A 72,089-nucleotide genomic window follows, 5' to 3' on the forward strand; every position below is an offset into this window, starting at 1 on the left:
GGAGTGTCACACACACACGCTGACTCTGTGTAGGTGTGACAGTAATAAGAACAGCAGATATCCGATACTGTTTGACAATCGGACTGCTCAATACAGTGTATAAAGAAATGGAAATGTCCGTATATGTATTTATGGAGTGTCACACACACACGCTGACTTTGTGTAGACAGTAATAAGAACAGCAGATATCCGATACTGTTTGACAATCGGACTGCTCAATACGGTGTATAAAGAAATGGAAATGTCCATATATGTATTTATGGAGTGTCACACACACACGCTGACTCTGTGTAGATGTGACAGTAATAAGAACAGCAGATATCCGATACTGTTTGACAATCGGACTGCTCAATACGTTGTATAAAGAAATGGAAATGTCTGTATATGTATTTACGGAGTGTCACACACACACACACACGCTGACTCTGTGTTGATGTGACAGTAATAAGAACTGCAGCAGATATCCAATGCTGTTTGATAATCGGACACCTCTATACGGTGTATGTATGGAAAAATGTTAATCTCTGTGTATTTTTTTACGTAGTCCCACACATATAGCATGTATTTGTCCGTGATACATACCAGCCGGTACACGGTAGTGTGTGAGGAGCGTACACCTCTATACGGTGTGTGAAAAAATGTACGCTCAGTATCTACTGTGCAGAAAAAAAGGAATTAAAGGATTTTTGCTTTTAAAAAAGCAGTCTGCACAGCAGTGTGCAAACAGCAATGCAGCTATCAGGTAGCCTTATAAGGCAGCCTAATCACCGACAGAGCTGCTGCACAAAAAAGTGTGAAAAAATGAAGGATTGGTAACTGTGCAGAAAAAAGGAATCAAAATATTTTTGCTTTTAAAAAAGCACCCTGCACAGCAGTGTGCAAACAGCAATGCAGCTATCAGGGAGCCTTACAAGGCATCCTAATCACCAACAGAGCTGCTGCACACAAATATATCCTCCCCAGGGCAGCCGCTAGGAATTTCAGAGCGCCATACTGGTAAAATTTTCGGGGTCCCCTTGAGACTCCGCCCAGGCTCCACCCTAGCCCCGCCTCCACCCCTCGAACTGTCCAAAGTCCCACCGCTCTCTCTTGGAAAAACTCCACTTCTCACCAATCACACATTAACAGTTCCCATCACCAGATCAAACATATAGCCGGCAGCTTTTGTTTTGGCCAAAAGATTTTTTAAGCCGCCACCATAACAGGGTAGACTCTTTTGGCCGAGCTCTATTCTACTGTAACCTATTAAATATTTAAAATATGTGATACAATTTAGTTTTTTTTCTATTTTTCAATTCTTAAAATGACCAATAATATCACATACAAGGGAAACATACCACCGCACCATGTCCAGACCACATAGTGACCTATAATACCACACACAAGGAACAAATACCGCCAGACCATGACCAGACCACATATTACCACCACAGTGACCGAATAATATCACATACAAGGAATAGCACCGCACCATGACCAGACCACATATTACCACTACAGTGACTGAATACTACAATACTGAACAGTAATAAAAAAAACACGATACTATCACCATAAGTGCCATTATACACAGGAGATCTGTACTTAGTATGCAGTGTCTGTGTACAGGTAATACAGTGATCAATGACATTATACACAAGGCCTCTATACAGTGTATAGTGTCGGTGTATAGGTGACACACTAACTCACCAGTGACGTCTCTAGGTGAAGTCCTTCATCTTTGCTTTTCATCTTTCATCCAGCACAGACCGCCATCATGTCTTCCAGCCAGGACTCGTCTCTGCAGGAAATAACACAGTTACCTAGAGCTTCGCTTGCAGAACATTTTACTTAATTTTCCCAACTTCTACATTACATCACATGAAGAAAAAAAGGCAACATAGTGTCACTCTACACAGTAACAGGACCGCCCTCCCCCATTTAAAACAGTATACTCAAAAAAATAAAATAAATACATCACTGCAGTAATAATATTCCTTAATTAGACCCTGTGGTAATAATATCCCCCATCCTAGCCCCCGTGTGTCTCATTCCTGGCTTCAGCCATCCGTTCTCCCATCCCGCCCTCATAAGTATCCATTCTGCCCCATATCATCTCCCCATCCTGCCCCATCTGTCTCCACCGCATCCATCCTGCCCCATGATCCTGCACGATCTGTCTCCAATCCTGCCCCATCTGTCTCCAGTCCTGCCCCCAGTGTCTCCAGTCATGCCCCCATGTCTTTGATCCTACCCCCTGTGTCTCCAATCATGCCCCATATCTCCAATCATGCCCCGTATCTCATTCTGCCCCTTCCTGTATCTCACTGTCACATTCTGCCCCCATGCCTCACATTCTGCCCCTTCCTGTGTCTCACTGTTACATTCTGCCCCCGTGCCTCACATTCTGCCCCTTCCTGTGTCTCATTGTCACATTCTGCCCCATCGTGTCCAGCATTCTGCCCCCATCGTCACCAGCAATCTGCCCCATCATCTCCAGCAATCTGCCCCATCGTCTCCAGCATTCTGCCCCCTTCATGACCAGCAATCTGCCCCATCGTGCCCAGCATTGTGCCCCTATCGTGTCAAGCAATCTGCCCCATCGTGTCAAGCAATCTGCCCCATCGTGCCCAGCATTCTGCCCCCATCATGACCAGCAATCTGCCCCATCGTGTCCAGCATTCTGTCCCCATTGTGTCCAGCATTCTGCCCCATCATGTCCAGCAATCTGCCCCATCGTGTCCAGCATTCTGCCCCCCCATCATGATCAGCAATCTGCCCCATCGTGCCCAGCATTCTACCCCTATCATGACCAGAAATTTGTCAAGCAATCTGCCCCATCGTGCCCAGCATTCTGCCCCATCGTGCCCAGCATTCTGCCCACATCAGGACCAGCAATCTGCCCCATCGTGTCCAGCAATTTGCCCCACCGTGCCCAGCATTCTGCCCCATGTCCATCATTCTGCCCCATGTCCAGCAATCTGCCCCAGCGTTCAGCATTCTGCCCCCATGTCTCAGTCTCCCCCGGGCCCCCCCGGATTGCCAATCTTAAAAATTTTAAAAAATAAAAAAAAGTTCTTCTTACCTGGCCGCGGTCCAGCGGCGGGCGACGCACTGCAGCGCGTCCCAGCCGGCGACTGACAGTGACGTCAGACGCCAGCGAGGTGCGCGCTGCGGCTGATGTCAGCTGCCAGCCTTCTATTGGCTGGTGGCTGTTAACTATTGACGTGTGGGCCGGCGGGCCCGCATTGTCAATAGCGTTTAGCTGCAGCAGCGCCGAGGGCCCGGTTTACCTACCGGTAGGGGCCCGGTGACCAGAGGAGACCGGGCCCGATGCGGGCCCCTCTGCCCACCGGGCCCCATACGCCAATCAGGGCAGTAATTCCCTGATGGCAGCCCTGATCCTCCCCTGTCACTGCACACTATACCGTTGGGTTGTGTACAGTGACATTCGCTATCAGCAGAAGCAATTTTTTTTTCCTGCCTAAACACTCTCCCTATTGATAACAATAAGTAGCTATGCTAAGATTGGCAGAAGTAAGATGGCGGTCAGCTGTCACGGCCTTTTATAGGCACTGTGACGCCACACAAAGCCATCCAATCTCTTGCATGCCCTTCTCTAACATGGTGGGGGCTGCTGCCGAAGTAATCGCGTTGCCCACAGTGTGCGTTCTTCATGATTGGCTGAAAATAGGCGCTGGAAGGATTGTGGGAAACGCGACTTTGGCGCGCAAGTCGGCGACCTCATGGCCGACCTCACGCTATGGTCGGGTTTCGATCGGCGAAACCCGACTTTAGCAAAAGTTGTCGGATTCTGAAATTGGCCGACCCGTTTCGCTCAACTCTAAGGTGCAGAGATAATGCCTCTTCTCCCAGAAAGTGCACTTCACAGGGTTAAGTCCCCGTCACACTAAGCGAGATCGCTAGCGATCTCACTTAAGCGTCACCGATTTTGTGACACAGCAGCGATATTGCTAGCGATATCACTATGTGTGATACTTACCTCCGACCGGCTTCCCCGCTGGCTATCGCTGATCGCACGAGAACGTCCTGGTCCGTTTCTCGTCGGCCGCTTCCTGCTGGGTTTCCTGCTGGCGCCGACGAGCGACACGTGGACGCGGGCGGGAGGACGTCTTCATCGCCGCGTCTGACAGGTAAGTAACGACCGCCGACCACTGCTACATCGCTGGTGAGATCTGCCTGTGTGGCAGCTCACTAGCGATCATTTAGCGATACACCAGCGATCCTGACCGGGTCGTATCGTTGTCGGGATAACTGGTGCATCGCTAAATGTGACTGTACCCTTAGGCCGGAGTCACACTAGCAAGGAATACGGACGAGTGCTGTGCGATAAAACATCGCATAGCACTTGGACCAATGTTACTCTATGGGGCAGCTCTCATCACCGTTTTTTTTCTCGGCCATATTATACGTACAGGTGAAATTGCAGCATGCTGTGATTGTACGCGTATATCAGCCGAGACTCACCATTGCAAGTCTATGGGTGCGAGAAACAAAAAAAAAAAAAAAAAAAACACACCACACGGACCATCCGTGTGACTTGCGAGAAATACGCACCGGTGTCCTTTGAAAAGCCGACAATTCATGTACGGTGTACAGTAAAATCACACTGACAGGTTAGAAAAGAATATATACACATAGAATACATATATATACAGTATATATATATACATACAGTATATGTCAGTGACACACACACATACAGTATATATATTGTATATACAGGTGACATCAACCCCCCCCAACTATTAACCCATATGTCACCGCTACAGGGCAAGTGGGAAGAGCGAGGTTATGTGCCAGAATTGGCGCTTCCTAGAGATGCGCCTTTTCTGGGGCGGCTAAGAGCTGATGTTTTTAGCCAGGGGGGCCATTATCCATGGCCCCTTCCTAGTCTATTAACATCAGTCCTCAGCTGTCTGTATAGCCATTACTGGCTACTAATTATAGGGGGACCACACGTCATTTTTTTCTGTAAAATAATCTTTTATTCATTAAATACATGTCCAGTATTTTGCACACACACTACACTAATTATATTTGTCACTGTTCTATATATCTACCCATTCTATATGGATTTACCGTATGTAATCCATCTCTCCTATCCTATCGACTCCTGAGGTGATTTTACAGAAGCCAACAAATGAATTACCGGCTATTCTTCGATATATCTCTATATCAAATATAAGGAAATATATTTGTGTGTGTCACTGGCTAAATATCTAATATATAAAGCTGAATGTGTGTATGTCCGGGATTGGCATCTGCACCGTCGCAGCTACAGCCACAAAATTTGGCACAGTCACACGTCTGGACCCCGAGAGCGTCCTAGGCTATGTTGTGAGGCGAAATTTTAACCCTGCGCGTTCCAATTCACCAAACAATTTTGCCCCTATCTACATAATGGGGAAAAAGTGTGTGTGTGTGTGTGTGTGTGTGTGTGTATCAAGCCCCGCCACTCATTATGATGTCACAATGGTTGCCATGGTGACGCTGATTCATCATAGGTTGCAAGCCCCGCCACTCATTATGATGTCATAATGGTTGACTATGGGATGGAGGATGTGTGATGGGTATATGGGCACTGGACTATGGGATGGAGGATGTGTATGATGGGTATATGGGCACAGGACTATGGGATGGAGGAGGTATGATGGGTATATGGTTGGTAACTATGCAGACTGCAGAGCCCTGATCTTAACACACAACTAGAAGCAGTCGTGGAGCATGCCTACGGTGGTCTTGGACGCCTCGTCACAACCGGAGAGCTAAATAAGCCTAAAGTAAGAAAAGAGGAAAACTAACTCCCCAGAGCAGACCCCAAAGGAAAGACAGCCCCCCACATATATTGACGGTGAAGCAAGATGAAAACACAAACAAAGGCAGAAAAATAGGCTGAGCAAACGATGGGGCCAAACTAACTTGAAAGTACAGGAAAGGAAAGATACTGTCTGCAATCTGCCAAAAAACCCTACCAAAAATAATGTCCAACGCTTCTGATAACAAAATTAACCCTGAAGTCACTAGACTTCTGCCACTATATCAGCACTCTGGAATATTCTGAGACAGAGCAAAAAGAGGCCAATCTAATAAAGGACAAAAAGGCAAATTGGCAAATACAGATACATAAGATTGGAAATTCAGCACAGCCCAGCCAAGCTGGCTGACCACACAAAAACTGAGTTGACCAACAAGAGCAAGTGTGAACATTAGCAAAAAACAAACTTAACTTGAGATGACTGGAGCAGAGCTGAAGTCCAAGACCTAAGAAACAGACTGAATCACCAGCAACAGGATAGGGCATTGGCTGTCTTATATCCAGTCTGATACTCCAGAGATCCAATCACTGTCCTCCTCATCAGGTCGCAGACCATTACCAATTAAACTAACCTCACTACCTCCTGTCACTACCAGAGGGAGAACGGAAGGAGAATTCCCAGCTGGTCGAGCAGAAAATGAGCTCATAACAGGTTGACTATGGGATGGAGGATGTGTGATGGGTATATGGGCACTGGACTATGGGATGGTGGATATGTATGATGAGTATATGGGCACGGGACTATGGGATGGAGGATATGTATGATGGGTATATGGGCATGGGACTATTTTTTTTATTCATTTTTTCATTCACTTTTTTTATTCATTTCATTGTGCATTCAGTGCATATATGGGTGTGACCGCCCTCTTTCTGAGCTGGGAAAACCATCCTGTCTGGCCTAAGCTTTTACTAGTGGTTCAGCCGCTCGATCCTTGTTCACATTCACGTCACTTGGCAAGTGAAAAGGTTTTAAATACTAGAGTAGGGACTGTCCCACAAGGGTTGCTGTTATGAATGGGAAACCGAGGAGGAAAAAACAAGACAAAAAGCTAAGTCTCAGAAAACCAGAGAAGTTGGTAACTATGCAGATTGCAGATCCCTGATCTTAACCGCACAACTAGAAGCAGTTGTGGAGCATTCCTAAGTTGGTCCTAGATGCCTCGTCACAACCGGAGAACTACATAAGCCTAAAGCAGGAACAGAGGAAGACTAACTGCCCCAGAGCAGACCACAAAGGAAAGACAGCCCCCCACATGTATTCACGGTGAAACAAGATGAATATATAAACAAAGGCAGGATAATAGGCTGAGCAAACGATGGGGCCCGGCTAACTAAAAAGGACAGAAAAGGAAAGACACTGTCTGCAATCTGCCAAAAACAACCTACAAAAATATTGTCCAACACTTCTGAAGGCAAAGTTAACCCTGAAGTCACTAGACTTCTAAACCTAGATCAGCACTCTGAAATATTCTGAGACAGAGCAAAAAAGAGGCCAATCTAATAAGGGACAAAAAGCAGATTGGCAAATACTGATTTAAAGGAGTGGAATTTCAGCATAGCCCCAGCAGGGGCAGGCTGATTATACAACAAACTGAATTGACCAACAAGCGCAAGTGTGAACAATAGCAAAAAACAAACTTAACTTGAGAAGACTGGAAGAGAGCTGAAGTCCAGGACCTGAGAAGCAGACTGAATCACCAGCACCCGGATAGGGTGTCGGCTGTCTTAGATCCAGTCTGATACTCCAGAGATCCAATCGTTATCTTCCTCATCAGGTGGCAGATCACTACTACTTAAACCAACTGCACTACCTCCTGTCACCACCAGAGGGAGAATGGAAAGGCAACTCTCAACTGGAGGAGCAGAAAATGAGTTCATGACAGGTTGCCGTGACCTGGCGGGATGGCTTGTACATTATTTTGATCAAAATTATGTTTACTAAATACCCTTATTATTTTTACCTTTATGCATTATTTGCAGTTTATTTTTTACTTTTTAGTTCAGGATATTTGTGTTTTTTGCTTTCTCTGGTTAATGGTCATGTGTTAATATGCACTTACATTGTGCATACACAGTAACTTACTTTTCTCAGTTCAGATTCGTTTTTTATTGATGTCATCATAGGTTGCAAGCCCCGCCGCTCATTATGATGCCATAATGGTTGACTATGGGATGGAGGATGTGTGATGGGTATATGGGCACTGGACTATGGGATGGAGGATATGCATGATGGGTATATGGGCATGTGCCTATGGGATGGTTATATGTATGATGGGTATATGGGCACGGGACTATAGGATGGAGGATATGTATGATGGGTATATGGGCATGGAACTATGAGATGAAGGATGTGTGATGGGCATATGGGCACTTGACTATGAGATGAAGGATGTGTGATGGGTATATGGGCACTCGACTATGGGATGGCAAATATGTATGATGGGTATATGGGCACAGGCCTATGGGATCGTGGATATGTATGATGGGTATATGGGCACGGGACTATGGGATGGAGGATGTGTGATGGGTATATGGGCACTCAACTATGGGATGGAGGATATGTATGATGAGTATATGGGCATGGGCCTATGGGATGGTGGATATGTATGATGGGTATATGGGCACGGGACTATAGGATGGAGGATATGTATGATGGGTATATGGGCATGGAACTATGAGATGAAGGATGTGTGATGGGCATATGGGCACTCGACTATGAGATGAAGGATGTGTGATGGGTATATGGGCACTTGACTATGGGATGGTGAATATGTATGATGGGTATATGGGCACGGGCCTATGGGATCGTGGATATGTATGATGGGTATATGGGCACGGGACTATGGGATGGAGGATAATTATAATTTGGTATAACTAACCACAGTTAGTAACTATGCCCGGGCAGCGCCGGGCTCTTTAGCTAGTGTTATATATATATATATATATATATATATATATATATATATATATATATATACACACACACACAGTATATATATATATATATATATATATAGAGAGAGAGAGAGAGAGAGAGAGAGAGAGCTAGCTCTGGCAAATATTAAGAGACCACTTCCAAGCGTTCAGTTTGTCTGATTTTTCAATCATGCAATACATGCACACTCCGGTCCCGAGTGCTGTCGGCAGTGCCAGGTATTGAGGCGAGAGACTCACACGAATTTCTCGCATTGCAGTTGCAAGTGTAACCCCAGTCTTCCTAGGAATATAGAATGGCTGTCAGTAAGAACCACTTCATATTCCAGAACAAACCAGATGCCTGACAATTTCTTAACTCGTTTTACAGCTAAATAAAGGGTCACAGTTTTCAAAAAGTGCAAGAAAAATGTTATGTGGCTATAAATAAACGCACAGATTCCAAGACTTTCATAACTGTGATCTCTGCTGTCTCAATGTTCTCGGTAAGACAGGCTGTGAAACAGAAGTTTATAATAACGCAGTGGAAAAACATTTTATTTTATGTCAGAAGTTTCCTTCGTGCACATTTATAGAACCGTCAAATTGTTCATTTTTTACTTTAAAAGCCTTTTCACTGTTGCTTTCCAAAAAGTGTAAGATGTCTAAGAAAGTTCATAGCACACTAATTCCATAAGTTTACAAATGTCCTTTTCCTCTTGGCACCCAAAATTTTAATTTTTAGAGCAGCAGTTTGTGCTTCAGAGCAGCATCATGATTAGAGTCGTTATGAATGAACGTGCTGGGATAAGGTGTTATCTGAGCATGCTCAGGTGCTGAGTGTCTTTGTCGTGCTCGAATAATAAGTTCAAGACTGGCTGCTGCATGTCTCTCTGCTGATTGACAGCCACAACACATGCATGGGTTGCCTAGCAAACAGGAAATCCCTGCATGTGTTGTGGCTGTCGAACAGCCCCGAGCCATGGAGCTGCGGAGACTCGAACATATTATTCGAGCACGCCAAAGACACTCATTTAGCACCCGAGCATGCTCAGATAACACTTTATCTGAGCATGTTTGCTCATCACTAGATTAGAGGTACCTTTAATATACATTTATAATTGTTCCTAAGATATATGAATGACTAAATCTCTGCCATAATAGACCCCTTCAGAATTCACTTGCTGTTCAAAGATATTAACAGAAGATGCTATCAGCGTCGGATGGGAGCACCTTGAGCCCACCAGAGAAAATCATTCTTGGATTGGAGCCCACTATGTAGCTACATAGAAATAATGTAATATAAGGTAGTACACATCTTAAATATGTAGCAAGGGGTTGGGGTAGCCCCCTCATAGAATATAATGTAGCCTCCCTCAGGGAATATAATGCAGCCCCCCTCATATAATATAATGCAGCCCCCTCATAGAATATAATGCAACCCCCTCAAATGGTATAATGCAGCACCCCACAAAATATAATGCAACCCCCTCATAAGGTATAATGCAGCCACCTCATAGAATATAATGTAGCACCCTCATATGGTATAATGCAGCCCCCCTCATATAGTATAATGCAGCCCCTCCACAGAATCTAATGTAGCCCCATCAGAGTAATGCAAACCCCTCATAAGGCAGCCCCCCATAGCATATATTGTTGCCCCCTCATAGGGCATAATGCAGCCCATGTCATATAGTATGATGTAGCCCCCTGAGAGAATAAGGCAGCTCCCACACATAATATAATACAGCCCCCCCACATAATATAATGTGATCCCCACATAAAGTATTACACAGCCCCCTCATAGGGTACAGTGCAGTCCACCTCCATCATTGTTGTCCCCCTCCACTCTCATCATTGTCCTCATCACCACCTCCATCATTGCCTTCTCATCCACTAACCCTATTATTGCCCTTTCCACCACCTCCATAATTTCCTCCTCCCCACCACCATTGTTCTTTCCACCACTACCACCAATGTCCTTTCCATCACAACCAGCACTGCAGTCCACCTCCATCATTGCCTCCCCCCACCACCACCACCATCATTGTCCTTTCCACCACAACCATCATTGCCTTCTCCCCCACCACCCCATCATTGCCCATTCCATCACCTCCATCATTGCTTCCTCCCTCACCACCCCCATTGTCCTTTCCACCATCACCAACATTGCCTTCTCACTCACCACCTCATCACTGTTCTCTCCATCACCAACATCATTGCCAATCTACGCTACACACACACAGCATCACTCTCACAAACACAGCACCATACACACACAGCACCGCACCACTCTCTCACACACATAAAAAGCACCGCACGCACGCAGACAGACAAACACAGCACTACTCACCTCTCCACACTTTCCTCGCAGCCGCAGCACATCCCGGCAGCTTTCTCTCTGAATCAGCCGCACTGAATGATGATGTCATTCAGCTGCGCTGTGTCAGACAGGAAGTGCCGAGCAGGAAGCATGACGGCATCGGATCCCTGCAGCTCTGCTGCCAAACTGCAGAGATTGCTCCCTGCCCAGCGATTGCCCTCAGGGTTAGCCACCCTGCAGGGGCCCAACTCCGGGGTACATCACATGCGGTATGTCCGCTCCTGCAGGCAGTGTTAGCCTCAGCCTGTGGCTATTGCGTCCCGCTATTAAAGTGAGATAGTATTCACTCCTCTCCATGCCCATGGGGGCATGGGGAAGCATGAATATTCATTTCTCTTTACCAGCGGGGACAGGCTCCTGTCTCCAGCTGCTGCTCCGCTGGCATCGGGAGGGCCCCCCTGACTCAGGGGCCAAAAAGCAGCTGGGTGTGCCATTATTAGTGATATGCCACTGGCTGTGGGCCCCTGGAGCAGTGGGGGGCCCTAGGCAGCTGCTGACCAATATGCCAGCTGGTGTCAGTGCCTGGGCCCACCGGAGAATCCTCCGGTTCTCCGGTGGGCCAGTCCGACCCTGGTTATCCCAGGGCTCTCCAAGCATAACCATCATTGCCAAACAAAAGGTTAGACAGAAAAACAAGAGAAGGGGGGTGTAATTGCGACACATACAGTATTGTTCCAGATAAAAATAAAAACACAGTTCAATTTCTCAAAACTCTGCACAGAATTCTCATAAGAACCGTTCATGTTTTCAGTGACAGGAATGATTTCTCAAACCAGATCACCAATGTTCTGTAATATCTCACCATTGCCACCACTTTTTCAAAGATCGCAGCCTGGGAGGTTGCGCAGATCCACCCCGCTGTTATCTTTGGAGTGAACAGCTCCCTGTTGCCCCCTGTTGTCCTGACAATTACGTGATTCCATATAATGCACACAATGATGTCACAGCACGGACATATTACAAGAAGGCATGCTGCTATGGAGGCATAAAGGGGCAGGGGCATGAAATGGTAATGGTTGGTTGGGCTCCAGGCAAACATGCAATGGGTTCTATTGTTTTGCATACCTTCTGTTTTCATTATCCATTGATGGTAGAAGGTCTAGTATTAAAAGTGCACACAGATGAGGCTTCCTAAGGGCGCCAGTCACACGGGTCCGTGTGATGCACAGTGTTTGTCTTACAACCTATTGATGACGCAAACACAGGATATACCATCAATATCTGATAGCTGTGGTTCTCGCCTCTGTGACAGCACATATGTGCAAAACAAGGGTCCACTGACCCTTCTGGTAAGATAGCCACTAGCAGCGGCAGCCAGGAGGAAAGTGAATTGAAAGAGAAATAGTCATACATGCCCACTTCTTGATTCATTTATTTGGGCTCTACAAAAACAGTTGGCCAAGTGGAGTTGGTCAAATATTGGGCGATTCCTGTTCTCCCCATAGGTGCAGGTCCCAAAGGTGCACATCACATCTATCTGACAGTTCTGGCATATGCTGTGGATATGCCAAAGATCTTTGTGTTCTGAATACCCCTTTAAATGTGTTATCTCACATAGACGATCACTTTCCTATGCCCTATTAGGAGGTATTGGTGTTATATGGCAGGAGGCTCAGAGCAGTCAGTAGCTTAGCATTTGTAGCTTCCATTCTGCCAGAATTGGCCCTTAGGTTGTGGCTGACCAAATTTCCCCTACTGTACATTAGCAGCTGATAGTTGCTAGTTTCAGAAGCCAGACCTGTAGCGATCGGCCAATCACTATGCCACGTTACTTATAAAAAGAGGTTGTCTGCATATGATAATACCTTACAGAAAATGCACAAAAAATATACCAGCAATTTTCTATCTTCCTTTCCTTTGCTTCTGTTTCTATTGATAGAACAGGTAAAACTGAGAAATATGTGTGCCTCTTGAGCTTAGCCGTATCTCTTTCCTCCGAATCACTGTTCTGTGTGTGGCTATAAGATGACTGGCTGCAGCAGGAGCCTCGCCCCATCTGCAGTAGAGTAAAATATTGTTAGGCCCTGCCCCTTGCTCAAAGGGCATGGCTTCATTTGGTCACCAGCCAGTGAGAGAGCAGCTGGAGGTTACGCCCTCTTCTTTGCAGGATTCTAGCAAATCTTGGTTAAGGATATTCCTGTCTAACAATGAGACCACTAAGATCTCTTGTCTAATTTTATGCAAATTGCATCTTCAGAGAGGAAGAGGACTAGAACTCTAGTGCCACCTATTGGAAGTAGCAATCGTAAAAGTCCATGTCGACCCTTTAACGAGCCTTGTTACATGACTTAGGATAAAAACCAAACCAGAATCTCAAATTGCAGACACTGTGTTTCGGTGTACTGCCCCTCGTCAGTGCAAAGTGTGAGATCTGGTTTGGCTGTGTGAGGCGTCTGACCGATATCCAAGAAGTATCGTTTCTCCTTGCGGAGAATGACGTGCTAAGCATGCTGAGCTGAGGAGACTTAAAGCCGCAATGCTCCTCTGGGAAATATGCAAATTGTCTCTTCAGAGAGGAAGAGGACTAGAACTCTAGTGCCACCTATTGGAAGTAGCAATCCTAAAAGTCAATGTCAACCCTTTAACGAGCCTTGTTACATGGACAGGGGTTCCCTATTCAAGGCTTTTATAGATGTGAATCATCATATGTAATTTATGTCATAAAGTGCCCTTGCGGATTAGCCTATGTAGGGGAAACGACACAGGCTATCAGGGACAGGGTGTCCCAACACAAATCAAACATTCGCTGCAAAAAAAACCTCATCTTCCCCTCCCATACCACTTTCACCAGAAAAGTCATAATATTTCGCAATTAAAATTTCAGGTCCTGGAACAAGTAGATATCTCCAGAAGGGGTGGCAATAGGATTAAAAGTCTAATCCTAAAAGCCTATTGGATTTTTACCTTGCAAACCCTGGAACCTAAGGGCTTGAATAGGGATTATGATGTGCCGGCTTTTCTATAACATGTTTATCAAGTTATATTATTATGTCAATTACCCTGCTGTGTATTAACTCTGTTTCCCTCTTTCTATCATAGAATCGTTGACTATGTCTTCAGCTTCATCACAGGGCACTATATCTATCACTTATGGTACAGTATACTGGCACCCACTTTTTTATATACATAAAAAAAAAATTTTTCATTCACCACTTATTGGCATATGTGTTCATATATACACATACACGTGTGTTTGTATATATGTATGTGCATTTGCTCATTCTCAGACATCATTACACGTATAGTTATTTTGGACGCGTACTGATAATATGACCATCTCCATTTACCCCATGCATGCCCTGCTGGACAGTTCACACTACTGCATTGCAGCTATTCTGAGGACATCCTATTTTCATGAAATTCCCCTTCATACTCTGGCCTCAATATTTCCTGGATGATTAATCGTCAGTATATATGTTTTTCCCTATGTTTGTGGCCAGTTCTTCAGACACAGGCTTCCCATACCATTATGGGGTTAATTGCCATCCCTGCATGCATAAACATTAAGGCTACGTGCACACGCTGCAGATTCACCTGCGGGTTTTTTCCCGCGGAACCACAGGTAAAACCGCAGGTAAAGTGACCTGCGGTTTTGCTGCGGTTTGCCCTGCGGTTTCACACCTCTACTATGTTAAAGGTGTGAAACCGCTGCGGAATCCGCACAAACAATTGACATGCTGCGGAAAAAAAACCGCAGCAAAACCGTGAGGAAAAAAAGTAGCGTGAGCACAGCGGTTTTGAAACCCCATAGGGTTACATGGTACTGTACCATGTCTGCGGAACTGCTGCGGTTCCGCAGGGCCAAAACCGCAGCGGAACTGCAGCAAAAACCGCAGCGTGTGCACATAGCCTAACACAAGACTGTGTTCAGTTGTGGTTTCACTTCCTATACTGCTCCATTAGCTCAGGGGCATGCGTAGTGGGCTCCCCGCGGTCATGTGACTACTATGATGTGTTTATGACGCAGCCTCAGCCGGGCATTTAACCCGGAAGCACGGCTCACACAGAGTCCTCCTTAGGCCAGTTTCACACGTCAGTGTCTCCGGTACGTGTAGTGACAGTTTTCTCACGTACCGGAGACACTGACACACGTAGACACATTCTCATGAATGTGTCTATGCAGATGTCAGCGTGATTTCACGGACCGTGTGTCCGTGTGCAAAACACGCAGACATGTCCGTTTTTGTGCAACAGCACGGATCACACGGACCCATACAAGTCAATGGGTCCGTGTAAACACGTACCGCACACGGATGCTGTCCGTGTGCATTTTTAAAAGTCAAAGGGTTAATATTAAAAAACACGGACACGGACAGCACACGGACAGCACACGGATGGTACACACGGACATACGGATAGCGCATGGATGTCACACGGATGACCTCCATATGCACACGGACACGGATAGCTCCAGTACCGGTTTTTCTGGTACCGGAATTATCTGGACGTGTGAAACTGCACTTATACGGCGGCACCCTGGATTTCTCCTGCAGGCACTAAGGTAATCTAGGAGCAGAGGCTGCTAGCCTGACTCCCCTCCCCCCTGCCTACACCACACTAAGGCTATGTGCACACGTTGCAGATTCACCTGCGTTTTTTCCGCGCGCAACCGGTTTTCCTGCGGTTTTGCCCTGCGGTTTCACACCTCTACTATGTTAAAGGTGTGAAACCGCTGCGGAAACCGCCCAAACAATTGACATGCTGCGGTTTGTAAACCGAAGTAAAACCGCGCAGAAAAAAAACGAACCGTCAGCACAGAGTTTTGAAAACCCATAGGGTTTCATTGTACTGTACTTGGTCTGCGGAACTGCTGCGTTTCCGCAGGGCCTAAACCGCTGCGGAAACGCAGCAGAATCCGCACCGTGTGCACATAGCCTAACATTCCTCCTCTCTTTCACAGCCCTGCATCTGTTTGCAGAGCCTGCACTCCTAGCGCTGTTAACCCATTCCTGTAGCCCTGCTTTAGGCTGGAGTCACACACAACGAATAAAAAATCGGTCCCATTTTAACGGTCCGAAATCGCACAAAAGTATCTTAACCAGTGATCCGTTTTTGATGCGATTTTTCTTCATTGATGCGATTTTAATCGCATGTAAGGATCCATTTGACATCCGTCTGGCGAGATTTTCTCGCAGGATAGCAAAATGGACATACAATGGAGCCCAATGACAGGTTTCCCCACACAAACGAATTAATGGATCTAGACACATATATATACTTATATATAAATATATATATATATATTTTATACATGTCATAGAGACACATTTATATATATATTCTAATTCATACAGCTCTTCATTGCAGAATAGCCGCTGAAACATTTGCCGGCTTTTGTATAATCATTCTTCTGCCCGACATGAAATGACACATGGTTTACATATAGTTAACCATTTCATTTCATGTTTTTTTTTATGTCTATCACTATTAATTATATGAGGGTTTGTGGGTAAAATTTTGGAGTTGTAGGGGTTCATTTAAGGGGTTAATTCGTTGTATGAATTTGCGGGGACTCCTGCTGACGTCACTGAGGCTGCATGGAGTCCCCGCAATTCAGCGGCTATTCTGCTATGATGAACTGTATGAATTAGAAATATATATATAAATGTGTCTCTATAACATGTATAAAATATATATATATGTGTGTCTAGATCTATTAATTTGTTTCTTTATTTAACCGGTCACTGTGATATTACTGTATTTGAAAAAAAAATGTGGGCTTTTGGTGCGATTTTACCGCAACTCACACATCGGGTCCGTTTGCAATCCAATTTTTTCTCGCCCCCATAGACTTGCATTGTCGAATCCGATCCGAAAATCGGTGACAATCGCAGCATGCTGCGATTGTCTCGGTCTGAGGATCGGATCCGATCAAAAATCGCATGATGGGAGCTGCCCCATAGAATAACATTAGGACGAATGCAATGCGATTTTTTATCTCATTGCATTCGTCCGATTTAATCGCCAGTGTGACCCCGGCCTTATCAGGTATATAGTGATAATGCCGTTTTGCCTCTTTGGCTGCTGATCAGATGTTCTATGCAATACCCAGCCCCATGGAACACTCTTTTGAATTTTCTCTCATTATTTTCTCATTTAGTCACAGTAATCTAACTCCAACCAGACAGACTCGTGCTCCAGCCTCTATATAATACCAGGTATCCATCTCAATAATTCACTACTCCACACACTTATGCCAATGATTCAACCTCTGGTTACTCGTGTACAAAACATCTGCATAATTTTCTCTTATTTTCAGCAGCACAGACTTTGCTACCACCTAAGGATATCTATTACCCTATCTGCATCTTTTGCAGGTATATCTCTTTCAGATAGTCATTTATGTCTCTATAGGCATCTCTCTCGTACTGATGAACACTCCGGGAACACATAGATATCCTTTTATATGTATAATTATATTTATTTCAATTTTCACTGTAGTCTTGGGCTTTGATCCAAGTTTTTTTTTTTTTCCCAGTATTCAGACCTGCTTTCCTTAACAATGTTTTCACCTTCAAGTATGACACAGATCAACTCTGAGAGCTTCTTCTACACCGATGGAATGAATTTCTGCGGTCACCATCCTTCACTATAGATTATTCTTCTGAGGCCGGGGTCACACTGGCGAGGAATACGGACGAGTGAGAGGCGTTAAAGCACGCATTACACACGGACAAATGATTCTCTATGGGTTTGCTCCCAACAGCCGTATATTTCTCGTCCGTATCCTACGCTCCGTGCCACTCGCAGCATGCTGCGATTGTCAGCGTACTACGCCTGTAGTACGCCAATGAAAGTCTATGGGTGCGCTAAAAATACGCATTACACACGGAGCACACATGTGACCTGCGAGAAATATGCACCCGGTGTCTTTTAGAAAAGCCGGCAATTCAGTGCGCTATACAGTAAACTCACACTGACAGGTTTAATAAAGAAACGAAAGAATAGATATAGACACATAGAATACATATATATATACACTCACTGGCCACTTTATTAGGTACACCTGTCCAACTGTGTGTTAAGACTTAATTTCTAATCAGCCAATCACATGGCGGCAACTCAGTGCATTTAGGCATGTAGACATGGTCAAGACAATCTCCTGCAGTTCAAACCGAGCATCAGTATGGGGAAGAAAGGTGATTTGAGTGCCTTTGAACGTGGCATGATTGTTGGTGCCAGAAGGGCTGGTCTGAGTATTTCAGAAACTGCTGATCTACTGGGATTTTCACGCACAACCATCTCTAGGGTTTACAGAGAATGGTCCGAAAAAGAAAAAAAATCCAGTGAGCGGCAGTTCTGTGGCCGGAAATGCCTTGTTGATGCCAGAGGTCAGAGGAGAATGGGCAGACTGGTTCGAGCTGATAGAAAGGCAACAGTGACTCAAATTGCCACCCGTTACAACCAAGGTAGGCAGAAGAGCATCTCTGAACGCACAGTGCGTCGAACTTTGAGGCAGATGGGCTACAGCAGCAGAAGACCACACTGGGTACCACTCCTCTCAGCTAAGAACAGGCATCTGATGGCTACTTTCAGCAGGATAATGCGCCATGTCATAAAGCTCGAATCATCTCAGATTGGTTTCTTGAACATGACAATGAGTTCACTGTACTCAAATGGCCTCCTCAGTCACCAGATCTCAATCCAATAGAGCATCTTTGGGATGTGGTGGAACGGGAGATTCGCATCAGGGATGTGCAGCCGACAAATCTGCGCCAACTGTGTGATGCCATCATGTCAATATGGTCCAAAATCTCTGAGGAATGCTTCCAGCACCTTGTTGAATCTCTGCCACGAAGAATTGAGGCAGTTCTGAAGGCAAAAGGGGGTCCAACCCGTTACTAGCATGGTGTACCTAATAAAGTGGCCAGTGAGTGTATATATACATACATACATACATGTCATTGTGACAAACATATATATATATATATATATTTGTATTTCACAGAGTTCTTCATAGCAGAATAGCCGCTAATTCAATTGCCGGTTTCTGTCAAATCATTCCCCAACCCAACATGAAATGACACATGGTTTACATACAGTAAACCATTTCATTTCATGTTTTTTATATGTCCCTGACTAATAATTAGATGAGGGTTTGTGTGCAAAATTTGGGAGGTGTAGTTGTTATTTTAAGGGGTTAATTCGTTGTAAAAAAATGCATGGGCTTCCGCTGTAATTTGTCAACCAGAGAGGTTAAGCAGGTGAGTGAGGGCAGATTTTAATAGCCATGAAAGGGACCATTGTTTTTGCCCCTCCCCCCCGCTACAAAAATCTGCCCCCAGACACCCCAGAAATGGCGCATCTATAAGATGTGCCAATTCTGGCACTTATCCTCTCTATTCCCATTGCCCTATAGCGGTGGCGAATGGGTTAATATAACAAAGGGTTAATGTCACCATTCGATTGTAAGGTGACATTAAGCCGATTAATAATGGAGAGTTGTCAATAAGACACCGATCCATTATTAACCCTATACTAAGAAAGGGTTAAAAACAACACACAGACATTAATTAAAAAGTCATTTAATGAAATAAATACCCCAAGTTTTTGACAAATTTTTATTAGTCTGGTAATCCCAAAAAAACCATGACCTGCAAAAAATAAAACATTAAAATATCACCAATATCCTTACCTCTCCGCCGTTCAGTCATGTCCCACGCTGCAATCCATCAGAAGGGGTTAAATAGTTTACAATGAGGACCGGTGCTAATGCGACCAGCCCCACTGTAAACTACTACTAAATGAATTGATTCAGCTCTGCGCAGCCTCAATGGCTGCCTGTAGATGATCTAATTACCATGGGAAAGTTTCTGACTTTTTTCCCACGGTCATTAGTTCATTCACAGATCAGCCAGAGACTCCCCGCAGCCTCAGTGACATCAGCGGGAGTCCCCCGGCTGATCTGTGAATGAAGTAATGACTGTGGGAAAAAAGTCAGAAACTTTCCCACTGTAATTAGATCATCTACAGGCAGCCATTGAGGCTGCGCAGAGCTGAATCAATTCATTTAGTAGTAGTTTACAGTGGGGCTGGTCGCATTAGCACCGGTCCTCATTGTAAACTATTTAACCCCTTCTGATGGATTGCAGCGTGGGACATGACTGAACGGCGGAGAGGTGAGGATATTGGTGATTTTTTATGTTTTATTTTTTGCAGGTCATGGTTTTTTTGGGATTACCAGACTAATAAAAATTTGTCAAAAACTTGGGGTATTTACTTCATTAAATGACTTTTTAATTAATGTCTGTGTGTTGTTTTTAACCCTTTCTTAGTATAGGGTTAATAATGGATCGGTGTCTTATTGACAACTCTCCATTATTAATCGGCTTATTGTCACCTTACAATCGAATGGTGACATTAACCCTTTGTTATATTAACCCATTCACCACCACTACAGGGCAATGGGAATAGAGAGGATAAGTGCCAGAATGGGCGCATCTTATAGATGCGCCATTTCTGGGGTGTCTGGGGGCAGATTTTTGTAGTGGGGGGGGCCCAAAAACAAAGGTCCCTTTCATGGCTATTAAAATCTGCCCTCACTCACCTGCTTAACCTCTCTGGTTGACAAGTTACAGCGGAAGCCCATGCATTTTTTTACAACGAACTAACCCCTTAAAATAACAACTACACCTCCCAAATTTTGCACACAAACCCTCATTTAATTATTAGTCAGGGACATATAAAAAGCATGAAATGAAATGGTTTACTGAATGTAAACCAAGTGTCATTTCATGTTGGGTTGGGGAATGATTTGAAAGAAGCCGGCAATTGAATTAGCGGCTATTCTGCTATGAAGAACTCTGTGAAATATAAATAAATATATATATATATGTCTGTCTCAATGACTTGTGTGTGTGTGTGTATATATATATATATATATATATGCATTCTATGTGTCTATATCTATTCTTTCGTTTCTGTTAGAAATCCTGTCATAGGGCTCCATTATATGTCCATTTTGCAAGCCGGCGAGAAAATCTCAGCATACAGATGCCATACGGATTACATACGGATGCTGACATGCGCAAAATACGCGACCACACCTTGCTTACGGATGACATGCGGAGCACTATTTAGGGGTCATTCATCCGTATTACGCATGTAAAATACGGACCGTATTTTGCGTCGGTTAGTGTGACCCCGGCCTGACGTTTGACCTTTTTTAAATGCAATTGTAATAGAAAAGAAACATACACTCACTGGCCACTTTATTAGGTACACCATGCTAGTAAGGGGTTGGACCCCCTTTTGCCTTCAGAACTGCCTCAATTCTTCGTGGCAGAGATTCAACAAGGTGCTGGAAGCATTCCTCAGAGATTTTGGACCATATTGACATGATGGCATCACACAGTTGGCGCAGATTTGTCGGCTGCACATCCCTGATGCGAATCTCCCGTTCCACCACATCCCAAAGATGCTCTATTGGATTGAGATCTGGTGACTGAGGAGGCCATTTGAGTACAGTGAACTCATTGTCATGTTCAAGAAACCAATCTGAGATGATTCGAGCTTTATGACATGGCGCATTATCCTGCTGAAAGTAGCCATCAGATGTTGGGTACATTGTGGTCATAAAGGGATGGACATGGTCAGCAACAATACTCAGGTAGGCTGTGGCGTTGCAACGATGCTCAATTGGTACCAAGGGGCCCAAAGAGTGCCAAGAAAAAATTCCCCACACCATGACACCACCACCACCAGCCTGAACCGTTGATACAAGGCAGGATGGATCCATGCTTTCATGTTGTTTACGCCAAATTCTGACCCTACCATCCGAATGTCGCAGCAGAAATCGAGACTCATCAGACCAGGCAACGTTTTTCCAATCTTCTACTGTCCAATTTCGATGAGCTTGTGCAAATTGTAGCCTCAGTTTCCTGTTCTTAGCTGAGAGGAGTGGTACCCAGTGTGGTCTTCTGCTGCTGTAGCCCATCTGCCTCAAAGTTCGATGCACTGTGCGTTCAGAGATGCTCTTCTGCCTACCTTGGTTGTAACGGGTGGCAATTTGAGTCACTGTTGCCTTTCTATCAGCTCGAACCAGTCTGCCCATTCTCCTCTGACCTCTGACATCAACAAGGCATTTCCGGCCACAGAACTGCCGCTCACTGGATTTTTTTTCTTTTTCGGACCATTCTCTGTAAACCCTAGAGATGGTTGTGCGTGAAAATCCCAGTAGATCAGCAGTTTCTGAAATACTCAGACCAGCCCTTCTGGCACCAACAATCATGCCACGTTCAAAGGCACTCAAATCACCTTTCTTCCCCATACTGATGCTCGGTTTGAACTGCAGGAGATTGTCTTGACCATGTCTACATGCCTAAATGCACTGAGTTGACGCCATGTGATTGGCTGATTAGAAATTAAGTCTTAACACACAGTTGGACAGGTGTACCTAATAAAGTGGCCAGTGAGTGTATGTCCGTTGCAGTTTCTGACAAATATTTTGTTTTGTTCCCTTGTTTACTCTGTCTGTAAATTATAGTTTTCTACCAAAAGAAACCAAAAAAACCTTTCTGATGAAGGCCGTTGTTGGGCCGAAAATGTTCATACGATATGAGTCTATTTTTGTCTGGATGCTAAATAAAGAATATACTGCTTCTTCATTTTTGAGTGCCAAGTATTTTTGTACATTAGGATAAAAACCAAACCAGCATCTCAGTTTGCAGACACTGTGTTTCGGGGTACTGCCCCTCGTCAGTGCAAAGTGTGAGATCTGGTTTGGCTGTGTGAGAGGCGTCTGAAAGATATCCAAGAAGTTTGTAACTAATAAGTCATGTCAGACTAACTTAATTTCCTTCTATGACAGAATCACTGATTGGGTGGATCAGGGAAATGTTGTAGATATAGTATATCTTGACTTCAGCAAAGCATTTGACAAAGTATCTCATACAATCCTTATTGAAAAAATGGCTAAGTATAGAATGGACAAGGCAACTGTTTGGTGGATTCATAACTGGCTTAGTGGTCAGACCCAAAGAGTGTTCGTAAATGGCTGCACATCCAGTTGGAAGAATGTATCAAGTGGGGTACCATAGATGTCTACAAATATCTCAAGGGCTGTCACATTGTGGAAGGATCATCTTTATTCTCATTTGCACAAGGAAAGACTAGAAGCAATGGGATGAAACTGAATGGGAGGAGACACAGATTAGATGTTAGAAAAAACTTTTTGACGGTTAGAGTGATCAATGAGTGGAACAAGCTGCCACAAGAGTTGGTGAGTTCTCCTTCCTTAGAAGTCTTCAAACAGAGGCCGGACAGACATCTGTCTGGGATGATTTAGCGAATCCTGCTTTGAGTAGGGGGTTGGACCAGATGGCCCAGGAGGTCCCTTCCAACTCTACGATTATATGATTCTATGTACCGTTTCTCCTTGAGGAGAATGACATGCTAAGCTTGTCTAATTTTAAAATGTATTCCCTGGTTTAGATTCCCTTTGATAAAACCTCTGTTATATCCTTTAACATAGAGCAACTCCGAAATTTTCTTTCCCTCCACCAGCACCCCAAAAAATCACATTAAACTTCACTTCTACTAAGAGTTTAGAATATGCAATTCTACAAGTCGAAAGTTAAAACATTCTCATTTTGCAACTGTAAAATCTAAAACTCCAGTGACAGGATTTTATGCAGAGGGATGATTTAATGTGCGAACATTTCCCAGTATGAGACAATGAAACACACAATATTCTCCATTTTATTAGTGGTGATTGAGTATAAAGTTTTGCTTCTGTAAACTTTAATGACTTTTCTCCTTTAGCGCCCCGTCAAGTTGCGGCGACAACCACATTCATTTCTTACCTATAATTAGAAAGGCGACGTCTCTCAGATGGGCTGTCTTTTACCCAGATCTAGGACTTCCACGTCCCTATAGTAATATATTAGAGCAAGTCACGCAGATGAAACAGGAATGTAGATTACAGTGACAAGCGAAAAGAGGGAGAAGTTCTAGGATTGGGTTACTTTTTGTCTTACAGAGCAGCATGTAATGGGATCGGAGCTGGAATGGGGATATTAGGTTGTCACATCTAACACAAGTAATTAGCACAAGACAAACATCATTATTTTATCCCCTTCCCGGATTGTCGCTGGCTATAGTTTATGTAAAGCTTCTGTCAGGCTATTCTACCAATTACCTCTTCAGACATGGTAGATAAATACCGCGAACAACACTAAGAGGTTGAAAGCCAAGGAATCCAGAGAATGGAAATGGAAAACTGCAATTCTATCACGCTACCGCAAACACACTCTTTAATTGAAACATCAGTTACCGCTTAGAAGAATCACAAAATCACAAAACTGCTGATAGCGAATCCACGTCTCAGAAGACAAAAAAAGCCCTACATTAATGAGCATTAGGTAATGACGGGTTTAGCTTTTCATTATGTAGAATAGACTGCAATGATTGTGTGCACAGTCGCTAACTACTTTGATAGAACGGTCACAGGTACAAAGAAAGTTGCCGATGTCTAAAAACATTTTTAAAAAATCATGAGCAAAGAAATATTACTCTAAAAATGCCCCAAATCTTCTCATTTTTTAGAATCTCTACTTGACTACAAGCAGATAGCAAGGTTCCAATGCTGGGACCACCAGTGATCAGCTGTAATATGTGGGGAAACTTGGAAGTAATTGATCAGTTGTCACTGTCTTTTCAACAAAATTTGCATGAATCAATGGTATAATCAAATTATGAGAAACTAATATATCTTATCAAAGAAAAATGTTTTTTTTCTCCATGTATTAGCCATTTCTTCTCCTCCCCTTCTGCCTCATAACTGCATCACTCACCCCAAAAAAACTGCAAAAAATGATCTTGATCAAGAAAGAATGAAAGCTCAGGGATTTTTACACACCTGTCTCATGTATCCCGGGCTCTGCTTCCTTCACCTCGGCCTGCTGCCCTGAGTTGTGCTCCACGTTGGGTTTTGCAGGTTGCCTGGCAGGGATCAGTAACATCATCTCCATTATCCTATTTAAGTCTCATTAGGACACAGACCGGTGTTTTAAGATTGAGATTCAAGACTTTAATTCAATGTTCTCATCCTTCTGTGCACAATCTGTCTTTAACTTGCTTAATTCCCTGTTGATTTCCATTTAATTCATGCTGCTGCTCCCAAGATTCCTGAGTATGTCACATATACGCTCCCTATGTGCCATCCTGCCAGCTGCATAAACAGCCAAGGACTGTGCACCCACGCTTACCTTGGGCTTAGTGTGTCAAATTTAGAAGGTGTGCCTCACCAGGATCAAATTACAGCTGCCTACTGAAGTCTATGTAGAGGTGTGGAGGAGGAGGAGAAAGAAAGACAGAGTAACAGACACCAAACACAGAAAGTACTGCTGCTGGTTTGTTCCAGTGCTGGAGTCACAGCTGCACTGCTTAATACTATTATATAGTGTCATGGTGCTACTTTCTGACCATGTGTAAAATAAATAAAGAGCGTGAATTTGTCATGTCTGTGTGCTGTGTGTGTGAGATATCAAATAAACTGGTCTCCAGCCAGTAGCCCAGTGACAACAAATCACAGATTGTAATTATAAACTGGCCTTTAATGTATGGTTCAAATATTTTAATATTTTCATAGATCAGACTTTTTGAACATGACAATACCAGGTTTATTTTTCCAATATTATTTGTTAATTTCCCTTATTTTTGAATGAGGGAAATGGAACTGATTTGAACATTTATTAACACTGTTTGGAGAATTATTAGGTAAGTGAGTATTTTGACCATATCGTCATTTTTTGCAGATTTTCCAACTACAAGCTGTATAAATGTAAATGCTTATTGGACTAAGCAGATCAGGTGATATATATTTGTGTAATGAGGGAGGGTGCGGTCTAATGATACAAAACCCTTTATCAATATGGGCATAATTCTTAGGCAGTGTATAGAAAAACGGGCAAAAAAGAAATTTAAAATGACTCCAAAAAGTCAAAAATTGTTACAAGTCTTACAGTGTCATGCAACACTCTTGATATTGTTAAGATATTGGGGTCGATCACAAAATCATCAAAAGTTTTGTTGCAAATAGTCAACAGGTTCACAAAAAACACGGTGAGAAAAAAAGATGCACATTAACTTATTTTTGGAAGTGCATTGGAAGTGCAATGAGCAGCAGGGTGGTGTGCTGGTAAAAGGGAAAAAAAAAACAACTTTTAAATCTTCTGCCTGAGTGAGTGTGAACGAGCTGAGTGTGACCTGAGCATAAGTGCGAACTGTGGTAAGTGTGTGACTTGTGATTCAGTGACTTTGGATTCAGGGAATTTCCAAGAGAGGTATTACTGAATTACTGTTATATTTTATTAATACTTTTTATTTTATTTTGCTTATATTTTTTGTCTGGGGCAATCCCCATTAGGATGTGCTCCACTATTGCCAATGCCATCCAGTGCACGTCTTGCCGCATGTATGAAATCCTTGAAGAGCTGGTCGAGGGTGCATACTGCTGTTCGAGATGTGAGCACGTTGTGCATTTGGAAGCCCAGATACTGGATCTAAATGTGCAGCTGGCAACACTGAGATCCATAGACAATATGGAAAGGAGTCTTCTGCTCACTGAGCAGACGCTCAATGGGATAGATGAGGGGGGGATGCTAGGTTGGAGCTGCAGGACAATGAAGCAGCTAGCTGGGTGACAGTTAGAAGGTGGGGTAGAGGGAAGAGCACCAGGGAGGCTAGTCCTGATCTGGCACACCCCAATAAGTTTGCTAAGTTGCCAGATGAGGGGAGTGTCAGTACAGGGGAAGCACTGCTGCAGCAAGGCATGTCCTCTGAAAGCCGGAGGAGTGTCTGCTCCAGTAAGGGGGGAAATAGGAGAGCAGGGCAGGCCAGACAGGTTCTGGTAGTGGGATACTCAATTATTACGGGAACAGATAGGGCAATCTGTCACAAAGACAGGGATCGTCGAACGGTGTGCTGCCTACCTGTCGCTCGAGTCCGACACATCGCTGATCGGGTTGACAGATTACTGGGAGGGGCTGGAGAGGATCCAGCGGTCATGGTGCACATTGGCACCAATGACAAAGTTAGAGGTAGGTGGAAGGTCCTTAAAGAAGATTTCAGGGAATTAGGCTGTAAGCTTAAAGCAAGGACCTCCAAGGTGGTATTTTCGGAAATACTTCCTGTACCACGTGCCACGCCAGAGAGGCAATGGGAGATTAGGGAGGTTAATAAGTGGCTCAGGAATTGGTGTAGGAAGGAGGGGTTTGGGTTCTGGAGAACTGGGCCGACTTCTCAGTTGGCTACAGGTTCTATGCTAGGGACGGGCTGCACCTCAATGGGGAGGGTGCAGCTGTGCTGGGGGAGAAAGTGGCTAGAAGGTTGGAGGAGTGTTTAAACTAGGGACGGGGGAGGGTATTCCTTTTATAGGAGGGAAAGACAGTGCAGATAGAGACCTGGGCACAAATAATGAAATTGGGGGTGGCATGGGGGGGTGGGGTTAGAACAGTTAATAATTTAAGAAAGAATAGAGGTACAGAGAAATACATAAAGTGCATGTATACTAATGCCAGAAACCTCGCCAACAAAATGGAGGAATTGGAGTTAATGTTGTTGGAACATAATTATGACATGGTGGGGATATCTGAGACATGGCTGGACGAGAGCCATGACTGGGCGGTTAATTTACAGGGCTATAGTCTGTTCAGAAATGACCGAACAAATAAGCGAGGGGGAGGCGTGTGTTTATATGTAAAATCATCCTTAAAACCCATCCTGCGTGATAATATATATGAACCTAATGAAAATTTAGAGTCCGTGTGGGTAGAGATAAGGGGAGGGGGGAAAATAATATATTACTGATAGGGGTTTGTTATAAGTCTCCAAAAATAATGGAAGCAACAGAGAATATCCTCATAAAGCAAATAGATGAAGCAGCGACTCAAGGAGAAGTCATTATTATGGGGGACTTCAACTACCCTGAAATACATTGGGGAACCGAAACCTGCAGTTCCAGCAAAGGGAATAGGTTTTTGACAACTATGAGAGACAATTACCTTTCACAACTGGTTCAGGACCCAACAAGAGGGGGGGCACTGCTAGACCTAATATTATCCAACAGGCCAGACCGCATATCAAATGTAAGGGTTGGGGGTCACTTGGATAATAGTGATCACAAATTAATAAGTTTTCATGCATCCTTTAATACGATGTGTAGTAGAGGGGTTACAAGGACACTAAACTTCAGGAAAGAGAATTTCCAACGGATGAGAGATGATCTTGGTGCAATTAACTGGGACGATATCCTGAGACATAAAAATACACAAAGAAAATGGGAGACGTTTTTTAGCATCCTGAATAGGACCTGTGCACAATATATACCATATGGGAATAAACATGCTAGAAATAGGAGAAGACCACTATGGCCAAATAGATCTGTAAGGGGTGCAATAAGAGATAAAAATAAAGCATTTAGAGAATTAAAGCAAGTAGGTAGTGATGAGACATTAAATAAATACAGAAAATTAAATTCTGTAAAAAGCAAATCAAAACAGCAAAGATTGAGACAGAGAGACTCATTGCCAGAGAAAGTAAAAATAATCCCAAAATATTCTTTAACTACATAAATAGTAAGAACCTAAAAAATGATAGTGTTGGCCCCCTTAAAAATAGTCTGGGTGAAATGGTGGATGAGGATGAGGAAAAAGCCAATATGCTAAATGACTTTTTTTCAACAGTATTTACACAAGAAAATCCCATGACGGATAACATGATCAGGGATAAAATTCTCCATTAAATGTCACCTGCTTAACCCAGCAGGAAGTACAGCGGTGTCTAAAAATCACTAAAATTGACAAATCCCCGGGCCCGGATGGGATACACCCCCGAGTACTGCAGGAATTAAGCACAGTCATAGATAGACCATTATTTTTAATCTTTAAAGATTCCATAATAGCAGGGTCTCTACCACAGGACTGGCGTATGGCAAATGTGGTGCCAATACTCAAAAAGGGGACAAAAACTGAACTTAGAAATTATAGGCCAGTAAGTTTAACCTCAACTGTGGGTAAAATCCTGGAGGGTTTTCTAAGAGATATTATACTGGAGTATCTGGAGAAGAATAACCTCATGACCCAATATCAACATGGGTTTACAAGGGACCGTTTCTGTCAGACTAATCTGATAAGCTTTTATGAAGAGGTAAGTTCCGGACTGGACCAAGGGAATGCAGTGGACGTGGTGTACATGGACTTTTCAAAAGCTTTTGATACGGTGCCACACAAAAGGTTGATACATAAAATGAGAACAATGGGGATAGGGGAAAATATGTGTAAGTGGGTTAAGAGCTGGCTCAGGGATAGGAAACAAAGGGTGGTTATTAATGGAGCACACTCAGACTGGGTCACGGTTAGCAGTGGGGTACCACAGGGGTCAGTTTTGGGCCCGCTTCTTTTTAACATATTAATGACCTTGTAGGGGGCATAGAGAGTAGAATTTCAATATTTTCAGATGACATGAAACTCTGCAGGGTAATCAATACAAAGGAGGACAATTTTATATTACAGGAGGATTTATGTAAACTAGAAGCTTGGGCTGATAAATGGCAAATGAACTTTAATGGGGATAAATGTAAGGTCATGCACTTGGGTAGAATGAACAAGATGTATAATTATGTTCTTAATTGTAAAACACTGGGCAAAACTGTCACTGAAAAAGACCTGGGTGTATGGGTGGACAACAAACTCACATTTAGTGGCCAGTGTCAGGCAGCTGCAGCAAAGGCAAATAAAATAATGGGATGCAATAAAAGAGGCATAGATGCTCATGAGGAGAACATAATTTTACCTCTATATAAGTCACTAGTGCGACCACACTTAGAATGCTGTGTACATTTCTGGTCTCCGGTGTATAAGAAAGACATAGCTGAACTGGAGCGGGTGCAGAAAAGAGCGACCAAGGTTATTAGGGAACTGGGGGGTCTACAATACTAAGACAGGTTATTACACTTGGAGTTATTTAGTTTGGAGAATCGAAGGCTTAGGGGTGATCTTATTACAATGTATAAATATATGCGGGGACAATACAAAGACCTTTCTAATGATCTTTTTACTCTTAGACCTGTGACGGGGACAAGGGGGCATCGTCTACGTCTGCAAGAAAGAAGGTTTAAGCATACTCACAGATCCGGATTCTTTACTGTAAGAGCAGTGAGACTGTGGAACTCTCTGCCATATGATGTTGTAATGAGCGATTCACTGCTAAAATTTAAGAAGGGACTGGATGCCTTTCTTGAAAAGTATAATATTACAGGGTATATACACTAGTTTCCTTAATATTGCGTTGGTCCAGGGAGCTAGTCTGATTGCCGTATGTGGAGTCGGGAAGGAATTTTTTTCCCCAATGTGAAGCTTACTGTTTGCCACATGGGTTTTTTTTGCCTTCCTCTGGATCAACATGTTAGGGCAGGTTAGGATAGGATATGGGTTGATCTAGATGGACTTAAAGTCTTCCTTCAACCTTAATAACTATGTTACTATGTTAGCTGCCACAGATTTGAGAACAATCCAACGTGAAGCGACCAAGAAGTCACTATCTTCCAGTGTTGTCATATTCCAGAAACTGCAACCTCCCTGGAGGCCCAGAAGTACAAAGTGTTCATTGCTCGGAGACATGGCCGAGGTGAGGAAGACTGAAACCACCACTCAACAAGAAATACACGTGTAAACGTCAAGATTAGGTCAAGAAATATCTTAAGACAGATTTTTCAAAGGTTTTTATGGACTGATGAATTGAGAAGTTGACACTGACTTTTGAGGAGCAGATGGATGGGCCCATGGGTGGATAAGTTAGACACAGACATCCTCTCCGACTTGGACAGCAGAGAAGTGGAGATGGGATACTGTAATGGGTTAGAAAAGATGAGCTAGTTGGATCTTTTCGAGCTGACGATGGACTCAAGATCAACTTTAAAAGATACTTTCTTCAAGCAGTGGTACCAGGATTGCCAATTTGACTTTTTATTGTTTCTGGACAGCTCATTAAAAAAATCAAGAACAGACAATGTTTTTTATTGACATGTTTTAAAACAATAGTAAATTATTATGGTTATAAGTCAGAGATGTCAACAGTCCTTAATTTTTTATAAGACATTAGCTTCATTCACTGTAAACTATAAAATGATGTTGATTACAATAAAAATATTTTTTTACATAGCTTCAAAAAATTATTTGTACAGACAGGGCAAAAAGTTCCCTATTTGTATGAACTATACTGGAAGGCTGACAACAACCCTAAATGGTACAGGAAGAAGTTTGCATTAGGGATGAGCGAGTAATGAAATACTCGGATTCGCTGTACTCGTTATGAGTAGCTCCTAATACTCGGGCACTCGTAACGAGTCCAATGTATGTCTATGGGAAATGCGAGTAATGGGCGGAGACTGTGTGCGGGGGTCTGTGGAACTGTGTGTGTGCGGGCTCTGCCGGGCTGATCGGGGGTCAGTGCGGGCTCTACCGGGCTGATCGGGGGTCTGTGCAGCACAGACCCCCATCAGCCCGGCAGAGCCCGCACACACATTTGACGCTGCACAGACAGCCAATCACAGTAATGCCACAACAAAGAAGGCGGTGGTTTTGCTGTGATTGGCTGGCACATGCCAGGCGGGAGATCCGAATATTGCGAGGCGAGTAGTGAAATTTACTTGCTAGGATTCGAGTACCGCATTATTCGCCAAGTACCAAAGCCTAATGAGTATACTCACTCATCCCTAGTCTGCATCTTTCAAGAAAACCATGATTTTTATACAGTTCAATGCTCCATAGCAGCATCGTAGTTCTCCACTGCTCGGCTGCCTGTAAAGGCCTTATAGATGAAAAAATAATGACATAACCCCTTCCTCATCTGACCTAAACCCAATTGAGAACTTGTGGGCCCTTCATAAATGAGCGATTCACAGTGAAGTAAAACAGTATTCCTCTCTCAACAGTGTCTGGGAGGCTGAGAGTGATCCTCAACAGATTAAGAAACCGACAGCCTTCATGGATGGAAGGCATATGACTGGTATTGCAAAGAAGTGGGGCTTTATTGGTCAATGATATTTTTTGAAGAAATGTTAGAAATGTATTTGTAATGATAGTGTAGCAACTCACTCGGGTAAATAGTTAACACACTAAAAACTGCAACTCATCCTGCCGGCTCCTGAATACATTAGAAATCCTGACTCCACAGTCCCTAGTGGTGCCTGTGTGAGCTGGGATAGTACTAATTACAGACTAGACGATGGCAACTGGGACCTATGCTACCTGAAAGCCCGTGGAGCTATTCACGTTCCTCCTAAAGAACTGGAGGGCAGAGCAGAATGCAAATTACCTACAGAAGGGAAAATGTGCTGAAATAGAAAGTGATCCTAATGTGAATAAAGCAAATCACAAAATACAAAATAAATGATGAAATAAGTACTGTTAAAAAACATGCCACCTACTTCCTAAAAAGAAACAGAATGTAGGTTCAGGGTAAAGAACATAAACAGCAGAGAGATAAACCCTAGCTGGTCTTTCACTGACAGGCTTAAACTAAAGCAGTATGGATGGACATCCAAATAAGACTATCACCAGCAGGGATAAAGTATAAAAAGATGCACCGAAAGGTGATAGGGCAGACAAATAAGTAAATAAAACACCTGTTACCCTAAAAGTACTGAAGCAAGGATAACAGAAACTAAACACCCTGAGAAAAGGTGTACCAGCTGTGGCTCATCAGCAGAGAAGCTGGCCATAATGTTAGGCTCAAGAGTTCAAACCAGATGTATTTTTGTACATTTTGAGTTGTTTGGTTATTATTATTCTCACTGTTACATGAAAATAAACAATGGAGATGGAAAATGTGCATTTTAAATTTAGTAGAATAATAATTCTGCTCACTAATAGTTGCCCAATAATTTTGCCCACATAGATAGTTTCCAAAAAGGAAAAAAACGCACTTTTACATTTATATTCAGTTTTCAGGTTTATTAAGCTTTTGGATTGACCGACAGCACACCCTATTCTAATTGGAGATGTGGTTATGTTCAGAATTAGATAATCACATTTAAACTCATGATATATAGTACTCAGTTCACATCTGCCATCCTTTACAGTGATTCTGATTAACCCCATATAAAGTTTAGATGTTCTAGTAGGATTTTCCTGACATTTTTGTGTTGCAATTTACAGTAAAAGATATGATCTGTCAACACATCAAAGGGATCTTTTTGTTGAAAGTTATCAGTCAAGAGATGGTACAAAAAAAATCTACAAGGGATTAGCTATCCTATGGAACAGTGGGAAAGCAGAGATGAGGTAGTGGATTAAATTTGTCACAATAGTGACATTACCTATAACTCAACGTCCCTGAAAAACTGATGAAAAAAACAAGAACAAAATTGGTCTAGGAGGCTGTTAATAAACATACAGCAACATTAAAGGAGCTGCAGGAATTTCTGGCCAATACGTATTATGTACTGTATGCGACATCAATCTCCAGAATTCTTCGTGTCTGACCTCAGGGGTAATATGGCAAGGTGGAAGCCATTTTATTGCAAAGAAAAGCATCAAAGCTCAGTTATGTTTTGCCAAAACCTACATCAAGCCTGCCAAAAGCATGTGGGAAAACATGCTATTGCCTGATGAGAGCAAGGTTCGCAGTTGATTTTTTGGCCATAATTTCAAACCTACTTAAGCAAATTTTTTACCCACAGTGAAACATGGTGGATGCAGAAATATTATTTGAGCCTGTTTTCATCAGGTGAATTGGGGCTTTACTCAAGGTGGAGGGAATTATGAGCAGTTCCAAATATTAGTCAATTTCAATCAAAAGTTTTAAGCCTCAGCTTAAAAACTGAAGAAGAAGAGGAATTTCACCTTTCTGTATGACAAGGATCATAAGCACATCTCCAAAACAACAAAAGAATTACTTAGCCAAAAGAGGATCAAAGTTTCGAAATGAACCATCCAGAGCCCTGATCTGAATGTAATTGAAAATCTGTGGGTTGACCTGAAGAGGGCACTGTACACAGAAGATGCCCTCACAATCTGACATTTTTGAAACAATACTGCAAGGAAGAGCGGGCAAAGATTGTCAATTCTAATGGTACTGTCACACTTAGCGATGTACCAGCGATCCCGACCAGCGATATGACGCGGTCAGGATCGCTGGTACATCGCTAAGTGGTCGCTAGTGAGCTGACACTCAGGCAGATCTCACCAGCGATATCGCTGGGGTCGGGGGTCGCTACTTACCTGTCACACCAGGCGATCCTGCGTCCTCCCGCCCGGCTCCACGCGTCGCTCGTCTTCACAGCCAGCAGGAAGCGCCGCAGGAAGCTGACGACGAGAAACGGTCCAGGACGTTCTCACGCAATCAGCGATAACCAGCGGGGAGCCGGTCGTAGGTAAGTATCAGACATAGCGATATCGCTAGCAATATCGCTATAACGTCACTAGTTATAGCGATATTGCTAGCGATATCTCTTAGTGTGACAGGCCCTTAAATGTGCCATGCTGATAAACTCCTAACTAAAAACATTGAATGCTGTCAAAAATTCAAATAGTACTTCAAAACTATGTTACTTCAACAAAGTATTTTGTTTAAGGGTGTGCAAATTTATGTAATCACATTATTTTAGTTCTTCATTTTTCTTTTTCCATTTGAAAAACTCTCAGTTTATTTTTCAGTTGAAGTGTACAGATTATGGGTGACATTGGAAGTGGAAAAAGTTCTGAAATGATTCTTCTTAATATGATTTCTTTACCTGAATAAAACTTGTTACTTTAACAGATTTTTTATATCCACTGTAGTGTTGAATGGGGTGTCAAGGGCCAACAAGTAACATTGATTATAAGGACCCACTGTTCAGCTTCATGCGAATATTACATGACACTGGTATTGTTGATGTTCTGGTGGGGATAAGTCCTATAATTTAACTCCCAACCCTTACCCAAAATTCACCTCCCCCATTGAGACCCCAAAATGAAAACGATGACACTATACTTTGGATAATTTTGGCCACAGCAGCCTTTGTTTAGACAAATATACAATATTAAATTCAAGTTAATATAATATAGGAAGGGTCCTTGAAGCTCCCAAAATTTGGTGATTACCAAACATAAACCGTGAACATAATATATAATTAAACCATAATTACTCCCAGCTGTTACCCCACTGGAGCACCATAACCCAAAGGGTTCCGTTGTCCACTTAAACTTCCTGGGGATCCGACAATCCATTGCCGAAAATCCCCAGATCAAAACCATCTTTTATTTCCAATTGAGGAATCCCTTTCCCTATGGATCCCCCAGTCCAATTTAAAATCAACTTCAAGGATCCCCACAACCGACAAAGGTCAACATGACCTGAGAATTGTTGCCACCAATCATAACTGGAAACACAAACTTCAGGGCGGGCGGGACTTAACTTGACCCTTGAGAGCAGGAAAGAGCGGGACCCCTCCCCATGAGTGGCCATATAATTGCCCCACTCAGTCCCACCCCACTTCCTCACTACTCCTACCCCTTCCAACCCATTGTCATGTCGGCCTCCGCCCACGTTGTGGGGGGGTGGCTTTGCTCCGGCCTTTCCTTTACGCTCAATCGCAAATTTGCTTATACAGGACGTCTATATGATAAATTGGGTAGTATGTTAAATGAATGATGAGATGCTGCCATCGTTGGTACATAATAAATCAAGTGTATTGTGCAAACTACAGCTCATCTAAGGGTGTGGGGCTTAGGGGCCCATCACACATAGCGAGATCGCTAGTGAGATTGCTGATTTTGTGACACATCAGCGATCTTGCCAGCGATCTCGCTGTGTGTGGCACGCATCAACGACCGGCCACCCGCCGGGTATCGATGATCATGCAGGAATGTCCTGGGCCATTTTTTGATCGTTGGTCTCCCGCTGGCCAGCACGCAGTGCGTGTGGCAGCGGGAGACCAATAATCAGTGAGCTCCCAGCGCTGTAAGCAGACACTGGGAGCTGGTATCCAAGGTAAACAGCGGGTAACTAAGTGCCGTGTGCTTAATTACCCGATATTTACCTTGGATACCAGCTCTCAGCGCAAGCATGCTGGTATCCAAGGTACACAGCAGGTGTCTAAGTGACGAACGCGCTTAGTTACCCGATATTTACCTGGGATACCAGTGTCCTCGCTGGTCCTGATTGCTGGTGTGTCTGCCTGTTTGGCAGCTCACCAGCGATTATGTAGCGATGCACCAGCGATCCTGACCAGGTCGTATCGTTGTCGGGATCGCTGGTGCATCATTTGTTGTGACGGGACCCTTACTCCTGGATAAGGAATGCACGCACAAAAATCTTTAGACTGAAGTCTAAGACTGCAAAATGAGCCAGAAGTGGCAATCTGCTAATGGGTGGTACTGAATATCCTGCTGATTCTAAGTACAAAATCTAATCTGCAGAACATTTTATTCCATTTGAAGCACAATTTCGTTCATAGTAACATTAGACATAAAGTACTCGGAACAATAAGGAAGTCATTTCTCTATTTTCAGACTGAAGGAATCGGTTTAGTCTCTTAGAAGTGACTCATTATTTTCCTTATTCCACCATGTGCTGTCATTACATACAGGGCCTGAAGCTTTATGAATGGAAGGAGTTTAGACCAGTGCTGAAGCTTTCTGTAGGTGACAGGATGCGGAGATTTAATCAAGATAAAGTGAAGACATTAATAGATAACCATTTTTCTTTTATGGCCTTTCTGGACAGTGAATCAGACAAATTATCAAAAGGACAGACCTTGTTTAGGTGGCACAGGCTTCAATTCATTTTGTTCAGCCACTGGGCAGTCTGGGGGCAAATATGCCTGTTCAACATAGATATATAGATTCTAATTGCAGCAGGCAATCTCAAAGGTCATAAACTGTCACAATTACTGTTAACGCCAAAAATTATTTTGTGTTGCATATCAAAGCCATGAGAAAAACAAAGTACATGTGAGTAGGTTGGCGGATGCAGTAACGGACAACAGGCAGAGCAAGGGTTAACGTTGGTTTTACTTAAATAGTAATACTCCACGCAGGGAGTGGCAAAGAGAGGCTGGGGTACGGCAAGTGATATTAACACAGTATGGGTGCAGGGTGAAGTAACAATAGTAATAAGTAAAGCAACTGTTCATGAAGGGTTAACTTATCAGTCCGACGGCTTCCTGACTGCAGTCTTAGGTTCCAACGGTGGCGCCTACGTAACTGGTGCATGATGATTCCGGTGTCGTCCTGAAGAAGTTGAGGATCCGGTTCCCGGCGGTGGCAATGAGTCTTTGCTGTCTTGTGCAGGGTCCTGGGTCCAGGATTCGTCGTGCGAAGTGTGGCACAGTCTGTAGCACTGCCAGAGTGTGACGCAACTCAACAGTAGTATGTGGGTGAGGAAGAACACAGTTCTAGATGGTTCACCTGGTCTGTCTTAGGCCTCTTTCACACATCAGGTTTTCGCCGTCAGGCGCGATCCGGCGCTTTTGACAAAAACCAGATCCAGCGAAATGCAATGCCGGATCCGATTTCCCACCCATTGACTTGCATTAGAGCCGGATCGAGCCGGATGGCAATGCGTTTCATCCGGTTTTCGCCGGATCCGGCAATGTGTTGTGATCCGGCGTCTGGAAAAAACGGCTACTGTAACGTTTTTTGTCTCCGGCGAAAAAGCCTATGAGCGCCGCAATGCGCCTGATCCATCGACAGCCGGATCCGGTGGCCGGATCCGGTTTTTTTGGTCTGAGCATGCTCAGTAGCTCTGCCCACAAGACACATATATAAAAGCAAGACAGTGGGACCCTCAGCCACACCCAACATGCCACCCAAGACAAGAACCAGGTGCAGGAGAAGGCAGAAGACATCTGCAGCAGCACCATCAGCACCACCACCACCCCAAATGGAGCAGCATGCTGAACAACGGGAGGGGAGTCCAGCAGCAGATGAGAGATGGTAATTATCAAATCCCCCATTCCTCCAAACTAGGGCCATGGAATATCAAGATATTCATTGGCCCTTTGTTTCTCTTTATTCAACAGCCGCCCAAGAGATGCAGCAGCAGCAGCAATGGCAGCACTGGCAGCAGCAACACCACCCACAGCCATGGAGTCTGGCCAGCAGGAAGACAGCACATCTTCTTCTGGGAGCCCTCCCTCGCATCGTCAGCGTTTGACGGTAAGTTTTTATTTCCAAAATCCATCATCTCTGTAATATATGTCTATTCATTGCCTTTTATTTCAAAACAGGAATCACAAGATGAAGAGGAGCTCCCAGAAGAAGAAGGAAGGGGTGGACAGACACCTGGAGTGGGCTCACAATTGGTATGTTTTTTGCATCAAACGCAGAAACACAACATCACACTACACACAACACATAGAAAACAATGTTCTGCAGACCACACACAGCAAACAAATGCCTACATCCAAAGACATAACATTTTTTGTTTTCTTCTCTAGTATTCCCAATCTGGTGCTCGGCCAAGAGGTCCTCGCAGTGCCTCCCAGGGTCGTCGGCGACAGCAACGCGGCGGTCACCAGCGTGTAAGTATAAATATTTTTGCTTTGTTTTTTTGCACTTTTTATTTCATTTCTTTTGTGGAGGCTAATTATGTTATTTTTGTCTTTTTCTTTAACAGCCTTCACAGCGTGCTCCCGACTCTGACGGTGAGGATGGAGGAATCGATATGGACCACCTCATCGATCTCGTCAGAGAAAGGGAGCCGCTCTGGAATATGGCTGACCGCCGCCATGCTGACCTTATCGTTACCCGACGACTCTGGGAGGAAATCTGTTCGCTCCTTGTGGACCGCTGGGAGGACCTCGATGCTCGAGCCCAGATTAAAGAGCGTAAGTATATACAGTACCGGTTGCTTGATTTAAACCAGTGTTTCCCGAACTCCAGTCCTCGTGGTCCCCACGGATCATGTGTTCAGGATTTCTATTTACTTTGGAAATCCTGAAAACATGACCCCTGGGGACCATGAGGACTGGAGTTTGGGAAACACTGATGTTGTATACTAACCACTTTGTCCTTTCTCGTTTCAGGGGAGAGAATTGTGAAGCGGTGGCGGTCTGTGAGGGATCGTTTCAAGAAGGAGTTCAATAAAGAGATGCGTGCCCCGAGTGGATCTGGAGGACGCAGGAGCAAGTACAAGTACGCACGAGCCCTGTCGTTCCTCCGGGATACAATGGTCACCAGAAGGTAAATATTACACACCACATGTGACAAAAAAATGTTTAGATGTAACTTTTTTTTTCAGCCAGGGCCATACCATGTCACTATTTTAATTGTTTTTTTTTCTCTTTATTCCACAGCACGGTGAGCAGCACTCGGGAGCCTGCACGATTGGACCCTTCTGAGGCGATCCCTGAGGAGACCGGCACCGAGGGACACTTCGACCGCCCCGGTACATCTGCACCTTCCCAGCCTTCCCACACATTCGACCCATCTGTCCCATCCACCAGCACAGGAGCATCGTGGCCGCCTACATTACATGAAGCTGCTGGTGAGGAGATCGCTTTCCCTTTACCCCACCCTTCTGCCCCTGCCACCTCTAGTACACCTGCGGGTACTGGGCGGCAGCGGCAAAGGGGTCAGGAAAAGACTTATGCGCCAGAGTTCTTGCATCTGAATGCATCTTTCCAGAACTGTCTAAAAGTCTTGTCAGAGCAAATCTCCGCAGGCTTTCAGCAGTTCAACTCCAGCATTTTGGAGGTGAAGACACTTCTGCAAACCATGCATTCAGAAGCAAGATCTTCGCCAAACCACACCTTTTTCAGGTCTGTTGTGGAGCGCATGGAAACGCTCTCTCCTACCCAGCAGATGCATGTAATGCATTCATGCCACAGTGCTCTCCAGCACGTTACCTCCCAACCTCCTCCTCCCACCACAGTAGTTCCTCCACCTGCACCCCCTCCAGCCACTTTCCATCCTCCCCCTCCTATTACATACCATCCACCTCCCCAGCACCAGCCACCTCCCCAGTACCATCAACCTCCCCAGTACCAGCAACCTCCCCAGTACCAGCAACCTCCCCAGTACCAGACATCTCCCCACTTCCAGCAACCTGCCCCATACCAAACTCCTTCCCCGTACCAAACTCCTTCCCCATACAACTTGCCATCAACATCATCTGCTCCTACAGTCCCTGCCCAACCCTCCACTCCACCACCCACCACCTCTTCTGCCTCCCACATGTCCACCCATTCTGTAGCTTTTTCCACACCTTCACCTCTAACTGTTCCTTCCCCACCACGATCCCAGTCCTCTCTCCACACTCCCAGTGTCGAAGTGTCCCGCAGCCCCTCCAGCAGTATTTCCACCCCACACTACACCGAGTTGTAATGTTTTTTTTTAATAAAAATGCCCATTTGTTTGTTTTCAAACATTTATTCAAAAAGTTTTTTTAACTAACTTTAAAAACATTTTACAAAAAAAAATAAATTTTAAATAAAAGTTAAATTACTTTTACAATGGTTGTCTGTCATTTCTTTCTGCGGCGAAATATGTTTACAAAAAAAGGTTAAATAATTTCAAAGGTCAAAAGGTATTCAAAACCTGGTATATAACTGTGGGTAAATTTTACCTTTTTGCCACAGTTGTGTTCCTGGTTGTGTTGGAAGCAAAGTATTTCACCTAAAAAGTTGTGTTTATTGTTGGTGATTTCCTAACAATGTACACAACTTTTGTTAAAAGGTGAAATACTTTGCATAAAACACAACCAGGTACACACCTGTGGCCTAAAGGTAAAAAGAGTAAGACCATGACAAGATAGCCAACTTTGGTTGGCAAAGGTATATACTGTTGGTACACAAGTTTGGTTAAGTGCACAAATCTTTCACACTCTGTCATCCTGCCAGTGTACTCTGCCTTGAGGTGACATAAAGTATAGTGCAAAATTGTCCCTCATTACTGAAACCGTCACAGAACTTCTAGTGGTAATGTCATGGTAATCTTGCAAGGTGGTTTCTTCAGAGGTGTCCTCAATGGAAATGGGTTCCTTGCAGATAACAAAATTGTGGAGTACCACGCAAGCTTTGATCACCTCGTCCACAGTTTCTGTCTTGAGGTTGATCGCAGTCAATAGGACCCGCCATTTGGCTGTCAGAATACCAAAGGTACATTCAACCATTCTTCTTGCTCTTGTGAGGCGGTAATTAAAAATGCGTTTTGTTCTTGACAATCCTCTGCTAGAGTACGGTTTCAAAAGGTGTTCTGACAGCTGGAAGGCTTCATCCCCTACACAGACAAATGGCATAGGTGGACCAGATGTTTGCGGCAGCGGTCTAGGGGATGGGAACTGGAAGGTGTTTCCATACAGTTTACGCCCCATGGCAGACAGTTTGAAAACTTGAGAGTCATTGGAGCGGCCATAGGCCCCAATATCAACAGCAATAAATTTGTATTCCGCGTCAGCGATGGCCATGAGGACAATTGAAAAATATTTCTTGTAATTGAAATATTCTGATCCAGATCCGGCTGGCTTTACAATGCGGATATGTTTCCCGTCCACAGCGCCCAAGCAGTTGGGAAACTGACATATATATATATATTTCAATCCACCTCTCTGTTGTGGGCTCTGGTAAAAACTCTTCAGCTAAGGAGTCCCACAGTGCACGGCATGTGTACTTCACTATTCCAGATATGGTGGAAATCCCGAGTCTGTACTGGAAATGCAGTGACGAAAGGGATTCTCCAGTTGCAAGAAATCTGTGGGGAATTAAAAAACAATCAATTAGTTTAAAATCACAGCATTACATACCAAAACTCAGCTATAACACTTGGAGATACAAACTACCACCAACAACATTGCAGTGAAAGTGTGCTCTGATGCGAGCACATCCAATAAATGTGGCTTACCTTAAAGTCACCATCAGACGCTCTGCGGGTGAAACGGAGAAGCGGCAATAGGTGTCCGCTTTTCTTATGAGGTGTGCAATGCGCTCCACCAAGTAATCAAAATTCTCCATTTTCATCCTAACATATCCAAAAAATTTATCCGGGTTTCGTCTAAGGTCCATGCAGAGTGTAGAATAGACCCCACGCGTCATTCTCTTGGCTGTGATGGGGTGGATCCACAAATGTCGTCTACGATGCCTGATGCACTGCTGTCTCACTCTCTCCTTCTCCAGAACAATCACCCTCAAACGATTCGCCTCCGCTGTAAAATCCGCCAAATTCTTCAAAATATTTCCAATCACAACATCCATCTTCGCCAGTAACTTGCTCTTCTCTCCAACCTGCACTTTCTCCTCTCCAACCTGTCAAAGAAGGGCTGTAGGAACACGCTATATATAGTTTTCCAGTAGCCAATCCCGTTCGGAATGCCACAAGGGTCAATTTTAAAAACCGGATCCGGCGTAATCCGTCAAAAAACGGAACAAAAACCAGATGAACCGGATGAGACGGATCCGGTTTTGTCTGTGAAGAACAAGACGGATCTGGCAGAAAAACGGATCCGTCACATCCGGTTTTACGAAATATTTGCCGGATCCGGCGCTCCGGCACGACGCCGGATCGCGCCTGACGCCGAAAACCTGATGTGTGAAAGTAGCCTTAGGCGGCATGCGCGAGGTAACAACTAGCCCAGAGCGTTTGGCACCTTCGGTTGTGGGAGCCAAAGGGCATATGGTAGATCTCTGGTTACATTCACTGTACCTGGCCGCAGGGAATCTATAGCGCGGGCCTGCGCTGTCACAGTGCTCAGAGGTGGGAGCTCCAAACTTCCCCTGCTGCTTGTTGTGTCTTCCCGCCAAGTCTGCCTGCTCTTTCCCATGCCCAGGCTCTTTTATCTTAGTCACGCCCCCTGCTGTCAAGTGCAAAAGTCAGTCCGGGTTGCAAAGCATCCCCTGGACAACAATGGTGACAGCCCCGACAGTTCCGGAACTGGCGCAAGAGAGGTACATCGGGACCGGTCCATCTTCTTACATACACCATCATGGAATTCTATAGATTTACATATTAAGATTAGTGGTAAGGACTTGGATAAAGTTTTATCATGTTCGGGTGCTAACCGAGTGTCTTCGGCGTGTTCGAAAAATATGTTTGAGTCCCCGTGGCTGCATGTTTCGCAGCTGTTTGACAGCTGCAACACATGCACAGATTGTCTGTTTGTTAGGCAATCCATGCATCTGTTGCAGCTGTCGAACATCCGCGAGACATGCAGGAGCGGGGACTCAAACATATTATTCGAGGACACCGAAGACACTCGGTTAGCACCCGAGCATGCTTGGATTATCTGAGCACATTCGCTCATCACTAATTAAGATATAAAAAAAAATCATCTGATCTTTAAAAAGTTTTAAAAATAGCTAAGTAGAACCTAATGATCACTGTTCTGCCTTCTTCCACGTATGACGCTATGTGGATTCCAGCATACGGCTAAACCTTTCATCCACTCCCAGTAACAAGACTGTATGGGTGCTTAAGTCTATATTTATTGGGAACATGCATTGCAAACATCATGGGGGGCTGCATTATGGCTGCTAACACAAATCCATAACACATAATTGCATTAATCTTACTGGAATCCGCTTGTTATAAGCTGTGGTTTTGCAGGGAGCTGAGCACATGTGAGATACTCAGAAGACTGACAGGAATGGTTACACGCTGCAAACCCGGGAAAGAAGAAGGGCGGTCCTGAACAGTTAACGATTTAGGGAAACAGATTCCAAACACATGAATAAGAAAGAGAAAGGCAACTATGACACCTAATGGCTATAGCTGGAACAGCACTTAAAAAATATCTTGCTGCACAGAATGGGCAGAACAATCACAGATGACAAAATACATCAAGTCATTATTTATTTAGCTGAAACTAGGACAAAATGCAGAAGCAGTGGGTGAAAAATTATAGGAGCATTTTCAAATTGTCTCTTGAGTAGCTCAGAGTTCTGCAATCTTCTTTCAGTCTCCTAACGTCTTAGTTTATAGCAGGGCGGGTTCTTCACCTTGAATGACAGCTCTGGTGAATAGAGCTGTATTATTCAGCCAACAGTTGTTTGTTCTGGAGTCTACACTGATATCCTTATATTTACCCATAGACATAACAGGGCATTTGAACAAGGACACAGCTTTAGGCAGTAAGAGCAGAGAGCCGCTTGTGATTAGGAAACCTGCTCTGAAATCTGCCAGGCTGGTGATTTATAACTGCATGTCTTCAGAAGATGAGAGAGAGAGGAGGGAGGTGAGCAGCTAACCACTGTAGAGAAATAACTAGACTGGAGTAATGTTAAGTGTTAACTCCTCTCCTGGAAGGCAACTTGCTGCCCACTATCTGCCAGGGTCTGGAGGCAAAGCTCTATGGAAATGAGCTGTTTATTATAAAAGATAAAAGCTGTCATTTAAGGAGAATAATTAGTTAGAAAAAGCAAGTCAATTGCAAACTTGCTTATTTTCATGCCATCTAATTAAAACATTTTAAGAACAATACAACAGCCACAAATATAACAAAAAAATATATACTGTAAGTACACCCTTACTGTATTTATAGGAATAACGAGGCTAAATAGCAATCAATTGCTTCTAATCAAATGCCCTTGATTAATTGTCTATCAGCAAGTGTGACCACCTCTATAAAAAAAAGTGTTGGCAGCTTTATGATGTAGTGCAATGAGACAGGTGTTAACACAATACCAAGGAGGAAAGACAGCAGCAATGATCACATAGACAAAATTATAAAACCATTTGTGACCAAGTGGCTCTCTACATAGTCACACCTGTCAGCTATAAATAGGACTTCCGTGGACAAACCATGTACTATCAGGTCAAACCTGTACAGTGTTTTGGACATACACAGTGGGCCCTGGATTGAGTCCACAGAGAAGTTGCTGGCCAATGGAGCAGACAGACAAGAAAATCAGGTAGTTGGTTTAGAATCAGGAGCTACAGAAAAGGGACAATATCATTAGTAAGAAGAAAAGTCAGAAAACAGGCTGATGTCTAAAACATCTGGAGCTACTACTGGAACTACTGAACTACTGAACTACTGGAGCAGAACACAGAGGTATTAACCAGATAAAGAAGTACTTATAACTGGCAGTGGGAAACAGAGATTCAGGAGTTTAAATAGCAGCTCCTTCCAGGGCTCACAACAGGAAGACAACAGTAAATAAATTTTAATTGTCAAGCTCCTTGCCTCAACAACACCATGAGTCCCAGGTAATAAAACAGGACTGAAGCATTGTCACTCTGTGTGAATAAGAGCAGACAAAGGACTGGTTCCCGAACACTGAGATCAACTCTGACACGTGGTAAGGTTTTAGAAGTTTTAGACAGTGAAGGACCATCCCAAACAGAGTCACCTTGCCGTCAGTAGGATGACTGTTATGCTACTTTTGATCAAAAACAGTGTTACTAAGAACCCTATGTTATTTAAATGCACTTTTGCTTTTTACTCAGTTACAGCAGAGTTTATGTACATTTTGCTTTTCGTAGGTTTTATATCCTGATCATGGGCACATAGCCTTAGGAAGTTAGAAAGATTAAAAGTTGATCAGCAATTTCTCATTTTTACAACAAAATTTACAAAACTATTTTTAAGGGACTACATCACATTTGAAGTAACTTTGGGTGCCCCATGAGACAGATAATACCCAAAGGAGACACCATTCTAAAAACTGCACCCCTCAAATGTCTCAAAATCACAATCAAGAAGTTTATTAACACTTCAGGTCCTTCACAGGAATTAATGGAGGGGAAAAATGAACATTTAACTATTTTTCAAAAAATCTTTACTTTAGACACATATTTTTTATTTTCACAAGGGTAAGAGGAGAAAATGAAAGTCAAAATTTGTTGTGCAATTTCTTTCGAGTGCGCTGATTCCCCATATAAGCGTGAAAACTACTGTTTGGGTGCATGGCAGGGTTCAGAAGGGAAGGAGCAGGTTTTGACTTTTTGAACACAAAAATGGCTGGAATCGAGAACGATTGCCATGTCAAATTGGAGAACCGCTGATGAGCCTAAACTGTGGAAACCCCATTTTGAAAACTATTCCCCTCAATGAATGTATCTAGATGTGTGGTGAGCACCTTGAAACCCCAAGTGCTTCACAGAAGTTTATAATGTAGAGCCGTAAAAATGAAGAATCACATTTTTCCCACAAAAATATTCTTTTGGCTCCAATTTTTTTAATTTCACAAGGATAACAGGAGAAAATGAACCCCACAATTTGTTATAAAATTTCTCCTGACTGTGACACTACCCCATATGTGGTCAAAACATACTTCTAAGGCACAGGGCAAAGCTCAGAAGGGAAGAAGCGCCATATTAAATTTCAGATTTTGCTGCAAAAGTTTGAGGGTGTCATGTCACATTGGTTATTGAAGAAAAAATTATTACATTTTTACCACAACATTTTTGTTTTAGCCCCAGATTTTACATTTGTACACAGGGAAATGGGTAAAAATGGCACCCAAATTTGTCACACAATTTCTGCTGAACATAGACATACCCCATATGTGGCTGTACAATATGGCTTAGCCATCCGCCAAGTCTCGGGAGGGAAAAAGCACTATTTGCCTCCTGGTAAGCATATTTTTCTAGAATAGTTTGCTGACTCTATATACAGACCCCCTAAGTGATAGAAGAGCAGAATCCCCCCTCAAGTGACCCCATTTTGGAAATTATACCATCGCCAAACATGTGAATGCTAAATTTCATTTAGGCACAATGTGGGGCTCAGAAGGGAAAGGGGAATTGGGATTTGGGACCGCAGAATTTGTTGGACTTCTATTGGGAGGTGAGGAACCATAGCGCTTTCCAGAGCCTTTGTACTACCTGTAGCAGATGACGGACTTGAGTGGGGACTTGCATTTTTTGTGGATTGAGTTGAAACTTTTATTGGGAACATTTTATATTACATTTGGGATCACATTTATCCTGCGTACCTCTATCAGGGTTTCCATCTAGATCTCCGATTGATGTGATTCAGGTGAATCCCTCAAGGAACCCATTCACTATAATGAGGCAGCAGAGTTACTCAGGACTCCAACTGACCTCTATTCAGTAGTGTCCTTAGTTTCAGAAGTGCACAAAACTGTGGCTTACAGCACTTTTATCCGCACCTAAAAACCTGGACACTGTGGTATCATTGGCCAGATGGTGTCCACAGTGTCTCCATCTGCCTCATTATAGGGCATCTTCCTTCAGTGGTTCCATCTGAATCAAGTATTTCAGAGATTTACACGGAAACCCAGATGTAAGCGCTCAGTGCAGAGCACAGGATAAATGTCAGACGAGCCTAACTGCGATCCTTGGGAGGCAGAATGAAAAAAAACAACAATAGGGGAAAAATTGGTTTTATTTAGTTTTTTTACGCTGTTCCTTTTGTGGTATAAGTGGTGAGGCATAACTTTATTCTTCGGGTCGGTGCGATTATAAAGATACAAGATATTCTTTTTTATGTTTGGCTGCTGTCACACACTAAAAGACTAGTTTTTGCATTGCCATATTTTGAGAGCTACAATTTTTACATATTTCTCCCAACAGAGTCATTTGAGGGCTCGTTTTTTGCTGGACAATTTGATGTTTTTATTGGCACCATTTTCGGACACATGACATTCTTTTATAGCTTTCTCTTCCGATTTTTGGGAGGCAGAACAAAAACCAGCAGTTCAGGAATAATTTGCACAGTGCAAAAAATATAGGTTAAATATTCTATAGTTGCTGCATAATGCTGACATATTCGCCCCAGTATCCCAGCACTGTACAGGACTGACAATAGTGATGGAGATTTTCCAAAAGCAATACCTCCGACTGAAGTATAAATTGCTTTTACGCTTGTATGTCTCTGAATACATTACCCAGCAAAAAATGCAAAGTCATGCCTGCAGTAGTTTCAGACGTACGCATTAATACAGCATATATCAACATATCATAAATTCTTCTTCCTTCAATTACTTGGTTGCCAGACTAAGATATGAAATGGGCTACAAGCTAAAAGAAGTGCAATTACAGAACATGAAGTCATTACAATGCACACATTGTAATACAAGATCAGTAATGACAGCCATCCATGGAAAAGCTTGCCGTATGTTGCTGAGGTTTGTGGGGCATATCATTTGCCCTGTATATTTGGTTTTTTATTTTTATTTTTTTTCTGTTTTTATTTTTATTTTTTTTGCTAGTTGCATGAAAATAAATCAATTTTGCTCGGTGTCAGTTGCCTCTTTACAGTTCTGTAACAAGGTGTACTTTTGTACGATTTTAATCTGCGTGCGTTCAAGACGGCAGAAGCTTTTGGAAATCATTTTTTTAATGGCATTGCAATTTATAGACAGTAACTAATTTCAAACTTCATAGCGCTTGGCTTTTATGATTATTTCAAATCATTTAAATGCAAATGAATTTTCATAGAGAGAAAACATCAATGCCCTTGAGTGGCAACTTGTAATAGACCTGCAAGCTAAAAAGTCACAGCCGGAATTTGAAACAGTCTGATAAGGTTTGACAGGAGGTCTGTATAAAAGTGTTTGCCCAAATCCAATTTACATTTCATTTCACATATCATTCTATTTGCCCATTTTGTCACTTCGATATATCTTATTTATTTAATCATACTCAGAAATCCAATCTTCAATCGAGAATACTTATGGATTTCAGGCAGATAGAAAAATCACATGTATAATGGTTTCACAGCAACCGGAGTATTAATATCCTGGGAAGCAGAGAGAGACTGTAATTTATAGCAGCCGTTAATTGCTTATATGTACTGGGTTTCTAAATAATGGATAAAGTGCAATGTGATATGTTTATTTCATACAGTGTTATTTATAGGCGAGTGTTACTTATGATTTTGCTCAAAGAAACAGATAAATTCACTAAAATAATGTAGGAAATATGTCTGAAGATCATAATTAAATAATTAACGGTGTGACGTAACAGGCCTGCAAGAGGGAAATAACCCTTTGGGATCCCGTAATGCCGGCATCCTTATCTATTTGCTCATGAGCTAAATGAGCTACATCAGGGGTAGGGAACCAGCCACCAGCTCTATAATTTGTCTGCCACTAGCCCTATAATTGCTCTTCACACTGTGAGCACGTGACACAGCATTCACTACTGTACGTTGCTGGGCATGCAATAAAGAAGTAGGTCCTGATGTTAGCCAGTTCCAGAATTAGGACATACTTTGTGGTTGGAGTCAGCCCTTCCCTCACACCGATGAAGACAGTAGCTCCAGTGTCTCCTATGTGATTTATATGCTCCAGCCCCAGCACCTCCTATGTGATGTATATGCTCCAGCTGCAGTACTTTCTATGTGATGTACAGTATATGCTCCAGACCCAGCGCCTCCTATGTGATATCTATACTCCAGTGACTCCTAGGTATATGCTCCAGCCCCAGTGTCTCCAATGTGATATATATGCATCAGACCCAGACTCTCCTATGTGATGTACCAGCAACAAAATATAGAAAAAATTATATCAGCTCACCAATTGCTGAAAAATACCTTGAATAGAGGGTGCGGTGCACGGAGGCGCCAGACCATCTGGGTGAGAGCATAGCAACAAGTATGAAAATCCAGCATCTGTAGGAAATTAGGTAAGTACGTTAAAACATTATTTTATTGGCGACATTATTAAAAATAGGGAAGAAAATAAAAATCAAAAAAGAGACATATAGAATAAAAAAAACCTGTGTCCGTTTTTATTATTGTGTATGTCTCTTTTTATTTTTATTTTCTTCCCTATTTTTATTAATGCCACCAACAAAATAATGCTTTAACATACCTCATTTCCTGGGGATGATGGATCTTCGTCCATGTTGCTATATGCAATCAGCCCCTGCATTTCCTATGTGATGTATTTACAACAATCCCAATGTCAGCTATATGATGCATTTAGCAGTCTGGGTGTCTCCTATGTGTTGTATACAGCAATCTCTGTGTCTCCTATGTGATGTATAAACAGCAGTCTCGGCATCTCCTATGTGAAGTATACAGCTGTCTTGGTGTCTCCTATTTGATGTAAACAGAAGTCTTGTGTCTCCTATGTGATATATATACAGCAGTCGTAATGTCTCCTATGTGATGTATATACAGCAGTCTCAGTATCTCCCATGTGATGTATATATAACAGTCTCAGTGTCTTCTTTGTGATGTATACTGTAGATCTCCCACTGCTTGAGTTCTATAAATGTTACATGAGCAGTGATGAATTTCCCAGTGTGAGAAGACATGCAGTGTATTAAACACCTGTGTTCAGAACAACTTACTGCTGCGATCCATTCTTTGCAAACTTATTGCAAAGAGTTGACTGCACGCAAACCTGGAAAATCATTTGCGAGTAGCATCATCATCACTTCTATCTAACATCACATACCTCATCAAAGAGAAGCAGTTCCAGCCATCACATTAGGCGTGAGTTAAATGTTTGACTAAATATAGCAGGACAAATTTAAAGTTGATAATTTTCTACGGCCCGGTCTGATGTTATAAATATCCAAATGGACATTGGCAGAAAACAAGTTCACACCCCTGGGCTACATGATCTACATGATCCTTGGTGTGAGGCTTAAGCTGTCTGCTAAGAAAAGTATTGGCATTCACATGTTGCAGTCAAGTGATGGGGGGAATTATTAGTTTTTTTGGACACTCAGAACCATATTACTTAATAAAAGGTGTTCAGGGCATTATTATTATTATTGTTAAGGGGGAAGCAGGGGCACATTTATAAGATTATCTCAGCACGGGAACATTTTAATTAAACACATCCAATTGAGGAAAACATTATTATTCCAATATCTATGGATGAAAATCAACTTTTGTTAGTTGGAAGACCTCTTTAAGGGACATTATTAATTTAAAAGCGGCATTCAGGCCACTACTACTTTATATCATGTTATTAAAGGGAGTAATACTTTTTAAGGGGGGGCACGCAGACCATTATTACATTATCAAGGAGGATAAGGGGCAATATTGTTTATAATGGGGCAGTTGAGGAATTATAATCTTCAAAAGGGCACTCGCTTTTAAGATTTATTCTTAAAATATGGCTCATGACCATCTCACAGAACTGAATGTGGCTCTCAAGACGAGAACGGTTGAGCACCTCTGCCATAGAGAGTATGAGACAGGGATAGCTTTAGAAAAAGGGAAAACTAATATGACTGCCATAAAATAAACCCATAAAAATATACACTGCTCAAAAAAATAAAAAATAAAGGGGACACTTAAACAACAGAATATAACTCCAAGTAAATCAAACTTCTGTGAAATTAAACTGTCTACTTAGGAAGCAACACTGATTGACAATCAATTTCACATGCTGTTGTGCAAATGAAATAGACAATAGATGGAATTTATTGGCAATTATTAAGACACACTCAATAAAGGAGTGCTTCTGCAGGTGGGGACCACAGACCACATCTCAGTACCAATGCTTTCTGGCTAATGTTTTGGTCACTTTTGAATGTTGGTTGTGCTTTCTCACTCCTGGTAGCATGAGACGGACTCTACAACCCACACAAGTGGCTCAGGTAGTGCAGCTCATCCAGGATGGCACATCAATGCGAGCTGTGGCAAGAAGGTTTGCTGTGTCTGTCAGCATAGTGTCCAGAGGCTGGAGGCGCTACCAGGAGAGAGGCCAGTACATTAGAAGACATGGAGGGGGCCGTAGGAGGGCAACAACCCAGCAGCAGGACTGCTACCTCAGCCTTTGTGCAAGGAGGAACAGGAGGAGCACTGCCAGAGCCCTGGAAAATGACCTCCAGCAGGTCACAAATGTGCATGTGTCTGCACAAACGGTTAGAATCTGACTCCATGAGGATGGTCTGAGGGCCCGACGTCCACAGATGGGGGTTGTGCTCACAGCCCAACACCGTGCAGGACGCTTGGCAGTTGCCACAGAACACCAGGATTGGCAAATTCACCACTGGTGCCATGTGCTCTTCACAGCTGAAAGCAGGTTCACACTGAGCACATGTGACAGACGTGACAGAGTCTGGAGACACCGTGGAGAGCGATCTGCTGCCTGCAACATCCTTCAGCATGACCGGTTTGGAACTGGGTCAGTAATGGTGTGGACTGGCATTTCTTTGGAGGGCCACACAGCCCTCCATGTGTTCGCCAGAGATAGCCTGACTGCCATTAGGTACCGAGATGAGATCCTAAGACCCTTTGTGAGACCATATGCTGGTGCGGTTGGCCCTGGGTTCCTCCTAATGCAGGACAATGCCAGACCTGATGTGGCTGGAGTGTGTCAGCAGTTCCTGCAAGATGAAGGCATTGAAGGTATGGACTGGCCCGCCCGTTCCCCAGACCTGAATCCAATTGAGCACATATGGGACATCATGTCTCGCTCCATCCACCAACGTCACATTGCACCACAGACTGTCCAGTTGTTGGCGGATGCTTTAGTTCAGGTCTGGGAGGAAATCCCTCCTGACAACATGCGCCAACTCATCAAGAGCATGCCCAGGTGTCGTAGGGAGGTCAAACAGGCACGTGGAGGCCACACATACTACCGAAGTTGGATCAGCCTGTAATTTGATTTTCCACTTTAATTTTGAGTATCCTTCCAAATCCCGACATCCGTGGGATATTAATTTTGATTTACATTGATCATTTTTTTGTTTTCTTATTCTCAATGCAAGCCACTATGTAACGAATAAAGATTTGCAGCTGCGATATTTCATTCAGTGATATCTATGATGTGGTATCTTAGTGTTCCCTTTATTTTTTTGAGCAGTGTAAATTATCATTGTATTTATTATTATAATTATTATTAATATTTTATCAGAGTCTTAGCACACTGGAGGATACTTCTTGCAGTTGGCAATATTAAACCATGATCCTTACAGCCTTAATCATCAAAGGATGGCTCTGAGTAGAAGAGCGCCACTTGACCAAGTGAAAAGTGAAGGGGCATGTAATCTCTGAGATACAGTGGTGCTTCAAATCATTGGTAAAGATGGTTAATCAGCGGTGTGCAAAATATGCGTGTGTGACCTCAAGCAAGAGTTACACTCACAGCATAGTAGGATACATAAGAGAACTGTAGCCGGACCATGCACATTAAAAAATGCACTTGCAGACTGATGAGATTACCGTACATAGGAAATATTCCAACAGGCTAATAGAATAAGGCAAGAGGAAAATAGTGTAAAAATGTATGAATGATGAAACAAAAGTATTTTAACATTTAAAAAAAAAAACAGGTGCAAGATAAATTTTAGGGAAACCTGGAAATTTAGGCTATAAACAAGTGGGTTAAAAACACGGGAGTTACAAAAATGCAGCCATACAAAAATAGCATGGTACAATATTACAAAAAAAATAGCAAAAACATAGGTGTTGGATAAAATCTGTAACAATGATAAAATTGTAGTAAATGCTTTAGGATGACCTATCAAATATATACTTTAGAGTGTTTCAAAAGTAAGGAGATACCCAGATAAAATGAAGAACATGATAAAACAGCTGGTCCAGTAGAACCTCATGTTGATCAGTGGGAGCCGAAGTAATGAGCATGTGGTTCGGAATCATTATCAAGTCTGACTGTTCTACAGCCAAATTGGTTCAGAGACGAAAACAGTTGACCTCAACTAATTTTGTGCCCTTACATTTATATTTGCTGATTGGCTCTAATTTTCAAGATCCAGAGGAGGTTGTAATTACTTATAACACCTTTCATGCAGGTTTAAAGAAAATTTGTGTTTTTATTATTTTATCATCATTATTGCATCTATTTTGTCTATTGTTCGTTCAGTATTCCAACATCTTATGGTGATCAAAAAATGCCAACTCAGGTCCGAAAACATAATTCTAATTACAGTTGCATCACCTACTTTTATAAATGCTCTGTGTAAGATATACAGTTTTAGGATAGCCAAGTTTCTAAGCATATTGACATGTTTCTATATGTTTTTTCAGATATGCCTCGTTCTTGCATTAACAAAGCAGATAGTTTTTGATACATACAGTGGGGCAAAAAAGTATTTAGTCAGTCAGCAATAGTGCAATTTCCACCACTTAAAAAGTTGAGAGGCGTCTGTAATTTACATCATAGGTAGACCTCAACTATGGGAGACAAACTGAGAAAAAAAAATCCAGAAAATCGCATTGTCTGTTTTTTTTTCCTTTTATTTGCATATTATGGTGGAAAATAAGTATTTGGTCAGAAACAAGCAATCAAGATTTCTGGCTCTCACAGACCTGTAACTTCTTCTTTAAGAGTCTCCTCTTTCCTCCACTCATTACCTGTAGTAATGGCACCTGTTTAAACTTGTTATCAGTATAAAAAGACACCTGTGCACACCCTCAAACAGTCTGACTCCAAACTCCACTATGGTGAAGACCAAAGAGCTGTCAAAGGACACCAGAAACAAAATTGTAGCCCTGCACCAGGCTGGGAAGACTGAATCTGCAATAGCCAACCAGCTTGGAGTGAAGAAATCAACTGTGGGAGCAATAATTAGAAAATGGAAGACATACAAGACCACTGATAATCTCCCTCGATCTGGTGCTCCACACAAAATCCCACCCCGTGGGGTCAGAATGATCACAAGAACGGTGAGCAAAAATCCCAGAACCACGCGGGGGGACCTAGTGAATGAACTGCAGAGAGCTGGGACCAATGTAACAAGGCCTACCATAAGTAACACACTACGCCACCATGGACTCAGATCCTGCAGTGCCAGACGTGTCCCACTGCTTAAGCCTGTACATGTCCGGGCCCGTCTGAAGTTTGCTAGAGAGCATTTGGATGATCCAGAGGAGTTTTGGGAGAATGTCCTATGGTCTGATGAAACCAAACTGGAACTGTTTGGTAGAAACACAACTTGTCGTGTTTGGAGGAAAAAGAATACTGAGTTGCATCCATCAAACACCATACCTACTGTAAAGCATGGTGGTGGAAACATCATGCTTTGGGGCTGTTTCTCTGCAAAGGGGCCAGGACGACTGATCCGGGTACATGAAAGACTGAATGGGGCCATGTATCGTGAGATTTTGAGTGCAAACCTCCTTCCATCAGCAAGGGCATTGATGATGAAACGTGGCTGGGTCTTTCAACATGACAATGATCCAAAGCACACCGCCAGGGCAACGAAGGAGTGGCTTCGTAAGAAGCATTTCAAGGTCCTGGAGTGGCCTAGCCAGTCTCCAGATCTCAACCCTATAGAAAACCTTTGGAGGGAGTTGAAAGTCCGTGTTGCCAAGCGAAAAGCCAAAAACATCACTGCTCTAGAGGAGATCTGCATGGAGGAATGGGCCAACATACCAACAACAGTGTGTGGCAACCTTGTGAAGACTTACAGAAAACGTTTGACCTCTGTCATTGCCAACAAAGGATATATCACAAAGTATTGAGATGAAATTTTGTTTCTGACCAAATACTTATTTTCCACCATAATATGCAAATAAAAGGAAAAAAAACAGACAATGTGATTTTCTGGATTTTTTTTTCTCAGTTTGTCTCCCATAGTTGAGGTCTACCTATGATGTAAATTACAGACGCCTCTCATCTTTTTAAGTGGTGGAACTTGCACTATTGCTGACTGACTAAATACTTTTTTGCCCCACTGTATGTGGAGAAGTCACTTTTGTGTCACAAAGGCAAAATTTGCCTACCATGAAAAGGAAAACCTACAACCTATGGCTGCAAAATAGAAGATCAGGACAAGATTAGGGCTACACACATATAGTGGGTTCGGAAAGTATTCAGACCCCTTTACATTTTTCACTCTTCATTTCATTGCAGCCATTTGGTAAATGCAAAAAAGTTCATTTTTTTTCTCATTAATGTACACTCTGCACCCCATCTTGACTGAAAAAAAACAGAAATGTAGACATTTTTGCAAATTTCTTAAAAAAGAAAAACTGAAATATCACATGGTCATAAGTATTCAGACCATTTGCTCAGTATTGAGTAGTAGCACCTTTTGAGCTAGTACAGCCATGCGTCTTCTTGGGAATGATGCAACAAGTTTTTCACACCTGGATTTGGTGATACTCCGCCATTCTTCCTTGCAGATCTTCTCCAGTTCCATCAAGTTGGATGATGAACGTTGGTGGACAGCCATTTTCAGGTCTCTCCAGAGATGCTCAATTGGGTTTAGGTCAGGGCTCTGGCTTAGCCAGTCAAGAATGGTCACAGAGTTGTTCTAAAGCCAGTGCTTTGCTATTTTAGCTGTGAGCTTAGGGTCATTGTCTTGTTGGAAGGTGAACCTTCAGCCTAGTCTGAGGTCCAGAGCACTCTGGAAGAGGTTTTCATCCAGGATATCTCTGTACTTGGCCGCATTCATGTTTACTTAAATTGCAGCCAGTTGCCCTGTCCCTGCAGCTGAAAAACACCCCATAGTATGATGCTGTCACCACCATGTTTCACTGTTGGGATTGTATTGGGCAGGTGATGAGCAGAGCCTGGTTTTCTCCTCACATACCGCTTAGAATTATCACCAAAAAGTTCTATCTTCGTCTCATCAGACCAGAGAATCTTATTTCTCATAGTCTGGGAGTCCTTCATGTGTTTTTTTAGCAAACTCTATGCGTGCTTTCATATGTCTGGCACTGAGGAGAGACTTCCATCTTTCCACTCTTGTAAGGCGCCTGGGTTCTGCGTCTGCTCTGCAGGAATCCAGAGCCTCACATTCTGCGGTCGCCTGCTGTCTATCAACTGCAGAGATTACTTTGCAGCTGACCGCTCCAGAGACTAAGTTCCTCTGTGCTCCTACTGGGCATGCTCACGAGGCGATCTCCCATTGGAGATCGGGAGTCATGTGCCCAGTTCCTGCTCCAGATCTCATTGGTCCATCTCAGAGATTTGGAAGGTCCCGCACGGCTATAAAAAGCGTGCATGACCGTTCGGCCATGCGCTAGTATAGACTTTTCAAGCTAATGTGTGAATGGTGGCGGATGTATGACTCTGGTGACTGACTCATTTGAAACCCCTTCCCTCTGATATTACGCGTGTGGATAGGCAATTAGTGCAGCAGTCAGCGCCAGTCAGTGGCAAGACTTAGGCCACTGTGCACACCGCACCTCTACTCTAGCGTCCAACATTGTGCCTGCTTCCTAGCTTTGTCGACTAGTGGCCGTGCCCTACACCGCACTGCAGTTGCAGCCCTCCTTGGCGTCCGCAGTAGCGACGCCGCACACACGGTAGGTCTAGACGTACGCAACTCCTCTGCCTTGGGTCCTGCTCCTGTGACCAGATACCGCGTGTGCATTTCCCTGTGGTCTGTGACACTAACAGGCTCAGCGTTTTCGTACGTTTATGTTGCGCGCCTCTGTGTGTGAACAGAGCCCGCTTTGCACACTTCGGGTGAAGACTAACCCGTGCGTATTATACCACCATATTGCTCGTCTGTCATTACCTAGCAGCGGTGTAACATCTACTGCACGGTGGACCCCGAGCGGTGAAGACACTTTATTATTTATTTTTATTTAGTGCGTTCCACCGTTCCTAACAACTCTGCCATAAAGACATGATTGGTGGAGGGCTGCAGTGATAGTTGACTTTCTGGAACTTTCTCCCATCTCCCTACTGCATCTGTGGAGCTCAGCCACAGTGATCTTGGGGTTCTTCTTTACCTCTCTCACCAAGGCTCTTCTCCCACGATTGCTCAGTTTGGCTGGATGGCCGGGTCTAGGAATACTTCTGGTGGTCCGAAACTTCTTCCATTTAAGAATTAGAGTCCACTGTGCTCTTAGGAAACTTGAGTACTGCAGAAATTCATTTGTAACCTTGACCAGATCTGTGCCTTGCCACAATTCTGAGCTCCTTGTCCAGTTCCCTTGACCTCATGATTCTCATTTGGTCTGACATGTACTGTGAGCTCTTATATAGACAGGTGTGTGCCTATACAAATCAAGTCCTATCAGTTTAATTAAACACAGCTCGACTCCAATGAAGGAGTAGAACCGTCTCAAGAAGGATCTCAAGGAAATGGACAGCTTGTGACTTAAATATGAGTGTTTGAGCAAAGGGTCTGAATACTTATGACCATGTGATATTTCAGTTTTTATTTTTTAATAAATTTGCAAAAAATTCTACATTTCTGTTTTTTATCAGTCAAGATGGGGTGCAGAGTATACATTAATAAGAAAAAAAATGATTTTTTTTAATTTACCAAATGGCTGCAATGAAACAAAGAGTGAAAAATTTAAAGGGGCCTGAATACTATCAGAACCCTACTGTATGTAATCCTGTAAGTGGTCATATAAAACATCTAGATAATCAAAATGCTTGAGTGTGTTTAATAATAAATACTATATCACTTGAATATACTATCAAAGATGCATAATTGCATATCCTATATATAGAAAAAATTAAACAGGGAAAATAATCTGGAAGTCTATATACAATGAGGGAAAAAAGTATTTAGTCAGCCACCAATTGTGCAAGTTCTCCCAATTAAAAAGATGAGAGAGGCCTGTAACTGACATCATAGGTAGGCCACAACTATGAGAGCCAAAATGAGAAAACAACTCCAGAAAATCACCTTGTCTGATTTGGCAAGATTTATTTTTCAGATTATGGTGGAAAATAAGTATTTGGTAACTAACAGAAGTTCATCTCAATATTTTGTTATTTAACCTTTGTTGGCAATGACAGAGGTCAAACGATTTCTGTAAGTCTTCACAAGGTTGGCACACACTGTTGGTGGTATGTTGGCCCATTCCTCCATGCAGATCTTCTCTAGAGCAGTGATGTTTTGAGCCTGTTGCTGGGCAACACGGGTTTTCAAATCCCTCCAAAGGTTTTCTATGGGGTTGAGATCTGGAGACTAGCTATGCCACTCCAGGACCTTCATATGCTTCTTACGAAGACACTCCTTTGTTGCCCTGGTGGTGTGCTTGGGATCATTATCATGCTGAAAGACCCATCCACGTTTCATCTTCAATCTGTCATGTCCTCACTAAATGAATGGGATTCATATAGCTTAACAAGCAGCTAAACCGCTATACTGGGGTCCAATAAGGGAGACTGTAGTTGAATCTGTGATTTATTGAATGTAGATATAGATGTGTATGGTAAAACTACAAATAGAAACAGATACATAGAATCAGTATAGGATTCATGGAAATATGCATTATACATAGCATACAATCTGAGCTACTAGCTGAGCAGGGGTTGAAACTAAGCTAGCTAATATAAGATAGAATATACAGGGAGAATAATTACATACCACCGATGCTAACGCAGGGGAAAAGAAAGCAATGAGGAGCTTCCAATCTGCAGGCTTGAAAGAAATGGCTGACTGAAAGAAAGAAGGGGGACGGGATAGACCATGATCCCTTGCAAAGTTACCCAGAATACACTAGTTATTGGAGTGAAATAATACAGGAAGTACAATACATAACATTATGCAGTAATATCTTTTGGCCACTAGATGGAACTAAAGAAACAAGAAACATTATCTAAGGAAAAACTGAATATCCTGTACATTCAGCAATATGGTTCTATGTTATCGGAACAGATGATTAAGAGTCATTTCTTATGTTGGAGACAGAACACTCCCCGTCTGGCATTGAACGGATGCCACCATTACTATCCTCTGAAGACAACAATAGGACCAGCTCAGTCACTGGTCTGGAGAATGTCTTAGGTCCATCTCCTTTGGCCATCCTGAGTTTGACTTTGCAGACATGGCCATCTTTACTGGGAAATGTAGTAGTCACTAGACCAAGTGGCCACTGGTTCCGATAGGCCTGGCAGTCTTTAACAAGGACGAGGTCACCAATCTGAAGATTAGGCCTGGTAGATTGCCACTTTGTCTGTGGCTGCAAGGTAGACAAATATTGTTTGCGCCACCTGTCTCAGAATGTATTGGCAAGACTTTGTACCTGCCTCCATTGGCGCTTGTAGAGGTCCTTAGCGTCGAATCCTCCTGGAGGGGCACTGGATAGTCCTGTCTTCTGGGTTAGAAGAGTAGCTGGAGTCAATAACAAGGGCTCCTCAGGGTCATTAGGAACTGGAACCCAGGTCCTTCCATTGATTATAGCCGCGGCTTCTGCCATGAAGGTGGTTAGACTTTCGTGAGTAAGTCTCGCTGCTCCTTCCTGAAGAGTAGAGTCAGGAATTCTTCGTACTAGACCAATCATTCGTTCCCAAGATCCACCCATATGCGAGGAGTGAGGTGGGTTGAATGACCATGTGCAACTTTGGTCACTGAGGAACTTCTCGAGAGTCTTATGATCTAGATTTGAGGGTATGCCCAATTCCTTCGCTGCAGCAATGAAGTTGGTACCTCTGTCTGAATGTATATGTTTGATAGGACCATGGATGGCAATAAAACGTCTCAAAGCATTGAAGAAGCTTGAGGTGTCAAGTGACTCAATGAGTTCTATGTGGACGGCTCTGATTGACAGACAGGTAAACATGATGGCCCAACGTTTGCTATTGGCTTGTCCGCCTCTCGTGTGACGAGTAACAACTGACCAAGGTCCAAACACATCGAGACCAATGTTGGTAAAAGGAGGGTCTGGGCTGAGTCTATCTGCTGGTAGGTCAGCCATCTTTTGGGTTTGAGTGGAACCACGAAGCTTACGGCAGGTAATACATTTGTAGATGACACTACAGATGAGTTTCTTTGCACCAACAATCCACAGACCAGCAGTTCTGATGGCTCCTTCTGTAAAAAGTCTTCCTTGGTGTTTGAGCAGATTGTGATAGTGTTGCACGATTAGGTGAGCAACATGACATTTTCCAGGAATGATAAGAGGGAATTTCTCTTCAAACTCTATTTTAGCTTCTTTAAGGCGGCCTCCTACTCTCAGCAGGCCATTGTTGTCAATGAATGGGTCGAGTTTTCTCAATGAGCTGCTCGCAGGCATTGAAGCTTTGTTAATGAGACATTGGATTTCCACAGAGTAAGTTTCTCTCTGAACTGTAGAGATGATGTGGTTTCTGGAAGATTCGGAGGTAACATAGGTGTCTTTACAGAGATGCCAACCTTTACATTTTCCTGTGTCACGAGCTCTGGTGGTCTTGAATGAGCGAGCTATATGAGTCAGGCAGGTAATGGCTTGAGTAAGTGACTTTCAACTTGAAAATTTGTCGAATCTGTGGGATCCAAGCTGATTAGCAGAAGTCATTGTATGGAGTGTGGACACCTGAGGGCGGATTTCAGCATCTGAGTCCTCTCCTATCAGTTCAAAGGTGTCTGGACAACGCTCCTCTGTGTACAATAGTTGTGGTCCTGAGAGCCATATTGTGCTCTCTAGTCGACTTGCGTCAACTGCTCTAGTTGCATGATCTGCAGGGTTTTGATCCATGGGGATGTAGTGCCACTGCTTTGGATGAACTGATCTCCTAATTCGTTGCACTCTGTTGTTGACATAAACGTAGAATTGCCTGGTTTCGTTGTGAATGTATCCCAGGAATACCTTGCTATCTGAGTAGAACTTGGCTTGTGTCAGGTCGATATCCATCTTGGATGTGACGAACTCTGCTAACTCGACGGCTAAGACTGCAGCCCAAAGTTCTAACCATGGTATGGTGTTTTCTGGTTGTGGAGCAAGTTTGGCTTTCCCCATGACGAATCTAATGTGGCTCTGACATTTGGAGTCCACAGTTTTGAGATAGGCAACAGCAGCAATTGCTTTGACAGAAGCATCTGCAAATACACAGTCTTTGGCTCTGTATCTCTGTAGACGGCACAGAGGTGTATGGCCTTGGCACATTTAGGTTGGAGAGAGCTGCTAAAGAGTTCTTCCATGCTTCCCACTGGATTCTCTTGTCAGGTGGCAGAGGTGCATGCCAGTCAGAAGTCTCCTTGGTTAAGTCTCTTAGTATGGCTTTGCCTTGTATAGTAACAGAAGCTGTGAAACCTAAGGGATCGTACAGGCTGTTGATGGTAGACAGGACACCTCTGCGTGTGAAAGGCTTTTCTTCCTGGTTGACCTGAAAGGTAAAAGTGTCTGACTGTAGATTCCAGAGAAGCCCGAGGCTGCGTTGCATTGGTGTGGGGTCTGACCCTAGGTCCAGGTCTCTGAGACCATTAAATATATTAGAAATATAGCCAGCTCACCAGACACCGCCACATGGTGCTTGGAACGGCCGTGTAGACACCGGAAAATCCAAAGAAAAGCAGAAGGTTCCAGCTCCAGTTAAAACAATTGCTTTATTCAATCTTCATTAAAATAGATACATGGTGGCAAGTTCTCATGTGGTCCAATGTCTTGGCATAGCAAGGCAACACGTTTCGATCAGAAGATCTTTGTTTAAGCCATCACAGCTGCTATATCCAGATCATCAAATTGAAATGACCAATAGAAATATCCATAGAAATCACATGACATATACAAGGTCCTGTTCCCAAAATTAAAAACAACAAACAAGTAGATCTTTGCTTAAAAAGAAATAATTGATCTTACACAGAAGACATTCATTTCAATAATGTAGCATGAGATCTGTTAGGAATCTGGGTCAGTCTATGCTTATGCAGCAACCCAGATTCTCACATTTGTCTCCAGAGGCTAAGTCCTTTTTCCCTGCTACTGAGCATGCTCACGGGACGAGCTCTCACTGGAGTTCAGGAGTCAGGTGTTCAGGTCCTGCTCCTGATTTGATTGGTTATGCTCGGGGCTCTGGAGATTTCCGGCAGGTCCCGTACGCTATAAAAAGTGCGCATGGCCGCTATGCCATGCGCTAGTATTTTTTATACTTGCTGCTGTGTGCTTGGTGATGGATGCTTGGTCTGGTGTATGACTTATTATGAAACCCCTTCCCTCACATATTACGATTGTGTGAGTGATTGGGACAGCCAGTATTGCGCTAGCGCCAGCGCGCTCAAGCATCATTCGTTACAGCAGCCAGCGTTGTGCATTGCGCCTGCTATATTCACGCTTGCAGTCGTTTTTGGCATCCGCAGTTGCGACGCCATGCACACGGTCTGCCACGGTAAGTCTATCCGGTTGTAGTGCTGTCTTGAACTATTCCGATCCCTGGCTACCGCATGTTTGCCGCTGATGGTCTGTGAAGCAGATACAGACTCAGCGTTCTTTGTATTCTTGTTTTGCTTGCAGCTCTGTCTGTGAAACAGCCTGCTTCTGCATTACTTTTCATGTGCAGCTCTGTGACCTCAACAGAGCTACTTTTGTGCACCAGGTGCCATTAAACCTTGTGCACATTATCGTCCCTGTGTTCTGCCATTTTAGCAGCAGTTATTTCACCTGCCGCACGGTGGACCCCGGGCGGCGAACACGTTTATTTATATTTTTTTTAAGCGTGTTCCGCCGTCGTAACAAGATCATTCCGTTTGTTTAAACCCGCTGGATATCGGGTGTTTAGTTGGTGGATCCAAAATGCTTCACGGGTAAGGAGACGCCGCTTTAGGTCTTCACCTCGCATAGGCATCATGATCTGCTCTATGCCCTGCACCTGGAAGTAAGAAACACTGCGTGCATGTTTTTCTATAAAATGTTTCGATGCAGCCGAAGCCCCCCGGTTCTGATAAGTGGTGTGAACAATATCATACAAATGTTCCCTAATCCTGATTTTTAATTTTCTGGATGTACATCCAATGTAGCTCAAATTGCACGCCTTACAATCTATTTTATAAATAACATTAGAGGTATTACAGTTTATATATTGTTTGATATTAAAGCCGCTAGGGTTGTACTGAGTGTGAAAATTCTTTGTTACATTTGCATGTTTGCACATTTTGCAATAATTACTGCCACACTTATACTGTAAAACCCTAAGCATCTTAACCAAGTGTTAGTAGAGTTTTTATTTCTCAAAGAAAAAACACTAGGCGATATTTTACTACCAATTGTCGGAGCTCTACACGACACTACATTTACTCCCTCTTTTAAAATGATTGCAAGTTTCTCATCCTCAAATAAAATGGGTAAATATTTATTCACTATTTGTTTTAATTTAGAGAATTGAGGACTATATTGAAAGCAAATATACGGTTTATTAGTACCGCTATTATTATTTGCACTTTGAATGAAAGAAATAAGGTCACTACGACTTTTATTATCAGTAATCTGTATTGCCCTGTCTATCATCCAATTAGGATAGCTGCAGTTCCTAAGTTTTTTTGACACATGCATAAATTCCCTATGCAGATCTCGTTCCTCACTACAATTCCGTTTGATCCGTGTGAATTCTCCCACTGGCACTGATCTAATAGTATGCTTATTGTGACTACTTTTAGCATGTAAAATAGTATTGCCGCATAGCGGTTTATGGTGCGTTTTTGTGATAATAGTAGCCTGACTAGTGCCTGTCAAATCCAAATCCGAAAAAGACATATGAGTAGAATCATGTCTGAATGTAAATTGAATATTATATTCATTGGAATTGATGTATTGAATAATGTCTGGTATGGCAGACACATCACCCCTCCAAATAATGAGGGTATCATCGATGTATCTGCCATACCAGACCATCTGATCGACAAAAGGGTTAGATGAAGAAAAAATGTACTCCATTTCCCAACAAGATATGGCAAGGTTTGCGAGGGAAGGCAAAAATTTAGCCCCCATCGCCACACCTGTTTTCTGCAAGTAATACTTGCCATCATAGGAGAAAAAATTATGTGATAATAAAAAACTAGTAACAGACAGAATGAAATTTAAATCTTCAGTGTAGTTACTATACCGGAGCAAATGGAATTGCAGAGCTCTAATTGCTAAATCATGTGGGATACACGTATATAAAGATACCACATCACAGCATAGCAATGAATACTGTGAGGAGTCGGACCATTCAACATTAGCAAAAATTCCCAAAACTTGTTTGGAATCCCTAATAAATACATATGTCATGTGATTTCTATGGATATTTCTATTGGTCATTTCAATTTATTTAAATGATCTGGATATAGCAGCTGTGATGGCTTGACAAAGATCTTCTGATCGAAACGCGTTGCCTTGCTATGCCATGACATTGGTCCACATTAGAACTTGCCACCATGTATCTATTTTAATGAAGATTGAATAAAGCAATTGTTTTAACTGGAGCTGGAACCTTCTGCTTTTCTCTGAGACCATTACACAAGTCTTGTGAAGGGAATGCTTTCATGAGTTCTTGGCTGTTTGAGGCTATTTTGTGAAGCCTGAGGTTAGAGCAAGCAAGCATCTCTTGGGCTCTTTTGAAAAGACTGATGGCAGTCTCATTTGAAGGCATGGCTTTCAGACAGTCATCAACATAAAAGTATTTTTCTATAAATTGTCTGACATCTGCCCCGTATTCTGTTTCTCCTTCTAGAGCTGACCTTTTGAGTCCATAGATGGCGACTGCAGGAGAAGGGCTATTGCCAAAGATGTGCACTCTCATGCGATACTCTGTGACTTCTTTTTGGTAGCATCATTGTCTCTGTACCAGAAGAATCTTAGGAAGTTCCTGTATCTCTCTCTCACAAGGAAACAATGGAACTTTTGCTGGATGTCAGCGATGAAGGCAATGGAATCCTTACAGAAGCGCATAAGTACTCCCAGCAGTTTGTTATTGAGATCTGGTCCTGTCAGTAGAACATCATTCAGGGAGACATCATCAAACTTAGCACTGGAGTCGAACACCACTCTAATCTGGCCTGGTTTCTTAGGATGGTATACTCCAAACATGGGTAAGAACCAGCATTCTTCAGAGTCTTTGAGAGTGGGAGCTAGTTCTGCATGGTAGTTCTCAAATATCTTTGACATGAAGAAGTGACCTCTCATCTCTGGTTTCTTCTGCAGATTTTGTTTGAGAGAGGAGAAACGTTTGAATGCCTGATCTCTGTTGTTTGGTAGACGTGGTCTGTGGGTTCTGAAGGGAAGAGGTGCGACCCAGCTGTTGGTCTCATCTTTTACGAGTCCCTTGTCCCTTACCTCTAAGAACAACTTATCCTCTACTGACATTGCTACTTGGTTGTCTTGCTTAGTTCTCTGGAAGACTGTGCACCCTAACTGATCCTCATAGCTTCCTGACACAATACTGCTGTCATGAGCAAAGTCTATTACGTGATTGGGTAGTTGGATGCTGTGTGGTTGTTCCTTTACATGGAACTCGTTGTTGCAAGGTTGAAACAGAGATGGGCGTCTTTCTCCAGTGCATTTGTTAGCATGCTTGTCACAGAAGAAGGGGCGTGCATGTGTCCCAAGCATATGTTTCCTATTATGACCCATCCCAGGTCTAGCCTTTGGGCATAGGGAGCATTGTTGAGTCCATTGATATGACTTCTCACTTCATGAACCTGTAGGATGTCTCTTCCCAACAGCAGTATTATCTGTGCCTGAGGGTCGAGTTCTGGTATGAGGTGTGCTATGCGTTTTAAGTGAGCATGATGGATTGCCACATCTGGTGTAGGGATTTCAGACCTGTTGTTTGGGATCTGATTACACTCGATGATTGTAGGTAGTGGCAGGCAGAATTGTCCATCTAAGGACTCAGTTTGGTAGTCAGTGGCTTTCCTACCCGCTGTTGTCACAGTACCTGCACATGTCTTTAATGAGTAAGGAGTGCTTGGTCCTTTAATGTTGAATAGGTCAAAGATTGTTGATCTGGCCAGGGATCGATTACTTTGATCATCCAAGATAGCATACAGTCTCACAGCTTTGTCTCTATGGCCCTTTGGGTACACTCTGATGAGGAATATTTTTGAACAAGACCTACTGTCTATTGCCCCTTTACAGACTTCAGTACATTGTGAAGTGATCTCTGGCATAGCTGTATCAGTGCTCTTTTCCTCCCCACCATGCTCACTGTCAGCTGGCGTGTTTTGTGCACCCCATGGAGCTGGGCCAGGGTGTAGTGCAGTGTTATGATCCGTGGTACCACATTCTGTGCATTTTACACTGACCTTACAATCCTTGGCGAGATGAGTGGTGGATGAGCAGCACTTGTTGCAGATACCGTTCTCTTTCAGGAAGCTTCTGCGATCCGGCATAGATTTTCCTCTGAAGGCTCTGCATTTCAGACGAGGATGAGGCTTCTGATGGAGCGGGCACTGCTTGTCAGGGTCCTGTACCTTTGTCTCTGATTGAGAGTAGCCATCAGACCTGTAATAGGAACTTGGAGAAGAAACATTAGTCTTGTGCACTGCCACAGATGTTCTGCGTGGGTTTGCAGCTGGTTGTGGTGCGGCATATGACGTTGTAAAGTCAAAGCTGGGATCATTTCTGATTGCCACTTGTTCGTGTATAATGTCTACAAAAACGGAGAAGAGAGAGAATGAAACACTGTGTTTGTATTTGTACGTGGAGCCACGTGTGAGCCACCTCTCATGTAGATTGTAGGGCAACTTTTGGACTATAGGGTTAACACCTTTGGCTGTGTCGAGGTATGCAAGTCCTGGTAGGTCACCTTCACATTTGGCAACTAGGACCTCTTGTAGCAGGTCACCTAGCTCTCTAAGTTTTGGAAGACATTTGTTAGATATTTTAGGAAAGTCATCGATTCTTTTGAACAAGGCTCTCTCTATTACCTCTGCAGAGCCGTAACACTCATCTAGCCTCTTCCAGTTCTCTTTAAGGCCTATTTGAGGGTAGTTTATATTAATGTCTCTGATCCTTACTGTGTGTTTGACTGACTCTTCTCCCAGGTATTTGACTAAGAGGTCTATCTCTTCCCTGTTTTTTAACCCCAAGTCTCTGGTAACATATTGGAAGGAAGCTTTCCAAGCTCTGTAACCTTCAGCATGGTCAGTGAATTTCATGAGTCCCTTGGCAACTAGATCACGTCGTGTGAAGATCCTAGCAAGTTCTGATGTGAACCGGTTGTCAGCAGAGTATACTGGTGATGGGTCACCCTGATAGTGATGTAAGGTGCGTTCATACCTGTTAGTATCCTCAGGGTGGCGCCAGCCGGTGTCATATTGCTTCGGTCTGACATGCGGTGTGTCAGCAAGGTGAGTCACGTTGGTTACCTGGTGAGGGGCAAAGAAGACAGGAGAGTTCCTTTGCTTCACATTTTCCTGGAGCTGAGCCTCATGATGACTCTCACTCGTTTCACTGGATGTGTCGTGATCTTGGTTATAGTTTGAATCAGGAAGTTCATTAACATACTGAGATGTGCGTTGTGGTGAATCTTGCAGCGGCAACTTCAGACTTGATGTACTGCTGCGACTATGCAGCTCAGGGTTGTGTGCGGCTTCCAGTGCTTCTGCCTCGGCCAATGCTGCAGCAGCCTCTCTTTTTACTGCTAGGCTCTCTAAGGCTGCATCCACATGTGCCTTCTCTAACTGCGTCTTTCTCTCTTGCGCCTCTCTTTCCAAGCGTGACTTCTCTAACTCCATGCGTGACTTCTCTTTCTCTATGCGAGACTTTCTCTCTTGGTCTTCTAAGCATGCTTTCTCTAATTTAAGTTGCATCTTTTCTTCAGCACAACGTGCTCGCATTTTGGCAGCTTCCACATTTGTGCGGGCAATGGTGACCGCGCTGCTGATGGATACAGTCTTTGAGGAGACAGATGTAGCAGATTTTGTCCTGTGTGATTTGTGGGACATGGTGATTTGGGAGGATGCTTGGCTGTGCAGAGATTGCTGTAGCTGTGCTAGTCTCTGTGTAGCCAGTGACTTGAATCTCACCAGATGGATTTCTGCAGCATCACCAGTTTCTGCAAGCTGGATGAAGGGGTGACCTTTCCCTGAATTGCACTAGCTGAATAGCGCTGTGTAACTGGCCTCTGCAGGATGGACAGCTGTTCTTTCTGTATTCCCATTAGCTGGAGAGCCGGTGTTTTACTAAATGAACGGGATTCATATAGCTTAACAAGCAGCTAAACCGCTATACCGGGTTCCAATAAGGGAGACTGTAGTTGAATCTGATTTATTGAATGTAGAAATAGATGTGTATGGTAAAACTACAAATAGAAACAGTTACATAGAATCAGTATAGGATTCATGGAAATATACATTATACATAGCATACAATCTGAGCTACTAGCTGCGCAGGGGTTGTAACTAAGCTAGCTAATATAAGACAGAATATACAGGGAGAATAATTACATACCACCGATGCTAACGCAGGGGAAAAGAAAGCGATGAGGATCTTCCAATCTGCAGGCTTGAAAGAAATGGCCGACTGAAGGAAAGAAGGGGGATGGGATAGACCATGATCCAGAGAAACAGCCCCAAAGAATGATGTTGCCACCCCCATGCTTCACAATAGGTTTGGTGTTCTTTGGACGCAACTCAGCATTCTGTCTTCTCCAAACATGAGTTTTGTTCCTACAAAACAGGTCTACTTTGGTTTCATCAGACCATATGACATTCTCCCACTACTATTATGGATGATCCAAACACTCCCTCTCCCATCATTCCCCGCTCTGCCTCTGACACAGCGGGTGCACGATGACGTCATTGTGCACTCACTGTGTGCCAGGAAGAGTAGGAGACAGGAGCCGGGAGCAGCGCGGGCACGAGGAGAAGGTGAGGAGTGTTTTTTTTTTAACATATCAGTGTGCGTACTGGACTGTGGGGCCACTGGGGGGCGGCTATATACTATGCTGGGCTATATACTATTCTGGGCTATATACTATCCTGGGCTATATACCATGTGGTGTGCTGGGCTATATACTATGCTGGTCTTTATACCATGTGGTGTGCTGGGCTATATACCATGCTGGGCTATATACTATGCTGGGCTTTATACCATGTGGTGCTGGGCTATATACCATGCTGGGCTATATACCATGTGGTGCTGGGCTATATACTATGCTGGGCTATATACTATGCTGGGCAATATACCGTGGTGGGCTATATACCGTGCTGGGCTTTATACTATGCTGGGCTATATACTATGCTGGGTTATATACCGTGGTGGGCTATATACCATGCTGGGCTATATACTGTGCTGGGCTATACCGTGCTGGGCTATATACCATGCTGGGCTATATACCATGTGGTGCTGGGCTATATACCATGTGGCACTGGGCTATATACTATTCTGGGCTATATACCATTTAGTGCTGGGCTATATACCATGTGGTGCTGGGCTATATACCTTGCTGGGCTATATAACATGTGATGCTGGGCTATATATCATACTGGGCTATATACCATGGTGGGCTGTGCTACATACCATGTGGTACTGTGCTATATACCATGGTGGGCTGGGCTATATACCATGTGGTATTGTGCTATATACCATGGTGGGCTGGGCTATATACCATGTGGTGCTGTGCTATATACCATGTGGTGCTGTGCTATATACCGTGTGGTGCTGGGCTATATACCATGTGGGGCTGTGCTATATACCATGTGGGGCTGTGCTATATACCATGTGGGACTGTGCTATATACCATGTGGTGCTGTGCTATATACCATGTGGTGCTGAGCTATATACTATGTGGCTGTGTGATATACCAAGGGGGGTACATTTTACATTATATTCTATGGGGGAGGCTGTGTTATATAATATGGGTGTTACATTATATTCTATGGGGAGGTGGGCTGTACTATATTCTATTTAGGGCTACATTATATTCTATTGGGGGCTGTATTATATTTATTATACTCTATGGGGGTGATTGCATCATACTCTATGAGGGGGCTACATTATACTATATGAGGAGGCTACATTTCATTCTATGGGGGGCTGCATTATATTCTATGGGGGGGCTAGATTATATTGTATGGGGCTTTATTATATTCTATGGGGGCTGCATTACACTATATGAGGAGGGCTACATTGTATTCTAAGGAGGGGCTACATTATACTATATAAGGGGCTGCATTATACTCTATGAGGGGGTTGCCATATATTCTATGGAGGGGCTGCATTATATTCTATTGGGGGTTACATTATATTCTGTGGAGTGGCTGCATTATACTCTGAGGGGTAGCTGCATTATGCTCTAAGGGGTGGCTGCATTATACTATAAGAGGGGGGTTACATTATATTGTATGGCGGGGCTGCAGTATACTCTGTGGGGTGGCTGCATTAAGCTATATGTGGGCTGCATTATACTGTATCAAGGACTATGGGAAATACATTATATGAAGAACTATGGCATGCATTATACTATGGGAAGTGAATTGTACTACATTGATGACTATGGCGGTGCATTATACTATATGAAGCACTATGAGGAGTGTATTATACTATATGGAGAACTGAGCAGTGTATTTTAATGGAGGTTATGAGGAGTGTGTTATACTATATTGAGGAATATGGGTAGTGTATTATACTATATGGATGACTGAGGAGTGTATTATACTATATGGAGGACTATGGGGCACATTATATTATATGGAGGATTAAACTGTAGATGTGCTGCTGATAACATGATACTGTATAGAGATCTGTTAGTGATCCATTAGTGATTGTTCTGTTCCCATAATTCTTTCTCAGATGGTGGAATGAGGCCGGGAAACAAGTGTCGAACGACTTCAATATTGTTGATCACACTCATTTAGCGTCCTGAACTCAGTGCATGTAAATACAACCAAAATGCTTCTGTGTGATGTGCAATATGTTACCATTTGGGGCCCCATTGTAAACTTTGTCTAGGGCCCCACTTTGCCTAAAACTGGCCCTGAGCAGCTGAGGTGGGTATTATGAGGTTCTACAATAACTGAGGTGTGTATTATGAGGTTGTGCAGCAGAGATGAGTATTGTGATGTTCTGCAGCAGCTGGGGTGGGTCTTGTGAGGTTCTGCAGCAGCTGAGGTGTGTATTATGAGATTCTGCAGCACCTGGGGTGTATATTATGAGGTTGTGCAGCATCTGGGGTGTGTATTATGAGGTTGTGCAGCAGAGATGAGTATTATGATGTTCTGCAGCAGCTGAGGTGTGTATTATGAGATTCTGCAGCACCTGAGGTGTATATTATGAGGTTGTGCAGCATCTGGGGTGTGTATTATGAGGTTGTATAGCAGCTGAAGTGATTATTATGAGGTTCTGCAGCATCTGGGGTGTGTATTATGAGGTTCTGCAGCATCTGAGGTGTGTATTATGAGGTTGTGCAGCACCTGGGGTGTGTATTATGAGGTTGTACAGCAGCTGAGGTGATTATTATGAGGTTCTGCAGCAGCTGGGGTGTATATTATGAGGTTGTGCAGCATCGGGGGGTGTATTATGAGGTTGTGCAGCAGCTGCTGAGGTGATTATTATGAGGTCCTGCAGCAG

This window comes from Dendrobates tinctorius, unplaced genomic scaffold, assembly GCF_039654945.1.
Source record: "Dendrobates tinctorius isolate UK_male_01 unplaced genomic scaffold, ASM3965494v1 ptg000039l, whole genome shotgun sequence".
NCBI lineage: Eukaryota > Metazoa > Chordata > Amphibia > Anura > Dendrobatidae > Dendrobates > Dendrobates tinctorius.